The following is a 72,089-nucleotide window of genomic DNA, read 5'->3' as shown; positions in this document are numbered from 1 at the left end:
TCTTCACTATTTTATATAACATACATTTAGATCAATATTTCATCTACTATTTTACAAATCTAAGAGAATGATACTTAATATTGCTCAATATATTCTTCCTTAATGAGTAACTATTTCTGTCAAAAACACTTTCTTTCTATTAAGACAAAATAAATAACAATTTAATTTAAATATTATTTACTTTCATATTTCCTTGTTTACTCTTTTCTCTTTTAGTTTTTCTTCTTTCTTGTTAGTCAATTTTTCCATTCCTTCCTAGATTTCTTAACTATAAAATCTAAGAAGTCCAGAAATCTATAGTTCAGAAATCAGAAATATGCATACATTTTTAATGAACAGTGGGTTAGTGGCATTCCACATATTTTAATAAGTCATATTCTAAATATTATTTTTTTTTATTTCCCTCTTATTTCTTTTAGGTTCAGAAGGGTTATGCAGTTTGTTTTTACAAATGTAACTGGAATAATTCCAGAAGTTCTGTTTTTAAATTTTTATTTTTTTCTAAACAAAATTCAGTTTATGTTGTTTGCTATATCGGAATCCCTTCGCAGCTAATGTATGACAATTTTCCATGATTATTTCAGATACTGTTGAATCAGAAGAGAGTCTTTTCTTATTTGGTGTTAAAGTTTAATATAAATGCCTACAAAAACGTTTATATTGTGTAGTTTGTCATCTGTCTTGAATATGTTGTTGACTAAAAATATTATTTGGAGACATATTAGGTTTTCCTAATGTTGGAATCTTCTCTGTGTTTCTTTCTTCTCATTTCCTATATAAAAACATTCAGTTTTTCAATGCCAGTTTCTACATTATCCCTTAAAAGATACAACTCACTTCTAAGTCACCAGTGTGAATTAAATTTAATCATTGCAAAGTGCTTTCTTTTTGTTTAGAGACTCTTCCTACATGCTATATCTTTGATATGAAAATCACAACCATAATTTTATTTTTTCAGATAGTGTCATCCAGTCCTCTACTTAAACTTTCTATACACATTGTAGTATATTTGACCTTTAAAGAACTGCACTGAATAGAGGAGTGGAATAATAGATAGGGATTGATGCTTCAGTGATCATCCTTCCTGTCAGTAGCATCAATTTAAACCACAAGGCATGCAGAAAAATACCTTCAGAAAAAGCAAGGAAACTATTGGCAGCAGGGAATGACTTTTCTGAGCCATAGCAGAGATGTGCCCCTCAAAGAACTATCAGTGTCATCACACCTGTCTGAGCTGTTCACTTGCCTTGGAAACTTCCTACTCAAAGAGAGTGGAATTTATTGGTTCAGACAATCCTAGGTTCAAATGCAACACACCAGGAGGTAGAAAGAGATAGCAGTGCACTCAAATAGCCTTAAGGTGCCAGCTATCTAGAGGAGGAAAAATTACTGATCAAGTGGTAAGTCTGCAATAGCCTCTCACTTCTTGCATTGTCCATATCTTTTGTGTTTATTTCTAAATATTCTTTCAGACTTTTAATTTCCCAGCTGATTCTCACCCCTTTGGTTTACTGATGCCTTGCAGTACAGAACACAGAGTCAGGAAACCAGGGGACTTCCCAATAATAAAAAAAACAGGCATTGCAGAGGAGAGAGAGGATGGCTTTGCATTACTCACATCCCTAGCTCCCTCAAGGCCTGGCAACACTGGAAGATCTGTTAACTTTTGTCATTGTGATGTAAACACAAGCACTCACCTTCAACACCAATACTAGTCCACTCCAGGAAAACTCAGCATTTTACATACACACAGCTCTGTATTCCAGGCTGGGACATGAGGACCTGCCCTTGTGTCTGATAGTAAGATTAGTCCCAGACTTCAGGCTAGCAGCCAGACCTCCATCTCCAGCCTGCCATCAGCAGGCTTACTTCAGCAGCCATCAATGTCATTCAGCCCAGAGCAGCCAGCAAATTTCGGTGACTCCTGGCTATAAGCATGTTGCATCATTGTGCTCACTGAACATATTTGGGGAGAAGTTCCAAAAATAAATAAATAAATAAAAATAAAACACAGTATAGCGACACTTTACATACCATTTGCCTTGCACTAGGTATTACAAGTAATTGTGATTCATATTACCAGCAGATTAACATAAAGTATATGAGAGGATACACCTAAGTTATATATAAATACTAGACACTTCACCTAAGGAACTTGAGCATCTGTGGAGTTTGGTAGGGAAAGGGAGCCTAGGAACAAAGCCCCCAAGAAGGCAAATGGGATGACCAGACTGGGGAGAACATACATATTTGCTTTAGGCCTCCTTACTCATTACAAATTCTGAATTCAGCACAGGTCTCTTTTTATTCAATACCCTGTGAAACATTACTGTGTCACTGTAGCTAATCAAGATAGCTAAGAATTTCTGAATAGACACATTCTAACATTAAATCCCAAAATAGTTCCATTTCTCAATGTCTTAAGTTTCTCAAGCTCAATATTCTGAAACTGATGTCACTACTTTCCTTGAACCTATATTATTATTATTTTTTTCTGATGAATCATTTCCATACACTTAGTCAACACAAGCCAGATAAGTGGAACAAAACCATAGATTCATCTTGATTCATCGATTCATTTGTCTTACCTTCTCTAAAGACTTATTAGGTTAGGATTTCTCTCCCCTATATACTTCAATAAGTTTCTTTATCTCTAATAATCATCAGGGATTTTTTTTTTTTTTAGTGTGTGTGTGTGTGTGCTATGCATGTGCGCGTAGCAAAGCTTTCAATAATATTTAGAAATGGGTATTTGAACATTTAATAATAATGAAGATGTGGAAGTGTTCTTCATGCATATTTTAAAAAATATCTAGTAAGAGAATCTTCTACTTGTCAATCTCTACTAAATGTGGGGCTTGATGTAAATGCTCAATGATAAAACCAATGGTCAGTGACTTAAACAATTGCCTGGCCAGTCTAGCTTGCCTTCACCTGACAGGCAGTAGAAAGTCAAAGCTTCTATCTAGAATAGTATTTCCAGTTTCTTATTTAAAGAAAAAAAATCATTGTTTAATTTGCATTTCATAAAAAAAATTGTCAAATAGAGTTATTCATATAATTACCCCAAAATGGAGATAGCAGTTTAGTGAATATTAATGTTTGAATATAACAGATTTCTCTAAAGTCATGAATATTAAGACACAACTCAAATATTAATTTAATACCTGTTATATTTTCAAAATCATGCTGATGTTTTGCATATAGAATTTTATATAATCTTTACAAATGCATGAGGCAGGTGCTAGTATATTATTGTTATTTGCAGTCATAAACACAATGAGAAAAGTTCAGAAATTGTGACAATGATAGTACATGACATTTCTGGAAACAAATTCAGAATTATGGTTCCCTCAAATAAACATTTTCTGTAATATCATAATTTTTATTTGAAAAATAGTAAGTATAGAATCTTGGGAATTTAATAAATTACGCTCTAAAAAGATGATTATAAATATACATAAACAATACATGATGTTGTTCAAAGTCTATCTTCTAAATATTATTGTTCCAAATGATAGCAAGGACTCATAGAGAAGTGCTCAATTCTTGAGCTAAGGTGGGTGAGGAAAATACAAGACACCAGAGGGCATTAAGTGGAAAAATAAAATAATTTTTAAAAGAGAGGGTCATGTGAAAAAGCAAAGTACACAGGACACAATTTGATGGTTCTATTAACAAAGCTAGAATAATTTGAGAAAAAAAAATGATGATAGTATTGGATAATAACCCCCCCCCCCCGAAAAAAATCAATATTAGGCCAGGTGCAATGGTTCACTGCTGTAAACCCAGCAGTTGGGGAGGCTGAGAGAGGAGGATCAGGAATTCAAAGCTAACCTCAGCAAAAATAAGCAACTGAGTGAGAACCTGTCTCTAAATAAAATACAAATATGGATGCAGCTTAGTGTTTGAGTGCCCCTGAGTTCAATCCCCAGTACCTTCCCACCACTTAAAAAAATAATTATCAGTGTTTATATTGTTATAAACAAATAACTGAATAAATAAGTATATAGGGAAGAAATATCAACTATTCTTCACAGAATTATTTCAGTTAATGTGTTTTAACAGAATAAGAAAATAGAAACAATCTACCAAAATAACGTAGTGATTGCTATAGGTAACAGACAGACAAAGGGAAAAAGTTGTAATAGAATATTTGTAGAGTCTAAATTATCTCCTCCTAATTTTTTTTTCATTACAAGAAAAAAATCACACCTTAATAATGAAGAAGTGTGGCAGACACTACATTGGCTAAGTAGTGAAGATTAATATCACAAATAATATCAGGTATCAACACCATATCCCCTGTCAAAAGATGAAAAACCCATATGCATAATTTCTTACAAAGTTTAAATGACCACAAATCAATATGAGAAAATATCAGGTAAACTACAGTTGAGAAACATTCTATAAAATACTTTACCAGTGCTTCTAAAAATATATCACAGTTGTGAAAGGAAAAGGAGAAAAAATATATCCCAACCATAGTACATGTGACTTAGGAGAGATAACATTAATTGTAACACAGTAATATGTGTTAGATACTGAAGGAGGAAAAAAAAACACTTTAGTGGAAAAACTGGTGAGATTAAATGGTCTGTAATTATATAATTGTATGATGGTAAATTTCTTAATGCTATTTTTTAATGTTGTTATGTTGTTATTTAGGATATTAATGTCAGTGTAGATAGTAAAGCATATATTACAAACTTTTAAAGTCTAAAACATTTAAATAAAAGGTTAGAAATACTTAAATTATAACATTCAAGTTGGACAAGGTAGCTATGGATTAAATTGAGCCAACAATCATACTATGTTCATTTATTCTCTAATATGGACATTGGTATCCATATACCAGTTTAGTTTAGTGACCAAGTGTCAGATAAGCTAATAATGTAGACAAATTTTGAAAATTGAAAGAAGCAATTAAGTCTAAGGCAAAAATAGGTGCAATCTCATTGTCATCTTTATAGTTCACACTAAGCTAAGTGGTTCTCCTCTAACATCTCTTAAATCAATGTCTATCGAATGGATACATAAGAGAATAAAATGAAATTTGAGATTTCTGGTGTACAGCACAATTTTCAAAGTTTTGTTTTCTCAAGATGTAGGTTTTAGGAGAATATATATTGCATCCTTTCTTTTGTCCTACTATATGATTATGTTGATTATTGGGAAGCAATAAGTCATATCTATAACAGCTTCTATTTATTTTAATATATCTAATATGACAGGGAAGATTGGAGAATATTTTCCCTACAAATGGAAGTCTACGTGGAGAATTTGCATATTCCACTATGTAGTACTGAATTCTTTTAAAAATAAAGAAGATGATATTATAATCACACTAGAAGAAATCAATTAGACAAGTCTAATGAGATCCTTCTAAATTAATGGTTATAGTCCACGCTCTGGGCCATTTTGAAAATTTCACTTTTATTGGCCAGCATCAGAACTAAGAAACCAACTCTTTATAGGTATGTTGTCCAAGAAGCTGCTTTAAAACAAGCAAACGAAAATTGTAAAATAATGTGATTCAGCTTTGAAGAGTAGTGACCTATCATCTGAGCATCAAATTGAGATCACAAGTTTTACTTTTTCTTCAGGTTTCTTACTTGTTTTCTGAGATTGTATTCTATTCTCAGCCAAGGCTTTTTTGTGTCTACCATTGAATGCCATCTATTACAAATTGCTGAATGCCTGTGTTAAATCTGTACACTATTTGTTAGGATGGATACAATCCTAATTTCAGCACACATTAACAACAGTAAGTCAGTGAACAGAAAAACTGGATTCTTGCAGTAAGGGTATCTGGGAAGACCAAGTAGAGACAGAGTTTATTTGAGATTCTGTAGCACAGTGAGTCTCATAGATTATAATAAAGAGGTAATGTTTTTGGAAGTGTTTCATGTATATTTTTACTGATAAGATCAAGGTAAACATTTTCAAAACTTGATACATTTTTCAGTATGTCCAAGGCTATATAAATGAAATAAATGTAAGAGAGGAACTGGCATCTATTAATGTTTTGACTTGAGATTTTTCCAGACATATTAGGTTTGACCTCAGGGTACAATTAAAATACAAACCACAAGAGAGCAAAGATGTTAATTGATGAAATTCCTTATGAGCTAAATTTAAGAGTTTGAGAAGATGGTAATTCTGCTAGAAGTCTAACACACTGGATTGCAAAAGAAAATTCTTTGTTGTGGGACTTCTTTAGAAATACACCAGAAAAAAATAAACAAAAAACCTAGTCCTGATCATGAATGAGATTTGAACTGAAAATAAGTCTTAATTTTTAAGAAGGACATGAAAATAATTATCTTGGTTAATTTGTCTTTTCCTTCTAATCTGTCAATGGAAGGTAACATATAGAATATCCATTACTATCATCAATAATATTTTATCAATATTATAATATTGATAAGAGTTCATGATAGAGGAAATGTAGTTCTTTTCTAAAAAGTAACAGAAGCAGCAGCACCAGTAATAGAAGATACAAGTCCTTGTACGGACAATTCATGGAACTCAGTATTTTGAATGATGGAAAGATAACAAATGTAAAAATAGGTGGAAGATAGCTCAAAGAGAAGGGTTCTTCCTTAGGTGACTGAATCCTAGGTAAGTCCTCTCCTTTCCATAACTCTGAGTGTGTATGTATATGTATTATGTGCAGCTTTCTCATGCTGAGAATTCTCTTTATCTTTTATATAGTTAGATCATCAAGTATGTGTTATGAAAAGTAGTTTTAGTGACTGGCAAATCAATATTTCTACATTGAACAAGGACTTGGTGAACAAATATATAGGACCACTTGTAAACATGGTGCACACTGAATGATTAAATATGCTTAATGCAGCTCAAGTCTCTTTAGTTTACTGTGCTACATGTCTAAAACAAATTTAAGTGTGAATGTTAGTTTCAGTTTTCTTTATTTATCATATATTTAGGTCAATTTAATTAGGAAAACATGATACTACTTTCTGTGAGATCACCTTTCATTTAAATGCTTTGGTTTAAGAATTTGTAGCCTTCTTATCACTGATGTGGAAACAAATATTCCACAATGAATATGTCATTTCCTGAGGTTATGTATGCCTCATCTTGGGAACAAGCCTGCTTTGTATTTACACACATAAAACAATTTGAACTACATTTTCAATTAAAGTCCTCAAGTAAAGATAGCAAAAAGAATATTTGGACTGCTATGTAATAGTAAAGGATTTTTCTAATTTTCCTTTCAAAATAAAATCTAGCCAAGCTTTATTTAGCCAAAGAGATTATTACATTTATCCATCTGAGTTTTAATTAAGATCCTACAATTATCTTGTAAACTAGCTATGAGATCCAATAAAATAAGATTTCAATTAAAATTAGCTTTATTTTTTAAGAAAACAATACAATTAATTCTAGTAAATAAATTACTAAGTATAGAGTTTGGGGCCCAATGGTAGTCTTAGGTAGAAGTGGTATATTTATAGAGAAATCTCTTTACATCATGACAGGCAATTATTTTCCACAGTGCTACCAAGTCTACATAATGAATAATTAGATTTTTTTTAACCACGCCTGCCAGCTCTGTAAATAATAAAACCCATGTGTAAGTCACAACTAACTTGCTGTCACTAAATATTTTTGTTCCACTCACAATGTTCTCAGTGTTGGAGGCTGTCAACTCTGATAGTTGTTGGACCTTTTGACATGATTTCATCTCTCATTTTTCCTTCTGTTCTTTAGCAGGTACAATCAAAGTCCTGAGTTATAATGGCTGGGAACAATTTCACTGAGGTGGCTATTTTTGTACTCTCTGGATTTGCAGATCAACCTGAATTAAATGTCAGTCTTTTCTTAATATTTCTCTTCATTTATCTATTCACTGTCTTGGGTAACCTTGGACTCATCATGCTAATCAGAACTGACCCTCAGCTGCACACACCTATGTACTTCTTCCTTAGCAATCTAGCATTCATTGACATATTTTATTCCTCTACTGTAACACCCAAGGCGCTGGTAAATATCAAATCCAAACAGAAATCCATCTCCTTTCTCGGTTGCTTTGTTCAAATGTATTTTTTTGTTGGTTTGGTGTGCAGTGAATGTTTTCTTCTTGGATCGATGGCTTATGATCGTTATGTAGCTATCTGTAATCCTTTATTGTATGTGGTAGTCATGTCCCAGAAAGTGTGCATCTGGCTAGGAGCAATGCCCTATGCCATTGGTTTCACAAACTCACTGATATCTGTCTGCATGATCAGCAGTTTGGACTTCTGTGAATCCAGCATCAATCACTTTTTCTGTGACACCACAGCTCTTTTGGCTCTGTCTTGTAGAGATGCATTTGGCACGGAATTGGTGATTTTTATTTTAGCAGGATTCACTCTTCTTAGTTCACTCCTCATCATTACAGTGACTTATATCAGCATCATCTCAGCCATCCTGAGGATACAGTCTGCAGCAGGCAGGTGGAAGGCCTTCTCCACCTGTGCCTCCCACCTCACAGGTGTAACTATCTTCTATGGGTCCCTGATTTTCACATATTTGCAGCCTGACAACACATCATCCCTGACCCAGGTGCAGGTGGCATCTGTGTTCTACACTATTGTCATTCCAATGCTGAATCCTTTGATCTATAGTCTGAGGAACAAAGATGTGAAAAATGCCCTCCTGAGAGTCCTGCATGGAAGACTTTTCCCTCAACAGATATTGCATGCTGCAGTTCAAACTGTAAACCAATGATTACTCCAATGCTTAGGAAAGCAGTGGCTTCAAACCATGTGACACAAACTCAATGAGAATGTAGAATGTAGAATCTTAAAATGTGGGATGTGAATTATTCAATTTGTCATGTGGACCACTGAGTCATTGCACTGGGACGTCACTTCAGCAAATACATTTTACAAAGAGGTAAAGATGTACATATGTAAGCCTGCCATCTCACTGAAAGATGTTAAAAAAGGGCTAAATTGACCTTAATATCATTAAGCCTTCTGTTTTCTTGAGTATTTGTAAGAATAGAAAAGTGAAAGATTAAGCCATATGAACCTGAGAGTTATTAGGAATCCAAAATAGGATCTCATCACCCCTTACCCAAGAGTAGATGAAATAGTAAAAAAAATAGAAGATGAAATAAAGTTTGAAATTATTTCCTTGAAGTCACCAATGTAGATAACATAAATTAGCAAGTAAATCAGAGCAAAGTCTCAATCTTGTGGAGTCATTTGGTAATAAGAGATAAAAGTTTTATTATTTATCTGTGAGACAAAATTGTTAATGGCAGTATGTGTGTATACATATGCATGTTTTATTCTTCTTTGGTTATATTTAGTTTAATTATTTATTTTAATTTGTTTTGTTTTCTTATCCGTTTACATTCTGAGGTATGATTCTTGCAAACTAAATTTTGCAATGTAATATATTGCATTATAAACTGTTAGAAGCAACAACTTAGAAATATTCTGCTGCAATATTTTTGGTATGCATAAGTCTACTTCATGAATCACTTCCTCTTTTAATGCTACATAAATCTATTTCCCCTAACTGTAGTTTCTGATTAAGATTAGTTGTTACGGAGATTTTCTATCATGATCATTTGAAAATATTTGATGCATGACATTTTACTTTTTAAAATTTTGCTACCTGGATATTTATTCATGCATTCAAAATAGAATGATTAATTTTTTATGTATATGAAAACTCATAGCTTTGATACCTTATTATATATTCCTGATTTTAATTGTATTTAATTTATTTTCAATCATATCAAAAGTGTAATTATTCCATAAATAGTTGCAAATATCAGTATTTATATATTGAAATTGAATAAGTTATGTATCTAATAACCTTGTTTATGTAAGTTTTCATTAATAAGCTTTGCATCTAATTATTCTGTTTCATGTTATTGATAATTTATTGCCAGTACACACCAGGGAGGCAATAACATTCTAGACTATTTTTTTAACTCATCAAACGAGACAGCAGTCTATTTTATTTTCCCAAAGTTATGCTGAAATATTCATTATACTTTAATTCAATACGATCTTCACCTGAGCCCCTGGCACACATCAACCATTCTCTCCTCCAGTCCCCTTCTCTGCTCCTCCTCTCTCTGTTTGCTCCACAGAGCATCTCTTTCCAGAGGATGTCTCACCTCTTCTTCATTCTCCCAGCCCCAACATGGTCTGCCTGCTGTGGTCTCTCCTCTATCATATGACTAAGATCAACAGTCTTTGGGACTAGTCCAGCCCTCAGCAGTAATATGGGGTCTGAATTTTGTGAGATATCCTCTTTTCTTAATAAGCTGGGGCAGGAGTGAGGAACTTCTCACCTTTAAAATATTTGTGATGTGTCCTTGGTTTCTGCCCCTTCTGTTGGGTGCCAGATACCCTTGTAATGTTTGTGCTAACTACTTGTCTTCTTGAAGTTTGTCTTCTATTTCACCACCTTTAAAATAAATTTACTATCATTTTTGTAAATGTTATCTTACATTGGGAAACATTTCAGGAATTCTGGGAGAAACAAACTAGACAATGAAAATAAAAATCAACAACAAAATCAATTTCAGGAATTTGATTCTGATATATATATATATATATATATATATATATATATATATATATATATATATTTAAAGAGGTCATATATTCTGACGACACAGAAACAGAATTTTAAATTAATCTTTAAAACATACCAAAATAGATTCCAACCAAAATATTTAAAAAATTTGAATCACAATTTTAAATTGTTCTTAGTCAAATTAAAAATTTAAAATTCATCTTTAGAATCTCTATATAACATACTAGAATAAAAATAATCCAGATAAGGTCATACAAGTCAAAATAAAAATGGCACTCAGATCATTGGCAGTTATTAAATTCTATCATTATTAAACAGATTAAAAGTAAGGTAAGTAATTACTATTAGAGGCTAGAGAAAGAATACTGAATTCAACATAGTAAAGTAGGGAAAATAGAGTAATAACATTCAAATAAACATTAATTAGAAATGTGAATAAATGAACATTGTTTCTCAAAAAAGGGGGAAGAGTTAAAGGAAAAGGAGTATCAATGTACTCATAGTATATAAATTATAAAATTATAAAGTGATAGATATTCTAATTACCCTGAGTTGGTCACTAGTCATCTTGTACATGAACTGAAACATCATACTCTATTTCATATATATATATACAAATATTATGCGTCATTCAGAAAACAAAATAAAATGAAGAAAAAAAGGCCATTCTCTTATCTATTGATCCAAAGATGAAAGAAAAAAAATAAAAAAAATAATAAGAATAATTTAGGGGGAACTAGGTGGAGAAGACAAAATGGGGATAGAGAAAAAAAAATATATATATATATATATATATATATATATATATATATATATTGCTTTAAAATGGGATTCGCTAGGAATTAAATGATACCATTGTTTAAAAGGCAAGAGATTTAAAAATCTCTCACAGACTCTGCTACACACAACTGATGCAGGAGTCACCCACCTGTCACAAATAGCTCTAAACCTGATCCAAATGAGTTTTAGTGTTAAGAAAACCGTACACAAGAAAACCATGCTCAGGAAGATTTTGAGATCACTGTGCCTACTGGGGAAACATCGACACAGAAAACCACCCTTTGTCTCTAATCTGTCACATAATTTGATATGGGCTTTTAAATCTACAAATTAGCCTGTCTCAGAATCAGCTAAAAATTTGATGAATATAGCTGCCCTTCCAAAAGTTCTTTAAAGAGGCAATAGATACAAAAATATACTCTTTATCCATATAAATTATCATCTGAATTTCTGGGGTACAAACACCCTTTCCAAAAAGTTACTTTTTGCCACATTTTTTAGTTAGTGCATTGTAAATGTACATGATGGTTGCATTTGTTTTTACATATTCATACATGTACACAATATAACAATATAATTTGGCCAATATTATTCCCCAGCACTTCTCCCTCCCTCCTCTCTTCAAACACCATGTTCCCCTTCTTCTGTTCTACTCATCTCTCTTTGTTTTACGTGTATGTGATTATCCCCTCCCAACTTTCTTTTCCTTTTTTTTTTCTCTCCAGCTTCTACATATATAAACAACAACAAAACAACAACAACAACAACAACAAAACATATGACCCTTGACAATCCGAGTTTGGCTTATTCCATTTAACATATTGTTCTCAATTTCCATCCATTTTCCTGAAATTTCATTTTTCTTTATGGCTGAATAAAATTCCACTCTTTCTATATGCCACATTTTCTTTATGCATTTATCTGCTGATATACACCAAAGCTGGTTCTATAGTTTCACAATTATAAATTGTGCTGCTTTAAACATTGGTATTCATGTATTGCTGTAGTAAGATGTCTTTAATACTTTAGGATAAATATGAAGAAATGGTATAGATGGGTCATATAGTGTTTTCATGCCTAGTATTTTGAGAAACCTCCATTGTGATTTCCAAGTGGTTGTACTAATTTATGTCCCACCAATAGGGTAAACATATTTCTGTTTCTACACATTTTCTCCTTTATTTATTATAATTTGTATTCTTGAGGACTGCCATTATGACAGGTGTGAGATGAAATTTCAGTGTTACTTTAACTTGTATTTCCTTAATTGTTGATGATGTTGGTGATTTTTTTCATATATTTGTTGGCCATTTATATTTCTTATTTTGAGAAGACTCTATTTAGTTAATTTTTCCATTTATTAATTGTTTTTGTTTCTGGTGATTTGAGTTCTTTATTCTAGATATTAATCATCTCTCAGACCAGTGGTTAGAGAAGATTCTTCTCCCATTCTCCAGGTTCTCTCTTAATATTCCCAATTGTTTCCTTTGCTGTGCAGAAGCATTGTAATTTGACTCCATCTCATTTATTAACTCTTGGCATTACTTCCTGAGGTTTGGGAGTCCTATGGAGAAAGTCATTGCCTATACCAAAATACTGGATATTTGACCTGATATTTTCTTCTAGGAGTTGCATAGTTTTTGGTGTAATTTCTAGGTCTTTGATCCAGTTTGAGTTGGGTTTTGTGCAGCACTATTTGTTAAATGGGCTGTCTTTTCTGTACTGATTATTTTTATTACATTTGTCAAGAATCAGATGACTACAAATGTTTGGGTTTACTTCTGTGCCTTATATTCTGTACCATTGATCAATGTGTCTCTTTTATGCCAGTACCATTCATAAAAGAGCCCTTTTAAAAATTTGTTTATTTATTTATTCTAATTAGGTATATATGATAGCAGCATGAATTTGATTCATTGTACACAAATGAAGCACAACTTTTAATTACTCTGGTTTTACATGATGTAGCATTGCACCAAATGTGCAGTTATACATGTACCTAGAGTAGTGATGTCCATCTCATTCCACCACTTAGAGAGCCATTTATATATATATATATGAAAATCAAGTTTTTCTTGACTCAATGCAAGATTTATGAAAACCTTTTACACAGATTTTCACTGTATACGTTTTTTATATTCTCTCTTTGCTTCCTCATCTTGGACAAACATTCCTCCATGAAATATTTCAGCTTTTCTAATATTTTAATTTCATTTTATTCTTCCTTTAAAAAATCATTTGACCTGAATATTTACAGAGTTAATGAGCTTTTGACCAATAAATTAATTACTAAATATTTACTACACTCAGGGCTAATCTTGTGTTTTTGCTTCCATTTTTCCTTTATAAAATATATTTAAAAGTCAACTACAATAAGATAGTAAAACATATTTCACAAGTTTTACATGTGGACGAAGGAGGTGCCACTGTCAAAACATATTAAAGAGCCTGCACCATTTCTGTGGTGTCAGATGCCTACCTATGTTACTGGACTGGGGCCTTCCAGAAAACCGAGGCATCATGAACCCTAATTCTTGCAATCAATTCAGAAACATTTCAGTTCAGATGTGTCAGTCAGAGTAACAGAAAGAAGTTTATTGAAGGGATAGGAAAAAAGAAAAGGGACACTATCAAGGGAGAGAGTGGGTCCTCTCAGAAAGAAGGGGGACAATGTGCTTCTCCTGCATGCCAGTTTTACTGAGGATGCCTTAGAAGTTTTCAGAGAGTCCTGCCCAGCTCCACCCCTTTTGACTGATAGCAAGATGACAGGCTTTCAAGTAGCTATTGCCATTTCAAACCTAGGTCCCCTTGTCCATTGCTGACTACTTCTAATTGGATTCTTAATCATTTTTTACAGGTTTTATGGTTAGGAGAAACTATCCTTATATTCCAGGATCTGGTTTATAAAAAGGGTCATAAAATCTCTCCCTTCAAAGTAAGTTAGGTTCCTTTTATCAATGTTATTTCCTGCCTGCATTTCCTTGCAGATAACACGTAGTTTTTTGAGGAATAGGAAATTTCCTGTCTCTTTAGGCCAGACAGTGCTGCAGGCAAATTGATTTTTTGCATAGAAAATATTTGGTGGTTAGCATGGTGGGCCCATTTTATAGAATTATTCTCTTAACCTCACATTCACACCATTCTCAGTTTTATGAATGATGTGCATGCATACCATATGAATTTGTGGGGTTTGTGAAAGGTGAACACATGAAAGTCATGGTATATTGTAAAATTTAAGTTGTACAATGGAATAATATTTACATAATAATATTATATAATTATGTATTATATATTTATATCACATAATTTATATTATATATTTCATATAATTTATATAACAATAATTTTACAAAGGTAAAATCATTATGTGAGTATATAAGTAAACATACAAATAAGTAGTATGTCACAAAAATGATTTTAAGAATTGCAATAATTTAACAGAATAATAATGGTTTTGAATTGCTTTAATTTTTATTTTAAATTAGATTGTATATTATTGTTTTAGTAATGAACTTGTTAAATCCTATGATTGAATCACTATTTTAGATTTAATAGATTTCTAATCAAAAAGTTATAATTTCATCCTTAATAATGTCAATCATAAGATAACTAAGCATTTGTCTGGAAATATATTATACTCTTCTCTAGGCAAAAATTTCCTGATTTGATGCCTATATAATGTAAATATTATGCATTGTAAGTTTGCACATTATGCAATAATTTTAAAATAAATATTATTTTTTTAAAAAATTAGAGCATCACAAAATAGCACAAAATAATCATGTTTTCTACTTTCTCTCTTGGGGGATTTCTAAAGCAAAATGTGTGCTTACTTAATCCTTGCATCTTGTTGATGGAAACATGCCAGGTGATTTTCATTGGAAAGGGATCCCTGAGGATGACCAAATGTTGCATTATGTTCCATGCCCTTTATATGGGGCACCCTGGAGTAATGAGATTGAGAGGCAAGGTGTCCACTGCTCTGTTTACTTTGATGGTACATCAGTGGTGATTTATCTTATCTCAGAATAATAAAAATAATGAAAGCACAAAAATGTAAAGAGAACTTAAAAGGAAAACAAATAGGAGTTTACCAAAATTTTCAACTCATATGGTTTATAAATTTTGCTTCTGTGAAAAATTCGAAGTTAACAAATTCCTAAACACATAATATTGGAGGAAGTTTTTCTATCTTTGGCTCACGGTAAGTATTCTATTTAAAACTTTATGGTGTTAAATTATGTTAAATAAAATGGAGACATTTTCTACCTTGTCTTAAGAAATGTCATGATTTCTGGAAGCAGAGGTATAGAGTTGATGGAATCAATGACTACAAATAATGTGCATATTTTGAAATTATAATTTTGGAAGAAATTTTCTTTTCAATTTTCAAGTTAGGCAAGTTAGGAACATATCATGTCCTCTGGAAATTAATACTTGTGTGTACTCTAATTCTAATGTCCTTGCTAAGGTCCCCTAGAAGTGAAATGTATTTGTAATTACTGTTAAATGATAAGGGGATATTGAGGACAGCAAGTGATACTTTAAAACAGGGTTATATTATTCTTTATGACATAACCTTGCTCTGGTGTGTTCAAACTAATTACAAAAGGGAATATGGTATTCTGGGCACACTTTCTAGAATTGAAGTGTTTTGGTAGAATCACAGAGTCAGCATTTGATTGCTTTGACTTCAGGTGAATTATACATTTTCTGTGCCTATTTCTCATCAATATGTAGATAGTGGTAGTACATATGGTAACACATTTCAGGTGAACTAAATATATTAATAAAAAAGAGGGTTCAGAAAAATAGTGGGGTGATTCTACAACAGTAGAATGCCACCTTTAATTATTATACCATATCCAAATGTCAATTGATGTCTCTATCTATATTTGCCAATCAAATTTTTTCTAGTCCTAAGTTGTAAACTTTTATCAATTCCTAGAAACACTAAATTAATAATAAAATTATTGGGTCACTCCTATAGACAAAACCATTTTGAAACCTTTTCTGCTAAGTCTTGACTTTGGTTTTTCAACAGTGCAGAGGTACACACTATGAGCAGATGGAATAACACAAATGTGCCTGAATTCATCCTCATGGGACTGACAGATTCTGAAGAGATCCTTGTAGTCCTCTTCATGCTATTTCTCCTGATATACCTGATTACTGTGCTGGGGAATGTAGGCATGATATTGCTCATTTGCCTGGATCACCAGCTTCACACCCCCATGTATTTTTTCCTCACTCAGTTGTCATTCCTTGACCTCAGTTACTCCACTGTCATCACACCTAAAACCTTAGAGAACTTACTGACCTCCACCAAAAATATCTCATTCATGGGCTGCTTTGCTCAGATGTACTTCTTTGTCTTCTTGGGTGCTGCTGAGTGTTTCCTTCTCTCCTCAATGGCCTATGATCGCTATGTAGCTATCTGCCGTCCTCTACACTACCCAGTCATTATGTCCACAAGACTCTGCTGTGCCCTGCTTTTTGGATCCTATTTGATTGGCTTTATGGATTCCTCTGTCAATTTGCTTTGCATGAGCAGATTGAATTTCTGTGACTCCAATGTAATCCATCACTTTTTCTGTGACACATCCCCAGTTTTATCCCTGTCCTGCACGGATATATATGATACTCAAATCATGATCTTTATTTTTGCCGGTTGCACATTAATGGTGTCCCTTATTACAATATCTGTGTCCTATGTGTCCATTCTCTATACTATTTTGAAAATTAATTCCACTTCAGGAAAGCAGAAAGCCTTCTCTACCTGTGCCTCCCATCTCCTGGGAGTCACCATCTTTTATGGTACTATGATTTTTACTTATTTAAAACCAAATAAGTCCTATTCCTTGGGAAAGGATCAAGTGGCTTCTGTTTTTTATACTATTGTGATTCCCATGCTGAATCCACTAATCTATAGTCTTAGAAACAAAGAAGTGAAAAATGCTCTCATTAGAGTCATTCAGAAGAGAGAGGGCTCCAGGCAATTAAAGTGATGCTAAGGATTTTAATTCATCTTTATCTTTTTCATTTTTTTTCTATTGGGTATTTCCTTGATCTCTTGCTAAAAACAATTGAATCTATCATTTGTTATTTCTCTGGAACTGCCCTTTACTTAACCAAACAAGATCTTTGACATTTCTGGAAATATGTTTTGAGAAATCCACATCATAATTGGAAATCATTGAATGTGTGTTAAATCTATTATTTAAATATGTGTGTTTTTAAAGGCACCTGGAGTGAAAAATAAGAAAATATGAATGTCAATCTAAAAACTATATCATAAAATATTCTTTGAACACTCCCATTTCAAATAATTTTATAAGAAAAAGAGCTATGATTTTGGCACAAAGATAAGGCCTTTAGAAGTCACTCTATTCATAACAATAATAAGAAATACAACATGTGGTCAATAGCATTTTTTGGAATCAACAATTTAAGGATTTAGATTTTACATCTTATAGTTTTCTCACTGTACAACCCTTAAAAAGTCAATGACAGTTAAATGCTCAATTCACCCAAATTCACAAGTTAAATAATGATTCCATGAGCATCTGAGGACAGATGTAAACCATTTAAAGCAATAATGGTAAATGTTGACCATTAATACTAGACTTACATTTACATAATATTTTTAATGCATGATGCCATATTTGGATAATTTTTACTTTTTCTTTCATAAATTAGTTTTGGTTGACCAGGCTTAGTGGAATACACCTGTAATTCCAGCGGCTTTGGAGGCTGAGACAGGAGGATCACCAGTTCAATGCCAACCTCAGCAAAATGAGGCACTTAACAACTCAGTAAACCCTATTTCTAAATAAAATACAAAATTGGACTGGGGATGTAGCTCTGTGGTTGAGTGTCTCTGAATTCAATTCAGGGTACAAAAAAAAATTACTTCTGGTTAAATTAATTGAAAAACACTCAAATAGCTAAAAGGAAAAACTATCACTATTCCTAATTTTGAATTTAGAAAAAGGTAACATACTGAAGTACAAATTAAATCATGGGAAATATATATGCTAATGTTGAAGACAATTTAGTAGTAGTAAAAGATGTTAAGAAAAATAGAAACACTGTAGCAATTATTGACATATTTGTGACTTCCTTCTAGATTAGTAACTTAATTTATGTCTATATATTGCATATATAATGAGCATTTTTGTCATTTCCTATGTACTTCTTTACAGCTGTATTCTCTTGAATGCTTAATATTCAAAAGTATTTTTGTCTTTGAAAGCTTTTGGATAAATGGGTACAGGATCAAAATTACTCATCTACTGTTATATTTAAAAATCTGTGAGTAATGATATCTCATGTGTGTGTACCTTCTGAACATTTAAGAAAGTTCTTCTCTGTAACATATCCAGTAGGCTACTTCATTTCTTTTCTCCAGGTTCCTTTAATAATGTTATTTAAAAATAAATTTTTGAAGTAAATTTTGATTAATTTTCATTATATTTTTAATAAAGAAAAGCTATAATGCAAATAATTGTCAATGAATGTATACTTTGTGGTATTCCATAAACTTTAGTCAGTTAGAAAACTAAAATCTCCTTAAAAATTTTTATTGCATATTCTGAAATTGTAATGTTAATTTTCTTTCTGTTCTTTCAATGTTATTTTAGAAGGTATAGTTCCGCATCAAAAGGTTGAGACCAGGAGATTCCCAAGTTCCAGCTCAACCTCAGAAACTTAGCAAAATCCTGTCTCAAAAGAAACAAATAAAAAGGGCTAGAATGTAGCTCAATGACAAAGTACCCTGGATACATTCTCCAGTACGAGAAAAAGTATAATTCCCTTTTCTATTTATGTAATTATTTTTTAAAAATTGTATAATTACTACTGAGATTATTTATGCCAAATATTATTTATAGGTGATTATATGTTATTGTTTTAAATTTTACAGTGTTTTTGGTACAATTATCTTTGATAACTTTTCCCAAGTGCTTTTTGTGTGTTTAAAGTGAAATCTATTTTGAGTTAATTAATTAAACAATCTTCCCCTGATTCAAAGCTGCCAAAAAATGTATTGAAATCAATTAGACTTTATTATGTTTCTGTACATTTTTAATCTATTTCAAATTTTTCCTTATCCTACATCAATGATATAAAAATTATTATGATTTAGGTTTTCTTTGACATTTGTGATGTGCATAATTTGTTTGTAGGTATTTCTAGTTGGTTTTGTTTTCTATTAGAAGTAAGAATTTAATAAACATTTATTGTGTAAAAATGCTGTTTGGTTTCCTTTCTTACCCTCTATATTCCTTATTTCAATCCATTTCTTTATGGGTTCTTTTCACTTTTGTGGTTATTTTCATGAGATCTTGTTTCACATTGCTTTCATTTGTATTTATCTCTATGATTTAGAAATCTTTTGCTACATTTTGTGCTGGTACAGATGGTCAACAGAATCTACACATTAGAAGACAAGAGTAAGTTGAGGAAATTCTTGAAGTTTAATTAAATTAAGGCTGCATTTTCTCTTTATACTATGGATTAAAACGTATTTATATGATTTTTAAAAAATTTTCAATATAATCTATAGGTAATATGAAAGATTCAGCTATTTGCATTTACTCTATAAATTCATTAATATAGCATTGCAGATACAAGAACAATTTATCAGATGATAGGAACATGCTGGGGCCTGAAAATGTATTAGGACACAGGCTTTCTAGTTTAATAAAGGAATTCAGAAACAGAGTGGATCATCAGAGAGAAAAACATCCTTGAGCCAGAAGGGGTAGCACATGCATGTAATCTCAGTGGTTCAAGAGCCAGATGCAGGAAGGTCATGAGTTCAAAGACATTCTCAACAATTTAGCAAAGCCCTAAGTAATTTAGTAAGACCCTGTCTCTAAATATAAAACGTGCTGAGGATGTGACTCAGTAGTTAGGAGGCCCTGGGTTCAATCCCTGGAACCATAATAAAAGAATCATTGTGTATAAACTGCAGTTTGTCTGTATTAATCTTATACATCTTGCGTTGACTTGTTCAATAGGAATAGTTTGTGATGGCTAGTTTTTTTTCTTTCACAAGGTAATTGGGACCCTTACTTTCTCCCATTTTATTGCTCTATTACCCCCAATTCTTCTGTTCTACATGGTTAAAGAGAGTTCATTCAATGCTATCCACATTTCAGTCAGAGAGAAAGATGAGATTTTTACCTGGAAAACTACTGCAAAAATTATTTTTCATATGAATGGTTTTCATTAACTAATCTGTAATGGTGAGATTTTTACACTGAAAAAGTTATTGCAAACTGATCTCTTGAATGGTTTTTATTCAACAAATTAATTGCTCATACATATATATGTGTGTGTGTGTGTATATATATATATATATATATATATATATATACAGAGAGAGAGAGAGAGTTAGTAAGGGGTGGGGAGACCTACTCAGATTACCTATTCTGATATAACTTTAAAAGAACTGTACTTTTTCAAATTATCAAATTTATTAGCATGAGATTGTTTATAATATCTCTTATTCTGCTCTTAATATTTATGGACATCATAGTGGCATCTCATTTCATTCTTGATGTTGATAATGTTTTGTTTTGTTTCTTCTCTATGGTGACCATTGTTTATAAGGGCAAGATTAATATATTCTACCAAAAATGAAATGCATAAATTTAATTTTACTATTTTAATTTATGCTATTTGTAATAAATTTTACTTGTATGAATAGTTTAAAGCTAAATTACAACACTGTAGTATTGATTTAGTCTTTTATTTGTTAAAACAAAATTAAAATGTTGATTATTTGTTATATATATTTTTTTCATATTGTTGGTGTTTCTGTCTTTGCATAGATACAAATGTCCTTCAGCTGTCAAAATGACTGCTTGGAAAATAATTAAAGTATGAATCTCTTATAGTTAGAAATTATTATTAGTTACAAATTATTCAGCCTAAGTGTGTATATATATGTGTGTAAAGAGTGTGTATGTGATTTTCCTCAAAGGATTTTTTTGTATTTATATATTTGATAGTTTTTAAATTATTTCAATGAATGTTAAAATCTGGGTTGATATCTTTTATTACTATAAATATGAATCTTCATGATTCCTGTTATGTATATTTTCTTGTTCAAAATAAAATAAGTTTTGTAAATTTTTTTCTGTGTTTAATATGTATTTTCCTCTGAATGCTTTCACAATTTTTTATTTATCTTAGCTTTTCATTACTGAAATTAATCAGTCTGAGTTTCACTTCTTGTTTCCCTTTGGTTTCATTCACATTTATCCTTTCCAGGCTCCTCAGTCTTTTTGAATCAATGGTTTGATGCATTCCTTGTCTTCAGAAAAGTATAGACTACAATGCCTTATTATATTTATGCTGCTTTGTTCTTTGTGTCTATATTATACTACTTGCACACTTCTTGTACACTTCTATCTATATTAGAGTGCTTATGCACTACTTGCACACTTTTCCCCCCACTTTATTTTTTCTATTTGGTAAATATCTATTGGTTTATTTTCAAGCTTCTAGTGTGCATTTTCTTGCAAAGTCTGTACTGACTCTGTTGATGTCCTTTTGGAAGAACTTGTTTTCTTTGATTATGTGGGTGGGGGGAATGTGCATATTTTATTTACAATGTTTCACTGGACAGTGTATAATGTCCATTTTATCTGGAGAGATTGCTGGTTTGTCCATGCATGCTGTTTCCTCAATCCAGTAGAACTTTTTTTTCTTTTTTTTCCAAGTAATTGTCAATGACTTAATGAATGACTCACCACCAAGAACACATATATTTGAAACTCTAAATATTATTAGTCATTTTAATAACCACTTTTTAAAGTCCTGCAGAATAGACTTTGAGAATAATTATAAACTTGTCCATTTCATGTCTGTCTATTTTCTCCAGCTGCCTTCAGTTGGTTTTAACAGTTCCTTAAGATGTAACTAAGATATTCCTACATGTTTGTAAGGTGGTCATATCTTCCTCTCACCCTTTGCCCTGAGTGAAGTAAATTATGTGTTCCATGTCCTCTTGCTTTTCCTTGGAATTCAGATTATTTGGATCAATGCAAATTCAGCACTGGTATAGATTACAGAAAATTAAGGTGTTTTTTTTTTTTGGGGGGGGGGAGAGGTACTGGGGATTGAACTCAGGGAAACTTGACCACTGAGCTACAACCCCAGACCTATTTTGTATTTTATTTAGAGACAGGGTCACTTAGAATTGCTTGGCTCCTCAAATTGCTGAGGCTTGCTTTGAACTCGTGATCCTCCTATCTCATCCTCCAGAGCTGTTGGGATTACAGGCATGTGCTACCAGACTGTCTGATATATTTGTATTTTAAAATGAGCTTAGGGGAAAGTTGCTATGGAGGTTTCTACATACTGTATAGGAATAGGTTCTATATACATTTAAATGCTGTCCATTGCCATAACTTTAAATATTGCTTATGTGGATAACTCCCCACTCACCAGGGCAATATCAAGTTCTGAAACTTGAAAATGCAAAGGAATTTCTAAATCAGTCCAGACATGACTGATCTCAACCACTCTGCTCTTACCTTGCTTTCTCGATTCTTTCTTTCTTCCTATCTTCTTCCCTTTCTCTGTCTTCCTTTTCTTTTTTTTTATCGTTATCTTTTGAATCAATCAAACTCACAACTGGTAAACTCCATGAACTTTAATGAATGAAATAAATCATCAAATCCAAAGGAAACCACTTCTATAGAATTTTTAAATACACTCCTTTTCTTTCATTTTGTCACTGATTTACTAAATAACTTCAATACTTCCTAAAATATTATCTCAAAAATAAATGATGACCTGGGTGTGGTGGTTCATGTCTGTAATCCCAACAGCTCAGGAGGCTGGGGCAAGAGAATTGTGAGTTGGAAGCCAGCCTCAGCAACTTAGTGAGGCACTAAGCAACTCAGCTAGACCCTGTCTCTAAAAAAAGGTTGGAGATGTGGCTCAGTGGTCAAGTGACCCTGAGTTCAATTCCAGGTATGTTCCCTAAAGAAAAGAATGATAATATTGGTGAAATAAAAACAACTGTAATTCTTTCATTCTGTGTATTGTGAGTTTAAATGCAGAAACTGCATCCTTACAACTTAGATTTGAATTCTGCCATCACTCTTAAGCACTGTGTAGCATTGATCAAATTATTTAAGTGTTTCTTCATCTGTAATAAGATGTACTACTACCACCATTTATTGGATCATTATGAAGATCTCATGATTTAATACATGAGGCCCAGTATCTCATTAGCTACGAAATTATTAATATTATGAGGTAGTAAAAATACTTAAGACTATTAGGGTCTCAGTTTAGGTGTGAAAATATAACTGGCAAAGACAGTTTAATTGGAGAAAGCATGCAAATTCATTTCATAAAAGTTTTACATGACATAGTTAAAATGCCAAAATAAAGACTCACAGATCCTGAAGAAGTTATTTTTTTGATCTTTATATTCATGAAGAATTGACAGTTGGGTGACTGCTTCCCAGAAGCTCTGATGGCTCAGGAAGGAAGATTGTGAGTTCAAAGCCAGCCTCAAAAACTTATTGAAGCCCTAAGCAATTTAGTGTTAACCTGTCTCGAAATAAAATATTTTTAAAATGGCTAGAGATACGGCTTAACATTTATATATCCCTGGGTTCAACCCAGCTATCAAAAAATAAAAAAATTAAAAATTAAAAAAAAAGAATGGACATCACAGGTCACAGTCATGTAGAAATGTTATTGAATAGAAGAATATGATTGAGAAGAGAGTGCAGGAGGATGACTTCTTAAGGCCTTTCTCCTCAGATTCCTGGCCTTTTTGTATAGCTATTTTTTTTTCCAATGGGCATAGATCAGCACCCTTCTAAATTGGGGGTCAGATGATGAATATTCAGAGAAGGTTGGTCAGAAATTCTTTATAGCCATCTGTACACAGAAAGGTCTTGGAAGATCAGAGTGATATTTCTAGTGATATTTCTTGGGGGAATATCTAGGGATATTCTATCTAGTGATATTTAGTGATATTGCTTTGGGGAAGAGGAGCTGTAGTTTATGAACCCTGCCTTGAGGAGGAGGAATTCTGTGGCCTACCTGGGGGAGAAAGCAGAACACAAGAAAGGAGGGTGCTTCTAAGACCCTTGCAGCCTCCTTCATTTAGAGGTACTCAGCTTGCCAAGATGATACACTATGAAGCATCATGTACTGAGCCCCTGTTTTTCCATCTAAAACTGCATGAAAAGGTTTAAAAAAAAATTAAGAGCAGAGCTTGTGTGGAGATGAGAGCTGGATTAGTCCATGAGTGGCAGTTGATCTGCAAAGGGAGAGAAGGTAGATTAGGGAGAATGACAAAGGAGACCAAATCGAAGTCCTTTGAACAATCTAAGCACAAAAAGAACCAATCTCATGTCTTCCATGACTTCACTCAGTAAATAAATGTCATTCAGTTGTTTTGTTTTCCATTAACTGTTTCAGGTATATTTTTATCCTAGAGATATGACAGTGAGACATAGTAGACGTTTACTTATCTTTATGAAAGTTACAGTGACATAATAGAAGATCTTATATTAATGAAATACTCACAAGAAAAAAGTAATAAATAAAAGTCCTTAAATGATAAAAAGGCCAATGAGCACCAGGGAAGTCAAAGCATTATTTTAAAGCTAAAGTTAATTATCTGAAATATATAGAAAAAAAATTTATTGACTTGGGTGTTAAATGTAGTCGTTCCTTTACACTGACCTGGACAATGGCAAATGATGGGGGAATGGTTATTCCCATCATTTGACTTCTGTGGTATGGCTGCAAAAGGAAAGATAGTGTAAGTTTCCTATATTTAAACTTGACATGGATTTTTAACCAGTTATAAATGAGATCATCCTAGATACCTGTGCTCATATTTTATTTGTCCTCATAATGATTATATATTCTAATTTGAAACAGCAATAAAACCAATAAATTAGAATAAAACCTGGAGTAAAACATTTCATAATGTGTTGTAATATGCTAGTGTGGTTGAATCCTGAAGAATGAAACTGGTGAGATCTAATATTTTTTTATTTTATAAGAAATATTTATAATAATTTTATAAGATATATCTAGAAATATTTTAAAATAGGTTATTTTTTCTTACAGAAAATTCTCCTCAGATCAGTATATGAAAAATTCCGGTTTGGGGCTGTAAAAATCATATATATATATTTATAAATATTTATATGTTTATATATAGAGATGTAAGCTTGATTTTTATAGATTTAAAGTTTGTCTACAATGTTGTCAGTATATGTCTCTGAAAATTATATTGCTTTATTTTTAAGGAGAATTTTGAATGTACATTTTACTTTCAAACCTATACTTGTTCAAATAGAATTTGTGGCTCCTCTTCCCATAATAGGTGGAAGAAATTAGAAAATGAAGTACCACAAGCTATTATTTGAAATTTCAAATACACCTTTATGAATTATATCATAAGAGGAATTTTGGATTTTTGTTTTTGTTTTCATTACTGGGGATTAAACCCAAGGGTGCTTGATAACTGAAATACATAGATAGTCATTTTAATTTTTTATTAGAGACAGCATTTTGTTCAATTGCTGAGCCTGGCCTCCAACTTATAATCTTCCTGACAAGCCTGAAGAATTGCTGGATTGTGGGTGAGTGCCATTGAGCATGACTGGAATTTTATTTTGATTGCTATATTCTCATAGAATCACAGGAAAATCACTCCTTTGGGAAAAAAAAACAGGTTTCATTTTAAAAAGTAAATATCTACTTTTTATGTAAATAAATTTTGAAAAAAAAATAAAAAGAACCAATAAAAAATAAAGAGTGTAATAATGCAGAAAGAGATATGAATTACAGTAAAAAAAAGAGTGTTTCCATTTATGGGTCTTTTTATTGGCTACAAATTTGTGGAATTAGAACAAATATAAGATTTTTCCTTATAAATACAGGACAAATACAGGTCTTGGAACTGAGCTCACATCTTGAATATAGCAACAAGGATCACAGCTTCTAAGAAATCTAACTTTCTGATCTTGAAATAGTCACATGTAGTAGCCATTTCTATGCTATTCTCTAAGCCATATTTTCACTGGTTTACAAGTCCTTGAGTATAATTGTAAAAAAAAAATCTTCATTTATGTTTTGGAATATTGGAATGGATCTACTCAATTTCTCCTTTTGAACAAGGAAAATTACTACTAATAGAAGAAGTATCTATGGTTTAGAGTCAAACGGGGCAAAACATGTAACAGATGCCTAGTTTTATCTGAGTATGTAGGATAAATTGGACAATTGTAATAACATTTGGCAAAACAGGGATTGAACAATCAGGTTTAAATTCATCCTGGGTGATAGAAACTCCTTATAAGCAATGCACACATATATGAAGTCATACAATCTTGAGAACATTATTGCTTTCATAGTCACTGAAAATCAACATATTTATCAATTAATTAAAAACAAATATATGTGCATTAATGATTGTTCAATGCAGACTAGTTTGAACATAGGAAGGTATACAAATAATTTAATATATCATCATTTCTAACATACTGCTTTAGAGGGCTAATTAACATTTTATTTGAACATATTCTAGGATATATCTCACTATTAACTGAAATCAACAGCATTTTTCTCTAGTTGCTGAACATGCAGATATCAAATTACAGGTAACATTATTTTTCGATTTAATCAATTTTTAAAATGTACTTTATTTTTGAACAAATTTCTCTCAAGTAATTTTTTCACTGCCTCTTTTACATCTTTGTTTCTCAAGCTGTATATAATGGGATTCAGCATGGGAATCACAATGGTGTAAAATATTGATACTATCATATCATGATCCAAGGCATAGCTGGAACTCGGTCTCACATACATGAAGAGGATGGTCCAATGATAAATGGACACTCCAGTCAGGTGGGAGCCACAGGTAGAGAAAACTTTCCTCCTCCCTTCGGCAGAATGCATCTTCAGAATGGCCAACAGGATGAAGCAATAGGAGACTAGGAAAATCAGGATAGTGACTATCTCAATAGAGCCCACAAAGTAGAAGAGGAGAAGCTGGTTGGTGTGAGTATCAGAACAAGAAATAGCAAGGAGAGGAGGGATATCACAGAAAACATGTCTGATTTCATTGGACCCACAGAATGATAGGCTAAAAGTGGCCACTGTGTGTATAGTAGCGTGTGAAATGCCACCAACATAGGAAACAATGATGAGTGGCACATAGATCCTGGGTGACATGCTCACTGAATACAGAAGTGGGTTGTAGATGGCCACATAGTGATCATAAGCCATTGCAGCCAAGAGAAAGCATTCTGTGGTTCCAAAAGTAACAAAGAGAAACATCTGTGTTTCACATCCAAAAAGTGAAATGGATTTTTTCTTTGCCAGGAAATTGACCAACATATTTGGGGTGACAACAGTGGAATAGCAGGCATCCAAGAATGATAAGACACTCAGAAAGTAGTACATGGGGTTGTGGAGCCTGGAATCCTCAATGACCAATACAACCAGTCCCAAATTTCCTATCAAAGTAAAAAGATAGATGCCAAGAAATAGTAAAAATAGGAAAACTTGCAGGTAGAAATCATCTGTGAAGCCTAATAATATAAACATTGTGACTTCAGTAGCATTGTTGAACTGAATCCTGGATAAATCCATATTTGATGGTATCCCTGACATTGAAGTTAACACTATGTTTTCTAAGAGCTATATTCTGCAAAAGTAGAGACCAGTCAATTAAGTCCTCACTTTTGGGCTTTGGAAAAGCATAGCAAAATCCTTGCCATTAAAGAGTGCACAATGATGAAGCTGATGTATACAGGTGGAAACATTATTCTGTTTAAATGAATTTAAGAAATTAATCAGTTGTTGGATATGTTTGTCACATTAAAAATATCTGCCAAACAAATTTCATTAACTTTGCATATATTTTCTGTCAGATTTTTTTACTTATTTTCACAGTACATCATCTTTAAATTCATGAAATGAATGCATATTCTAGGTTCCATACAAAGTCCATGGGATGATTTCCATTAAAGTTTCTTTTTTTAATTGAATCAATCACACATATAAGATCACGTTTAGTTGAAATAAGAAAAAGAGGGTGAGAAATATTGCTTATGTAGTTCAACATTCATAGAAATTTGTCATGTTAGTCTTACATTTTAGTTCTTCATTCAGGGCAGTTTTTCTGACCAAAGCATATCAAGTCCTTTCTTATGACAATTGCTTAATTCCAAGAGTACTGAAGGGCAAGTTTGAAAACCATAATAGGCATTCTTTTGTAATGAGGGGCACCTTGTATAACAAGTAAAAATAGTTTTAGTGTGTTTTATTTTAAAATTAGTTCTAGTTTTTGTTTTTCATTTTTATTCTTGAAATAAACATCATCATGTTTTCCATTTTTTGTCTTGTTTTTTTTTTAAACACATTATTTCAACTGAATTCAAATGTTTCAATAAATAAGATTATTATACATAGAAATTTTAGGGTATAGTTTTTAGATACATTTGTCTCAAAAACAATTCATGACCACTCCTTTCCATTTATTTGGACTCTAAACCCCTATATTAAAAGCTCAGAATTACCATTTATTGACAATTGTGATCTTGGAAAAATTAGTTCTTCTGAATGAAAGATTAAGATTGACCAAAATTTTTGTCTTGTTCAACTACATGAATGAGATATACCTATTTATGAGAAGATAAAATGCATTTTACATAAAATATTTTAATAAAAATAGGGAATTATAAAAGCTGCATTTCTTCATGGTCTTGAATAATCAATGGGCTCTAAACAAGAAGGTATGCACACACACACACACACACACATACACACACATACACACACTATTCCAATGATATGATATCTAATATCCCAATATTCTATAGTATATTATATTTAAAATGCATCTGTATTACTGTAGTATGCCTCCTGTATGACAGTACAATAATTAATATGTTTAAATATATTCCCCTACTATGTCTGGTAAAATATTTTTCTAGTAAACTTTGATTGCTCTGAGTTTGGCTGTAGAGTAAGGAGATCTATGAGTAAGAGTATATTTTGTTCTAAGCCATGCCTCTTTAGAGTCCATATTTACTCTCTTATCGGGAAATAGAGGCAAGAGAGACCCACAGTGTGATGTCTACATATATTTTCAAAATGCTCACCACACAGATATTTCTGTCAAAGTAATAATTTAGGAAAGTAGAACTGATTGTGTTTATTCTATCTGACTTCACTTTGACAGAGTTTGCAAAGCCAAAATGTAGATTGTGGAATTTTCAACCAAAAATAATGAGTCTGGAAGACCAAGGAAAATCAGCTCCTTAATACTCACAGAAAACACAATCACTGGGCATGTATGGGAATAGTATTACAAACCTGTGCTCATGGAGAAGGTAAGCTAGACAGCAGCTCTCACGGTATGCAGATTTTACTAGGGGTAAAATATTTTGTGTGCATTATCTTATGTAATCTTCATGAGATTGACGTGTAGAATAAGTGATTCCACATCCCCTTACTGAAAACAGATAACTTAAGCAAGTCCCACAGTTGGTAGCAGAGCCAGGATTCAAGCCCAGACTTCTGTGAATCCACACCAAGACTTTATCCTCTTGGCCACACTGCAGACTCAGTGTGACATGCCATAGCTCCAGGATCATCCGAAAACAAGGCAAAATCAGATCCTCACATACATGAATTATTTTATAAAGCAGTCAAACTTCAGTACACCATGGGATTAAAGACAATATTAAATTACTCCCAGATAAATTTCCTAACTAAAAATAAAATTTAAATTCATTTGTATCCCTTCATAAGAAAAAAAAATTCCCCAATTAATGTGTAACCAGTGGCGGATTGAAAGTTAATGTTTTTAATCCATTTTATCAGTTTTCTAAATTATAACTATAACTCCTTTTTACCACCTTATGTTGACAGTTATATTTTCTCAATAAAATCAAAACAAATTCTTAGTTTACAGCTCTATTAACTGAAATATAGAGGGAACCTTCCTTGTTTCCCCTGCTGTAGTCTCTGACAGGTATGTAATTCAAATTGTAATACATTCCACTTATGTAAAATTCTCTTAGAGTAGTACTTACTGTGTGTGTGTGTGTGTGTGTGTATTATATATGTATATACATATATAAATATGTGGCATACATTTACAACAAAAAGAAGAAATATTTATCATCTTGTTTGTAGTGCCTTGATTATTCAAGACCATAAAGAAATACAGCTTTTATAATTCCCTATTTATTTTTTTACACTTTAGTCAAATTTGGAAATTTTTTATTAATTTCAATCATATATATATATATATATATATCTTTATAATTAAAACATTTTCATGTAAATGCAATTTTAGTACTACTAAGGTATATACTTTAGTTCCAAATTCAAGGTTACAGATCGAATTATCTCATCAGGAAAGAATACCTTGCTTCTTACCTTTGGAAATAAACTGCTCAGCTAAGGCAAACTGTGCATATTGTGCATTTTCATTCTTTTGTCAGGTCCTTGAGTTCTTCTTAAAGTCCACAGGGATGTTCCAAGGAGGAAACACAGTAATTCTCTTCAGGGACATGAAAGTGTCATTATTTTTTTTCTCATGATAAACAATTGTATGATTTGTAGCAATGGAGTACATGATAAAAATGATAAAAAAAAGATGACTGAATGTGCATTGGCACTTGGTATAACATGAATGCTTAATGCATGCTTAGGTCTAGAAAAGAAGTCTAATAATCAGCATATATTTCCACTTCTGATACTAATTTTGCATCATTGGATTGATTAAAAAAATTCTCTGAAATCTACTTTCCTCTTCATGGAAATATAACCTGTTTAATTCTATTAATGTATTTTACACGAGTATAAGATGAGCTCATATGAAAGCATAATTTAGTATAGAATGTATAATCATTCAATAAAAATCACTAACTACACTATCTTAATTTTGAAGTGCTATCATTTTAAGTGGTATAAAAATAAATTTAAGCTCATTGAAAGTGTAATGGAGGATATAATATGTAAATGCCCAAAACTAAACTGCTAACCCTGAACAGCAAGTATTGGTAGGAGAATTAGTGCAATGTACAGATAAAGTTCTTTGTCATAGAATATCATAACTTTAGAAATCTGGCTAGTTAAAGTTCAGCCTTTTCAGTTCCTTGGAATCTTTCCTCCCTTTCAGACTGTCACATGCTAATGTACAGACTTGTACCTAACTGTGGTCATAAATCATTCAAAATATTGTAAAGTGTACATGGATGGCCAAAATAATGGATTAACAAGCCACAAAATGAGGGAAAATATTTGCAAAAGAAACATCTGATAAAGCACTATTACCACAAATATACAAAGACCTGATAAAACTCAGCAATAAGAAAACAATATTTGATAAATGGTAAAAATGACCTTAAAACTTAGGTCAATGACCTCAACAGATACCTCATAAAAGTCTATAGAAAGATAATAAGTAAGCAAATGTAAAGATGCTCCATGTCATAATTAATCAGAGAGATGTAAATTTAGGTAACAATGAGATATTGCTACATGCCTGGCGGAACAACCACAATCTAGAACACCAAATGTTAGGTAGGATGTCCAGTAAATGGAGTTCTCTTTCATTGACTGTGGGAAACAAAAAGGGCACAGTTACTTTGGAAAACACTCTGGAGGTTTCTTACAAATTTTTGCTCAAAATGCAATAATCACACACAGACATAGACATGTGTGCACACACACACAAAGTTTAAAAACTTAAGTCCACTCAAAATCCTGCACACAGATGTTTATAGCAGCCATATTTATAATTGCCTCAACTTAAAAGCAACCAAAATGCCTTTCAGAATGTGAATAGATTCAGCAACTATTGTATATTCAGACAATGGAATATTATCAAGCATTAAAAATGAATTTTTTTACGTTCTGAAAAGATATGAAGGAAACATAAATTTATGTATAGGAATGAAGCAAAGGAAAGTCTAACAACTAGTGAATGGATAAAATAATAATGGTACACTTAAATAATGGAAGACTATTCAGTGATTAAAAAGGAAAAAAAAATACTGTAACCAGATAACAGGGATGGCTCTCAAGTGCCTCTTGCTAAGTGAAAGAAACCAAAGGGAGAATGATGCAAATAATGTGATTCCACTCTTGTCACATTCTGAACATGGCAAAATTTTAACAATGGAAAACATCATTGCAATTACCTGAACTAGAGGTGATGGGAGTTGATTTAATATAAACTGGCAAGAAGAAATGTTTTTAGGGTGATAAGTATATTTCATAACTTGAAGTTCTTATACAAGTATATGTGATTCTCATAATTTATATAACTGGTATTTATTTTTCTGTATGTGAATTAAAATTCAAAATGCTGGTTTAAAAAATCTAGTGATTGCCTATAATTGTTACAGCTTTGAAGTTGAATTATTTTTGGAGGGGTGATAATGACTGGTAGATAGGAAAAGGGAACCCACTAGGAGTGCTGGATATAGTATTCTTTATCTTAGTCTTTTTAAGTTTGTGAAATTTCATCAAGTTGTACATTTAGGATGTTTCCTCTATTTATTTTCTTTAATAAAATTAAAAGGGAAACAAAACCTTCTTGTACTGTAGCTGTTTTAATAAGGTCTCCTGGACTGTATTACTTAAATGTCATTATTTGAATTGGCTTTATCATCCTACTGATTTTCTTATTAATGACACAGCTTATAAATAGTTGCTGTGTGTTCATAATTGTATAAGTTTCTAATATTTTGAAAAATTAGTTTATTGTTTTTACTTTCATCAGTTTCAGTTTTTTTCTCTTTTTGATTAATTTTCTTTTGTATCATTATTTTACATCTTGTTTTTCTTTATTTGTGTTTTATATAGTAACTTTATATGATAACTACTTCCTCTTGCATTTTACTACATTATTCATTGTATGATGTTTTGCTTTATATCGTGTGAAGTTATATTATTGGTTTAACACTCTGAGCTCTCTGAATTATCTGTTTACTTTTCTAATTTTCCATTAGTCATATTTCTAATATATTTTGTTTTCTTGAAGCTGCAATGATTACTTTTATCTTGTTTTAGCAAATTTAATACATATTTGATAGGCTATTAAGATGGCATTATTTTATGTTCTGATTATAGTAACTTTTAAAATGCTATTTGGTTGTTGTGTTCCTTCTGCACCATAATATCCTTACATAAGATTCAGTTGTAATCCTCATATTTGTCTTTATATTTCAGTGTGATAAGCATATGAAGGATCAGAAGGAGGTTCATCTAAGATTGGAGGTAAATCCAGCTGTATTTTTCTGTTCCATAATTACAGAGTCACTCTCACATATTTAATAGTGCTTAAAATAGTTATTGAAAAGTTATTTTAACTCTCAGGGCTAAGATTTATGTATATGCTTTTTATTAATTAATATTATATATTTGAATTAATTTTATAAATTAATGAGGTTCAGTGTGATATTTCTGCATATGCATACAGCATGCACTGATAAAATCAGGGTAATTAGAAATTTCTCTTTCTCTCTCTCAATATATATATCAAGTTTGGAGTGTTCAAGCTCTTTTCTTATAGGTCTTCATAAAATATATAGTACATTATTATAAATTACATTTCCCCCACTATTTTGAAGAACACCAAAATGTATTCCTACTATCTGTGTTTTGTTATCTATTATCTAAACTCCCTTTATCCCATTCCCCTGATCCCTTCCAAGCTCTAGTAATCACTATTCTATCTTCAATTTGACTTTTTAAGTTTCCATTTTTTAGAAAAAAGAAAACATGCAGTAGTGGCTTTATGCACTTGACTTTCATTTTGCTTTACTTAATGTCCTCTGGTTGCAACCATTGTGTTGCAAACAATCAAACCAGTTTTATTCTTCATTATGCCACCAGAATAATGTAAATATAAAATTCAATAAAATATCATCTCACTCTAATTAAAAATGGTTGTTATAAAAAAGACAAAAAAATTAAAAATGCTGACACATACATTGAGAAAAAGGAAATTTTTTCCCTCTTGATGAGAATATAAATTTGCATACCCATTATGAAGAATGTTACAAAGGTTCCTCAAAAAACTAAACACAGATCTACCATATGATCCTGCTAATTTTCTGTGTATGTATCAAAATGAAAAGAAATCAGCATACCCATGAGATTCTTGCACCTCTCATATTTATTGTGGCATTATTCACGAGTGCTTAAGATGAAATAAACCTTGATGTCCATCAACAGAGGAATGAATAAAAAATGTGATATGTTTACACTCTGGAGCATTATCTGTGAACATATTCTATTTGGAGTTCCTTCAATCCCATAGCCAGACATGTATTGCCTTTCACAGTGGTCATCTGTATTTCAGACATTTTATATTGCATTAACAGGATGTGTAGGGTCTGCCGTCTTCCAAGAACTTCATCACTTATTTAAACTTTTCCCACTGTCTCTTCCCTACTCATGTGACATGCTTCTCAAATATTTTTCCATTAACATATCTCCTACTGAAGGATAAACATATCTCCTACTGAAGGAAGCACATGCTGCATATTTTTGGGATTCTCTGAATCAGGATACCCTTCTAGTCTTCCAGTTCCTCTGGGACAGGATATCTGCATTGATGGTGTGTGAGGGGTTGGGTGGTCATTCAACTGCACCTTGGAGAATGGAAAGCCTTCCCCTTCCCCCATTTTTTTCCAATTTAGTTTTGCTGAGATTCCTACGTAGGGAATTGATTTTCCCTGTTAACAGTGAATTTTGAAAAGTCATGTGTCCCATATCTTATAAGTCATGTTAATGCTTTATTTTTCCTAAACATTTTGTGCCTGCAGAAGATCTGTTGATTCTATTAAGAATTTGCTGCCATTTGTTACCATATCCCTTAACAAAAATTTCATTTTCTCATTAATCAACTTTCTTTGTACTAAAATTTTGTAAAAAATGTTTTCTTTAACATTCTACTTCTTCATTATTTGTACATCTCCTTGTGTTTTCTCTTTTTATACTTCATTATACAGATAATTTACTACCAATTCAGAAAAATATAAAAGCACATCTAAAAATTAATTTATTAACTGACACTTAAAAACATAAAGTATGCATATTAATGGGATAGGTTGCATTATTTTGATATACATTTTTAATGTCTGAATTAGCTTAAAAATTCTCCCCAAAAATCTGCATATATTCAGGGTGAGAAATTTCAACAACCTGTCTTCTAGTTGTTTGAAATTGACTGTATAATATGGTTCTCTGTGGCCACTTTACTGTATAATAGAGCACCAGAATTTCTTGCTCTTAGCTAAGCATAAATTAATATTCATTAATCAATCTTTATTCATCTATCCTTTGGATAATATCAAGTAGTAGCATTGCAGGATCATGTGATAGTTCTATTTTTTAATTTTTTTTTAGGTAGCTCCCAACTGTTTGACATAATATCTGTGCTAATTTACATTCCCAACGATAGTGTGCAAATGTTCTCTTTACTTAACATCCTTACTTGTGATTCTTTATGTTTTTGATACTCCCCTTATTTACATACAGGAGGTGATATCTCATTGTAGTTCTTTGTTGTAATTACTTGGAGGTCAGTGATATTGAGCTTTTTTTCATATACCTATTGCCATTTATATGAAGTCTTTAGAGAGCTGCATATTTAGGCCCATTGCTCATAGGTAATTGGGATATTTATATATTACTATTGAGATTTTGGAGATCCTGTGTATTCTGGATATCAACTCTTTGTCAAATGTGTAGATTAAAAATATTTTCTCCCCTTCTATAGGTTGTCTCTTCTATAGGTTGCTGTTCTCAACCTTTTTAGCTGGATGTAATCCCATTTTTCTCTTTTGCTTTTGTTTTGTGTGATTGTATGTTCTTGTAAAAAATATTGCCCATATACTACATAAAGCATTTATTTCATATTTTCTTTGAGTAGTTTCATATCTTAAATTTGTCTAAACCCATTTTTAGCTTATTTCTATAAATGAGGAGAGATAGAGATCTAGTTTCATTCTTCTGTATGTGAAGATACAGTTCTCCAAGCACAATTTTTTTGAAAGACTATCCTCTCTCCAACGAATGCTTTTAACACTTTTGTTAAAATTCAGTTGGTTGTAGATTTCATGGATTTATTTTTTGCTGTGCATTTTCTTCCATTGGTCTACGAGTCTGTTTTAATGACAATACCATGGTGCTTTGATTACCACAGATATGTAGTATATACTAAGGTCAATAATACAGTGCTTTCTGCTTTATTCTTTTTGCTCAGGATAAATTTGAAGTTTTGAAGGATTTTAGGATTGTTTTGTCCCTAATTTCATGAAGAATGCCATTGGTATTTTGACAGGGATTTATTGAATTCATAGATCACATTAGGTAGTATGAACATTTTAGGAATATAGATTCACCCTATACATGAACATTCAATGTCTTATCACTTTTTTCTATCCTCTTCAAGTTCTTTCATCAATGTTTTTAAATTTTTCATTGTAGGAATCATGCCTCTCTTTGGTAAAATCTATTCCTAGCTTTTGGGGTTTGGTTTTGTATGTGTTATAAATAAGACTACTTTCTTCATTGCCATTTCTGATAACTTTCTGAAAGCATTGTGTTGATTATTTTACCCTGCAACACTGCTAAATTCATTCACTATATCTAAAAGACTTTTTGGTGTGTTTGTGGGATTTTATGCATTTAAAATTTTGTCATCTGAAAACAATGACAGTTTGACACAGTTTTTCTAATATAAGTGACCTTTATTTGTTTATCTTACTCGAGTCCTCTGGCTAGGACTTCAGTACTATGTTGAACAAAGATGGAGAAAGGGGACATCCTCCTCTTCCTTTAAGTCTTGGAGAAAAACCTTTCAGCTTTTCCCCATCTGGTATGTTGGTTGTTGGCTTATTACACATGGTCTTCATTGTGTTGAACTGCATTCCTTCCACACATAATTTACTCAATGTTTTTTTATCATGAAGGAATGTTGAATTTTGTCAAATGCCTTTTTTGCATATACAGAGATCACATTATTGTTTCTGGCTTCCTTTCTGTCCCTGGGATAAACCTCGTTTGATAAAATTAAACTTTTAATATGCTTTTGAATTTGTTTTGGTAGTATTTTGTTGAGGATTTTTTGTAATTTTCTTTCTTATGAACTGTTTCAAAGGACAGTCTATTTATTTATTTATTTATTTATTTATTTTTGTGTGTGTGTATGTATTTTAAACTTTCTACTTGTTTTGTCTCAGTTTTGATCAATTTTCTATTATCATCAAATTCCTTACACATGTTTCTGGCAGTATTTGTTGTCTGTTTATTTTTAAATATGTTAAAGATACTCAGTTTTTCATTTCATCTATACATTAGCTTTAGTGCTCACGTGACAAATGTTCCTTGAGGGCATTTCTACATTCTCTGAAATATGGCTAACCTGGGTGTAGCACAGCACACCTGTAATCCCAGAGGCTCAGGAAGCTGAGACAGGAGATAATGAATTCAAAGTAAACCTCAACAATTTATAAAGTTCCTAAGTAACTTAGTAAGACCCTATCTCTAAATAACATACAAAATAAGCTGGGGATGTGGCTCATTGTCTAAGATCCCTGGGTTCAAACCCCTGTCCAAAAAAAAAAAAAAAAAAAAAAAAAAGGCTAAACCCATTCATATGATGGCATGACATTGTGTTCTTTTTTTCCATATTTGCTTCTGCTCATGGTGTTTATAGTGACTGATGTTACTTTTCAATGTCCCACAATCCACCCTTGAGTGTGTTTGCAATTATGAATATGATATATGTGATTATGCAAATCATTCACTCTTCTAGTCTTCAAGTAAAAAATGTATAAAATTAGCAACTTTCACTGTTTGTCATTTCCAACCTATCATCAAGAGCACATGAAAAAAATTGTTGAAAATGAAAAAAAATCGAGTCTTCCCTGCTTACCAGTGTTAAATTTCTTCATCCTAATCCTTTTATATGTTGTGTTTCACAGTGTGTGATTTTCCACATTTGTGTGTGTGAATCTACCTACATATGTATACTTAAACTTATTCCCTATGTCTACATATATGTACATAAATATACATATATATGTATACACTCACAGTTTCATCTGAATAAACTTTAATTTTCAACATTGAAAATGTTGTATGATTTATTAAGTCCAAGTTTAACATTTTTAATATCTTCCACATTTATGTAACTTTTGGAGGTTTAATATAACCTTGAATAATAATCCTCTGATGAGCCCAAAATTTATACTTCAAACTCAACAAGCTATAATTTAAAGAGAGTAAAGCTGTAATGCATTTGATGATGGCAAACACATCTTCTAAAATTCTCAAGAAAGATTATTTTACATCATTATTATTCATTATGATTACTGAATTGTTGCAATGTCATGAATGAATTGTTGCTTATGTCATCAATGGGAGGAATCCAGGCTTCAGAGAAGTGAAGTTATAACATGTCAAAGCTATGTGACAATATATTTGCAGAGTTTAAGATTTCTTAGCTAACATAAAAGCATCTTAAAATGTATTTCTAAGCCATCATTTTGAATTAGACACAAAATTATTTCACTCATTTTATCTGGGTCAACATACAGTGTTTTGTTTTGTTTTTTTTTAATCCAGAGTCATTATCTCTTTTTATTATGAATTAAATCGTCATGCTGTTATTTGGAACCAGAAAATAATTGGGTCATATTCCCCTTGGGGCAAATCCTTTGGGATCTACGTACAGTAAAGTTAGTTGATATAAATAGCTTAAATGAACCATATTTAAAACATGATTAAACCTGAATTTAGTATGCCACAGGTAAGAAAAAATTTGATATTATTTGCACAATATGTTGGAGAATTGAAAGTCAGTATTACATTTTGGTACTAAATACTTTAGCTATTAAATACTCAGTATAAACCTCTTTAATTCTATCCTGTTGTATACAGAAGTAGAATACATTTCTCAATATATTATTTATACCAAGTTTTAAGTAAGTATTGAAAACCAATACTTCCAAGCAAAAAAAAAAAAATGAAACAACTTGATGTTATTATTTTATTTACACATAGTAAAACTAAATCTGCTGTAATGTTTTAAATGCAACTGTGATATTATTTCTATGTACTTTTATTATCAACAGCTTACACAACTGATAAAATTCCATTTTTTGTTAAAGAATGAACCCATACATTAAGAGAAGGGACAGACATAAAAACCATAATCTAAATATTAGACCCAGGGGATAAAGCTGAATGATATGTGTACAGATGCCTGACACATGCAAGGACTTGGGTTTAAGCCAAGCACTGTGTAAAAAATATTTACACCCAGAATTTTTAAATTTAATCTCAATTGAATTATTTGAGTGTGTATTAGCAACTACAGAAATCCATTACTTGTGGCTAAATATTTAAATGTCTGACTCAATGTTCTAGTTATACATATTTTTCTATAACTTTGTTTAATTTTTATTATGTGTTCTAATTTTAAATGATTTTAAATAGATACCTCTGAAGATCATTTATATGGTCATCTTAAATGTGTAGCCATAACTATAAAGTAAATTGGTACACATATTTAATTTGTATTCTTACCTTACATTGTGTTGTTTCTTGGCTATTCAAATATATAGCTGCTTTAAATACGGTTAAAACCAGAGAGAGACAGACATTACACACAGGTTTTAGTCAGGAATTTGATTCATCTGGATTCCACATACCAGGTTACTTACCTTGTATCAGATAAGTCATGGAATCTTTGGCAGGAATTGCATAATCCCTGGATTCCTTGTGACTTCTAATCACATAGAGACATGGATAGACTTCATCATGTTCATCAAAATGGTACTTCATCTCTCTTTTTCTGTAACCTCAGCTATATAAACATAGGTTATTCAAAAAATCAAAACTCAGAGTGCAGGACCATCAGTGGATCACAAAACAGAAAAACACACACACAAATTTTCAATACTGGTGTATATTTGTTGATTTGTGTGTGTTTTTCTGTTTTGTGATCAGAATGTGTGCATACACACAAAGGTACACATGTATAAGACACTGATATTTTTATGCAGCTTCAATACTTCCTCAGTGGATTCAAGATGGTTTAGTCTCTTTTTGATTGACTCTTTTTATTCCACTTAACAACTTGGAATGTAACAAGAATCCAGAAAGCCTATGTAGGCTATGTGATGCAAATAAATAGGAGACAAGTAGAATAAAGGAAGGGAATCTGGAAGAAGGTGGAGGGGAGGACAGTGATAGGACAATGATCAAAGTACCTTAAGTGCCTGTATATGTAATCACAGTGACTCCAAATGTTATATATAATTATTATAGACTACTAAAAATTTAAAAAAACAGTCTTCTTCTTTTGACTCACAATTTTGCCCATTATTTTCATAGAACATGAACTATGATCTTCTGAAGATCTTCAAGCTTGTTTTATGATATTAAAACATGAAAAATGTCACTGAAGTTAATGCATTTGTAATACAGGGCTTCACCGGCAATAAAGAAGTGCAGATAATTCTCTTTTTCCTATTTTTAGCTGTTTACATTTTTACTGTCACAGGAAATTTGGGACTGATTGTATTGGTGATCATGGATTCCAGGCTCCACAATCCCATGTACTATTTTCTGAGTGTGCTGTCTTCTGTGGATGCCTCCTGTTCCACAGATGTTATCCCAAATATGTTAGTAAATTTCATATCAAAAAGTAAAATGATTTCATTCTATGGATGTGCAACACAGTCATTTCTTGCTGTCGCTTTTGGAACCACAGAATGCTTTCTCTTGGCTGCAATGGCTTATGATCACTATGTGGCCATCTACAACCCACTTCTGTATTCAGTGAGCATGTCACCCAGGGGCTATGTGCCACTCATCATGGCTTCCTGTGTTGGAGGAATTCTTCATGCTATTTTACATACAGTGGCCACTTTTAGCCTGTCCTTCTGTGGATCCAATGTAATCAGACACATATTCTGTGACATCCCTCCTCTACTTGCCATTTCTTGTTCTGACACTCACATAAATGAGCTTCTGCTCTTCTTCTTTGTGAGCTCCATTGAGATAGTCACCATCCTGATTGTCCTGGTCTCCTATGGCTTCATCCTGTTGGCCATTCTGAAGATGCATTCTGCTGAGGGGAGGAGGAAAGTGTTCTCTACCTGTGGCTCCCACCTGACTGAAGTGTCCATTTATCGTGGGACCATCCTCTTCATGTATATGAGACCAAGTTCCAGCTATGCTCTGGAGCATGACATGATAGTGTCAGTATTTTACAGCACTGTTATCCCTATGCTGAATCCCATCATCTATAGTTTGAGAAACAAAGATGTAATAGAAGCAATGAAAAGACTTTTTAAAAAAGTTGGTGTATGGATAAAATGAGTTTTCATACTAAGCAATAAACTAAAAATACTAAACTTATTTCCAGTGTCATCTTATTATGTTTTAATTAAAATATTTTTATTTGGCCTCTGAAAGTGACAGAGAGGATGTATGATACTAATTTCAACCTCTCCAGAGAGGAGAAATGAAGCACTTAAAGAACTGATGACCAGAGGTTTGGTTAACTGACTAATCAGTCTAAAGCTCAATATTGGACAACTAAAAACTTGAGGAGACTTGCAAATTGACTGGACTGGGCTGGGCAGGGAAGCCATTTTGTAGATTCCATTGCTAGTCACACTGGTTGGAAGACATTGCGTCAATACAGCTTCTCCCAACTTACAGTAGAATCACATAAAACCTTAAAAAAAAAAAATCTCTGCAAAAGAATATCTAAGTTAACTGTCTAGAAGGAACTTGTAGCAGAATTTCTGCAAGCTGAAGAATACCACAATGCCTTCCCTTCACTGAAGGTGGGGTGGGGTGAAGCTGAGTAGGAGAAAAAAATAACTTTCAAGGAATCCAAACTTAGCCTAGGGTTCCTCACTGCCTCAGCAGGAGTGTTCTTCATCACCTCAACCTGGAGGTGGTTAAACCCCTCATCATTGCAGCCAGGGTACAATCTTCTCTACAATATAAGGGCTGAGATTCACAGGCCCCATAGTTGTAGAGAACCATCAAGTTCTATGCTGCCATAAAAAAACTGAGGGGAGTGGTACTCCAAAGCTTTCAGCAACAGCCCTGAAACCTGCATCATACACAACCACACCCAACAGAAATAGTCAGAAGATACAACACACTTCAAGCATGCAGACTTGGGCCTCTGGGTTGACAAAAATCACTAGCTTAGAAAAAAAAATAGTAAACAGCAAAGTAGCTCACGTGCTCCAGCATCTCTAGTGGGTTCACAGTTGTATGTCCCATAGTGTCCAGTTGACTCAATTATCATTCTGATGCATAAATCTTCAGGAGATGAGAATGAGATGGATTGAGATGGAAGTCCAAATACAAAATGCATTTAGAATAATTTTTAGAAATAAAACAGCTCTCTCTCTCTTTCTCTCTCTCTCTCTCTCTCTCTCTCTCTCTCTCTCTCTCTCTCTCTCTCTCCTCTCTTTCACCACTGATAAAAAAAAGATCAAAAGAGATCCTTTTCAAAATATATTGTAATTAAACTGAAGAACACAAAGAACAAAATAAAATTTTCATGGCTGAAACAGAAAAATGGCAGGTCACATTTAGAAGTAAGCCAATTAGGTTTTTCACTGATCTCTCAAACCAGACCCCAGCAATTAGGAGGATTTTGGATAATCTACAACATACCCTGAAAGATATCAGGTACCAACAAAGATTTTTATATCCAGCAAGTACATTCTTCTGATGTGAAGATGAAATAAATATTTTTCATGTTAAGTACAATCTAAATAACTCATAACCATTAAGTCAGCAGTATAAAATATAGTCAATGAAATATTTCTCACAGATTAAATGAAAAATAAATATCATGGCCAATGTATGCATGAATTTCACTAGAAAATAGTTGATTAAAAGAGAATAAAGTGCAAATTAAGCATTAATAATAAATTAAAATTATATGAAATAAAAATCATTTCTGTATAATAACACTGAATGTAAATGGTCTAAGAAATTTTATCTAAAGATACAGATTTGCAGAAGAGATTGAAAAACAAGACAAAAACATATCTTTACAAGAGACTTACCTTACAGGCCAAGATATCCACTGGCTGAGGGGAAGGGATGGAAAATGTTGGATAATGTAGACTTCAAGCTTAAATGAATAAGAACAGTCAAAAAGGTCACTTCATACTGGTTAAGGGAAACACCCAACAATATCTTATGCCCTAAAATGCTGGTGTACATAATACATAAAACAAAATCACTCAATATAAAAATCAAAAGTACCTGTATACAATAATACTAGGTAATTTCAACATATCTCTCTCACCAATGGATATGTCTTAAAGATATAAACTGAGTAAACACCCTTCAGAGCTAAAATATACTAATAAACAAATAAACCTAACAGGCATCTATAAAATATTCCATCCATCAACAACCAGATTCATTTACTTTTTAGGTATACATAAAATCTTCTATAAAATAAATAGTGATTTATGGCACATTGCAAGTATTAGCAAATACAAAGAAAAACAGAGAATATTTCTTATATCAATCATATCTTATGGTAATAAAATTTGCCATCAATAGCAATATGAGGAAAAACATATTTTGACACTAGAGATTAAATTTTACACTTTTGAATGAGGAATGGATTGTTGAAGAAATCATGAAAGAAATAAAAATTTCCTAGAAACAAATAAGAATTAGGTTAAAAATATCAAAATCTCTATGACAGTATCAAGGCAGTTTTAAGAGGAAAGCTTATAATGTTAAGCACATACATTAAAAAAGACTCTAGCACAGTGACACATACCTATAATTTCAGTCGCTCCAGATATTAAAGCAGGAGGATTATAAATTTAAATCAAACAAAATAGTGAGGCACGAAGACACTTAATGAAACCCTGTCTCAAAATAAAAATAATAATGAAAAAAGTCTGGGCATATAGCTCAATGCCAAATTTCCCATAGGTTTAATTAAAGAAAAAAAAATAATATTATATCTCTAGGCCCTACAGAACCATGAATACATTATTTTTAAAATTTGTAGAAAACAGGAAACTAGATCAGGGCTGAAATTTATGAAATTGTGGAAAAAATATATAGATATAATTGAAACAACAAATTTGGTACTTTGAAAATATGCACAACTTTGAGAAACTCTTAGCCAAACCAACCACAACAAAGAAAAGACGCACATCAACAAAATTAGAGATGAAAAAAAGGAGATACCAGTGTATCTCCTTTGGTGGAGCATCTGTTCAAACTTTTGCTTAATTTTTACAATATAATTTGTCATCAAGCTGTGAGAATTCTTTATATAATCTAGATACAATCCCTTTGTTAGTTTTTTTTTTGGTGTTGTTGTTTAAGGCTTTGTTGATATATAATTCACATAAATTTTATCCTTTTAAAATATACATAATTTAGATACTTTCAGTATATTTAACAATCATCGCTATGTTAGTATATTTTTGCAAAGATTTACTTTCCATCTGTGGTTTGCTTTTTCATTTTCTTAACAGAGTCTTTTGAAGAACAAACCTTTATGCTTTTGATAAAGTGTATTTTTTAAGTTTCTTGTATATTTTGTAGTTTTTGTGTTCTACCTGTAGAAATCTTTGCCAAACCCAAAATTATTAAGGTTTTCACCCTTATTTTCTCCCAAAGTTTTAGTGCTTTAGTTCTTTTAGGAATATAATCATTTACAAATTGATTTTTGCATATGGTATGAGGTAAGGGTCAGATTCATCCAGCACCATTTATAGACAAGAGCATCCTTTCACTTTCATCAAATGTCAGTTGACCTAGAAAGCCTAGATCTGTTACTGGACTCTTTAGTGTGCATCAGTTATTTATTGGTCTATTATTATACCAATGACACATTGTTTTGTTTTCTAGATCTGTCCATAAGTCATAAAACCATGTAATGTATGTCTTTGAACTTTGTTTATTTTCAAAATTGTTTTGGCTAGTTAAGCTTTTTCATATTTATATATAAATTTTTGAATTGATTTGTCAATTTCCAAAAAAATAGTATCACTACAAAAAGATTGCTTTGTATAATTGGAATTACACTGAGTCTATAAATCAACTTGAGAGTTGACAACTTTACAACATAGAGTCTTCTGATCAATGAATATGGTAAATTTATTTCTCCTATTACTTAAGTCTTAATTTCTCTAGGAAATATTTTGTAATTTTCAATATTTAGGTCTTGAATATCTTCTGGAAAATCCTATCTTTAAATATTTTATAACTTATATTATTATATGTATTATGTATGAATTTCTAAATATTTCTATTATATATACATATAATTTATTTTTCTTGCACATAAAAATATAATTTATTCTTGTTTATTGATTTGTATTTTTGTTCAAATCCCTCATTATAAATACTTGTTTTTCTGTCCGGATCTGTAAAATTTTCTACATAGATGATCATGTAAACTGGCAATAAAGAATTAAAGAATTTTGCTTCTTCCTTTCTGAAAAAAAAGGAAACATCAACCCAGACTCTTCTTAGATCCAAAAATAATTAGAAGTTATTTTGAAAATTTATTCTCCAATGAACTTAATAATCTAGAAGATACTGACAAATTTCTAAACACATAAGACCTAAGTAAAGTGAAACATTAGGATATATAAAAAATAAACAGACCAATTTGAAGCAGTGAATCTGAAGCAATAATTAAAAGACTTTACACAAAGAAAAGCCCAGGACAAAATAGATTGTCAACTGAACTCTACCATGTTTATAAAGAATAATTACTGCCAGCATTCTTCTAATTATTCCATGAAATAGAATAGAGTAAACAATGTCAAATTCATTCTATGATGGCAGTATCAGCCTGAGAGATTGGGCATTATCATTTATCTAGAATCTAGTTAAAATGAAGACTAACAAAAGGGAAGGATGTTCAGAGTCAGGGTCCACTGATTGGCAGATTTGACTCTTAAGTGTATCTACTTCACTTACAAATTTGTACAGCATGCATTTTTATTTGTATGTATACTCTGATTGAATCTATTTCCTATTTTATGACAATGCATTTTTATTTGTATGTATACTCTGATTGAATCTATTTCCTATTTTATGACAATTATTGTCACTGCAAAAATAGTAAATGGAAAGAACTCCCATGTTTATGGTTCAAAAAACTCAATATTGTTAAATGGACATATTACCAAATGTCATGTGTTGATTCAATACACTCCCAATTAAAATACCAATTATACAATTACAAAGCTACAAAAGGTCTATGAATCTTTAAAGTTCAGCAGGCGATAGTGTTTGGGTTAAGGGAGAATGGTTGAGGCCTGGGCAAATGAAAGGGCCACTTTAATGTGTAATTTTTGTACATTTTGGTTTTTGAGCTAGGTGAACATATTATTATTTTTTTAATTTTTTTATGAAAAAATGCCAAAAATGTATTTCAAATTGATAAAAATAACAAGGATGTTAAAATGTTCAGAAATTCTGAGAGATTGTGAAAATGATAATAAATAAACAAGTGAAAAAAAGACTATTAGAGTAGAGAAAGGAGACTAGGTAGAGCAAGGAGGAGAGGAGCACCAGGAAATTACATGGAGTAATCAAATTCAGTGCATGTATGATTTTCTCAAAATGAATCCAACTATACATTATAGTTTTAACTATAATGCACTAATAAATGAAAAAAAGAAAGATGCGGTAAAGAATACCAATGACATTCTTCAAAGAACTAGAAAAAACTGCCCTGTAAAAGCAAATGATCCAGAATAGCCAACACAATCCTGAGCAAAAAGAACAATACTGGAGGTGTCTCCCTGTCCAACATCAAAATATATTTAGAGCTTTACTAACAAAAACATTATAGTAGTGGCTTCAAAATAGATACTTGGATAATGGAATAGAGTAGAGGAAGATATAAACTAATGCAGTAAAAGCAATATGATTCTTGACCAAGGTGTGAAAAACATACATGGGAAAAATGCCTTTTTAAGAAATGGTGCCGGTATCATCTGAAATATACATGTAGAAGCATAAAACTAGATCCCTATCACTCACTCTGTACAAAAAATCAATTCAGAATGAATCAAAGACCTAAGTATATCATCTGAAACATTGATATTGCTTGAAGAAAACAAGAAAAACACTCCAACACATAGGCATAAGCAATGGCTTCCCGACTAGGACTCCTACAGCTCTACAAATCATAGCAAGAGTTAAGAAGTGAGATAGCATCAAATTTAGAAGCTTCACAGTAAAGGAAATAATTATCAGATTGAAGGAAAACCTTCAGAATGGAGGAAAACCTGCTAGCTATACTTCTTACAAGGATGAATAAACAGTACTCAGAAATCTTCACATACACATGTGCACACAACACTTTCATAAATGGATACATGAATTGAACAAATACTTTGCAGAAGAAGTATAAGAGATTAAAATTATGTGAAAATTGTAAACATTTTATTAGACAAATGTCACTTTTGTAGTTTGCCAGTTAACTTTAATAATAATCTCTGACAAACTCAAAATTCATAATTTATTCACTTCAAAGACAACAGTGTATATTTTTAACAGAGTAATATTTGAAGACTGAAAATCTATTTGCTAGATTTATTGAAAAACATATGATGATTTTACATTATTATAGTATACTATAATTACAGACTTTTTTGCAATTTTGAATGGATATATCATCTGTGTGAGGAAAACTGGGCTTCAGAGAAGTGAAAAAATAACAATGCTAAAGCTATGTGACTGTTATTTCACAGGTCTTAAGAGAGCTAGCATTAAAGCATCTTAAGTACATTTCATAAACCAATATTTTGAATCAAACACAAAATGATTCCATTTATTTTTTTCATTGATATGCAGTCTTTTTTTCCAGAGCCATTGTCTCTTTTATTATGAATTGAATCATCATGCTATTATTTTGAACCAGAAATTAATTGGGTCATATTCCCCTTGGGGCATCTCCTTTGGGCTCCATCAACAGTCAGTAAGTGAATATAAACAGTCTAAAAAAACCATATTTATAACATAAGTAAACCTAAATTTGCCATTCCACAGGTAAGAGAGATTTTGAAATCATTTGCAGAATATTTGGGGGAAATTAAAATTCAGGATGATGTTCTGACAGTAAATATTTTAGCAATTAAACATCCAATAAAAATCCCTTAAATTGTTGCTTATTTCATAGGGGCAAAAAATGTCTTTCTCAATATCTCATTTATACCAATTTCTAAATATTGTACATGAATCCTTCCTATTTACAAATATTGATGTATTTATTACTAAATCTACATGAAGTAAGAGTAAGCCTGCTGAAGGGAGGAAGAAAGTGTTCTCCACCTGTGGCACCCACCTTACTGGAGTGTCCATTTATTATGGGACCATTCTCTTCATGTATATGAGACCAAGTTCTAGCTATGCTCTGGAGCATGACATGATAGTGTCAATATTTTACACCATTGTTATTCCCATGCTGAATCTCATCATTTACAGTTTAAGAAACAAAGATGTAAAGGAGGCAATGAATAAAGTGTTCAGAAAAAAAGAGTGCATGGATAAAGTAAGTATTTCACATTAAACTTTTAAGTGACAAAAATGAAAACTAATTTTTAATGTGCCCCAATCATCAGTTCTGAAAAAGAAAGGTAGTATTTTATTAAGAGGTGTTTTTTGTTGTTGCTGTTGTTTTGTTTTTGATATTTTGAAATAAAGATAATAGTCACAATGGTACCTACACAGATCAAGAGGAGAAATGAGGGGGAAAGGAAGGTCCTGGGGAATGAGATTTAGTGAATTATGTTATGTGAATGCATGAATATGGCATAATGAATCCTATTGTTATGCATAATTATAACATAAATAAAAAAGAAAGCAAAGTCATTGTCTCAATCAATGCTTGCAAACATTTTTTTTAAATTTTTTTTAATACAACCTTCATTTTATAGCATGCAATTTAATTCTATTTTTAAAAACTGGAACTAAATTTAAACAACATCTCAAAAACACAAATACATAACATCTCTTAGCACAAAATATTCCTGCCATGATTTTTTTTTGCATTTCTTTCTCCTGTTTGGAAGACTCTCCTTTACTGTTCACTTAGTTACCACCCTAGGTTTCCCGTATTGATTAAGGTCCCTTCAATACATTAAGATCATTGAAATTTACCATATTGTGTCTTAGTTCTTCATCTTCCTTCTTCCTTAAATGTGTCTTTTACAGTCTTCACTATTTTACATAACATACATTTAGATCAATATTTCATCTACTATTTTACAAATCTAAGAGAATGATACATAATATTGCTCAATAAATTCTTCCTTAATGAGTAAATATTTCTGTTGAAAGAGTTTCTTTGAATTAAGAGAAAATAAATAACAATTTAATTTAAATATTATTTACTTTCATATTTCATTGTTTACTCTTTTCTCTTTTAGTTTTTCTTCTTTCTTGTTAGTCAATTTTTCAGTTCCTTACTAGATTTCTTAACTATAAAATCTAAGAAGTCCAGAAATCTGTAGTTCAGAAATCAGAAATATGCATACATTTTTAATGAACAGAGGGTTAGTGGCATTCCACATATTTTAATAAGTCATATTCTAAATGTTATTTTTTTTATTTCCCTCTTATTTCTTTTAGGTTTAGAAGGGTTATGCAATTTGTTTTTACTTGTGTAACTGGAATGATTCCAAAAGTTCTGTTTTTAAATTTTTATTTTTTTCTAAACAAAATTAAGTTTATGTTGTTTGCTATTCAAAATCCCTTTGCAGCTAATGTATGACAATTTTCCATGATTATTTCAGATACTGTTGAATCAGAAGAGAGTCCTTTCTTATTTAGTGTTAAAGTTTAATATAAATGCCTACAAAAACGTTTATATTATGTAATTTGTCATCTGTCTTGAATATGTTGTTGACTAAAAATATTTTTTGGAGACATATTAGGTTTTCCTAATGTTGGAGTCTTCCCTGTGTTTCTTTCTTCTCATTTCCTATATAAAAACATTCAGTTTTTCAATGCCAATTACTACATTATCCCTTAAAAGATACAACTCACTTCTAAGTCACCAGTGTGAACTAATTTAATCATTGCAAAGTGCTTTCTTTTTGTTTAGAGACTTCCTACATGCTATATCTCTGATATGAAAGTCACAACCAGAATTTTATTTTTGCAGATAGTGTCATCCAGTCCTCTACTTAAACTTTCTATACACATTGTAGTATATTTGACCTTTAAAGAACTGCACTGAGTAGAGGAGTGGAGTAATAGATAGGGAATGATGCTTCATTGATCATCTTTCCTGTCAATAGCATCAATTTAAACCACAATGCATGCAGAAAAATGCCTTCAGAAAAAGCAAGGAAACTATTGGCAGCAGGGAATGACTTTTCTGAGCCATAGCAGAGATGTGCCCCTCAAAGAACTATCAGTGTCATCTCACCTGTCTCAGCTGTTCACTTGCTTGGAAACATCCTGCTCAAAGAGAATGGAATTTATTGGTTCAGACAACCTAGGTTCAAACGCAAGGCCTGGGAGGTGGAAAGAGTTACCAGTGCACTCAAATAGCCTTAAGGTGCCAGCTATCTAGAGGAGGAAATATTACTGATCAATTGATAAGCCTGCAATCAGGCCAGTTTCCCTACAGCCTCTCACTTCCTGCATTGTCCATATCTTTTGTGTTTATTTCTAAATATTCTTTCAGACTATTAATTTCCCAGCTGATTTTCACCCCTTTGGTTTACTGATACCTTGCTGTGCAGAACACAGAGTCAGGAAACCAGGGAACTTCCCAATAATAAGAAAACAGGCATTGCAGAGGAGAGAGAGAACTGCTTTGCATTACCCACATTCCTAGCTCCCTCAAGGCCTGGCAACACTGGAAGATCTGTTAACTTTTGTCATTGTGATGTAAAGACAATTGCTCACCTTCAACACCAATACTGGTCCACTCCAGGAAAACGCAGCATTGTGCATACACACAGCTCTATACTCCAGGCTGGGACATGAGGACCTGCCCTTGTGTCTGATAGTAAGATTAGTCCCAGACTTCAAGCAAGCACCCAGATCTCCATCTCTAGCCTGTCATCAGCAGGCTTACTTTAGCAGCCATCAATGTCATTCAGCCCAGAGCAGCCAGCAAATTTCGGTGACTCCTGGCTACAAGTATGTTACATCATTGTGCTCACTGAACATATTTGGGGAGAAGTTCCAAAAATAAATAAATAAATAAATAAATAAATAAAAATAAAACACAGTATATCGACACTTTATGTACCATTTGCCTTGCACTAGGTTTTACAAGTAATTGTGATTTATATTACCAGCAAATTAATGTAAAGTATATGAGAGGATACACCTAAGTTATATATAAATACTACACACTTCACTTAAGGAACTTGAGTATCTGTGGAGTTTGGTATGGAAAGTGAGCCCCGGAACAAAGCCCCCAAGAAGGCCAAAGGATGACCAGACTAGAGAGAACATACATATTTGCTTTAGGCCTCCTTACTCATTACACATTCTGAATTCAGCACAGGTCTCTTTTTATTCAACACACTGTGAAACATTACTGTGTCGCTGTAGCTAATCAATATAGCTAAGAATCTCTGAATAGACACATTCTAACATTAAATCCCAAAATAGTTCCATTTCTCAATGTCGTTCAAGTTTCCAAATTCAATATCCTGAAACTGATGTCACTACTTTCCTTGAACCTAAAGTATTACTATTTTTTTCTGATGAATCATTTCCATACACTCAGTCAACACAAGCCAGATATCTGAAACATCACCCTAGATTCATCTTGATTCATCGATTTATTTGTCTTACCTTCTCTAAAGACTTATTAGGTTAGGATTACTCTCCCCTATGTCCTTCCATAAGGTTCTTTTTCTCTAATAATCATCAGGGCTTTTTTTTTTTCTTTTTCGTTTTCTTTTTGTGTATGTGTGTGTGTGTAACAAAGATTTCAATAATATTTAGAAATGGGCATTTCAACTTTTAATAATAAAGATGTGGAAGTGTTCTTCATGCATGTTTTAAAAAAATATCTAGTAAGATAATGTTGACTTGTCAATCTCTACTAAATGTGGGGCTTGATGTAAATGCTCAGTGATAAAACCAATGGTGAGTGACCTTAACAATTGCCTGGCCAGTCTAGCTTGCCTCCACCTACCAGGTACTAGAAAGTCATAGTTTGGGTCTAGATTTGTACTTCTGGTTTTCTTCTTTAAAGAAAAAAATCATTATTTATTTTGCATTTCATAAAAATTGTCAAATAGATTTATTCATATAATTACCCCAAAATGGAGAGAGCAGTTCAGTGAATATTAATGTTTGAATATAATAGATTACTCTAAGGTCATGAATATTAAGACACAACTCAAATATTAATTTAATACCTGTTATATTTTCAAAATCATGCTGATGTTTTGAATATAGAATTTTATATAATCTTTAAAATTGCATGAAGCAGGTGCTAGTATATTATTGTTATTTGCAGTCATGGACACAATGAGAAAAGGTCAGAAATTGTGACAATGATAGTATATGAAACTCCTGGAAAAAAATCAGAATTATGGTTCCCCAAAATAAACATTTTTTTGTAATAGCATAATTTTTATTTGATAAAATATAAGTATAAAATCTTGGGAATTTAATAAATTAGATTATAACATGATACACTCTAAAAAGATGATTATAAATAGACATAAAACAATACTATGATGTTTCTCAAAGTCTGTCTTCTAAATATTATTGTTCCAAATGATAGCAAGGACCCATAGAGAAGTGCTCAATTCTTGAGCTAAGGTGGGTGAGGAAAATACAAGATACCCGAGGGCATTAAGAAAAATAAAATAATTTTTAAAAGAGAGGGACATGTGAAAAAGCATTGTACACAGGACACAATTTGATGGTTCTATTAGCAAAGCTAGAATAATTTGAGAAAAAAATAAAATTATTGGATAATAACCCCAAATAAAGTCATTATTAGGCCAGGTGCAATGGTTCACTGCTATAAACCCAGCAGCTGGGGAGGCTGAGACAGGAGGATCATGAGTTCAAAGCTAACTTCAGAAAAAATGAGGGGATAAACAACTCAATGAGACACTGTCTCTAAATAAAATACAAATGGGGATGCAGTGTAGTGATTGAGTGCCCCTGAGGTCAATTCCTGGTACTTCCCCACATTAAGAAAATAATTATCAGTGTTTATATTGTTATAAACAAATAACTAAATAAACAAGTATATAGGGAAGAAATATCACCATTATTCACAGAATTATTTCAGTTAAGGTATGTTAACCGAATAAGAAAATGGGAACAATCTACCAAAATGCCATAGTAATTGATATGGGTAACAGATGGACAAAAGGAAAAATTTGTAATAGAATATTTGTAGAGTCTAAATTATCTCCTCCTAATTATTGTTTCATTAGAAGGAAAAAAATCATACCTTAATAATGAAGTGTGGAAGACACTACATTGGCTAAGTAGTCAAGATTAATATCACAAATAATATCACTTATCAACACCATATACCCTGACAAAAGATGAAAAACCCATATGCATAATTTATTACAAAGTTTGAATGACCACAATCAATTATGAGAAAATATCAGGTAAAATACAGATGAGAAACATTCTATAAAATACTTTACCAGTGCTTATAAAAATATCTCACAGTTCTGCAAGGAAAAGGAGAATATATACATCCCAACCATAGTACATGTGACTTAGGAGAGATAACATTAATTATAATACAGTACTATGTGTTAGTTACTGAAAGAGAAAAAAAAAAACTCTTTAGTTGAAAAACTGGTGAGATTAAATGGTCTGTAGTTATATAATTGCATGATGGCAAATTTCTTAATGCTAATTATTTTACTGTAATGGTATTATGTAGAATATTAATGTCATTGTAGATAGTAAAGCATATATACAAACTTTTTAAAGTCTAAAACATTTAAATAAAAGGTTAGAAATACTTATAACATTCAAGTTGGACAAGGTGGCTATGGATTAAATTGAGCCAAGGATCATACTATGTTCATTTATTCTCTAATATGGACATTGGTATCCATATATCAGTTTTAGTTTAGTGACCACTTATTTGTTCATTAAGTATCAGATTAGTTAATAATGTAGACAAATTTTGAAAATTGAAAGAAGCAATTAAGTGTAAGGCAAAAGTAGGTGAAATCTCATTGTCATCTTTTTAGTTCACATTAAATGAAGTGGTTCTCCTCTAACACCTCTTAAACCAATGTCTATTGAATGGGTACATAAGAGAATGAAATGAAATTTGAGATTTCAGGTGTACAGAACAACACTTTCAAAGTTTTGTTTTCTTAAGATGTAGGTTTTAGGAGAATATATATTGTATCCTTTCTTTTGTCCTACTATATGATTGTGTTGATTATTAGGAAAAAATAAGTCATATCTATAAGAGCTTCCATTTATTTTAATATATCTAATATGACAGGGAAGATTGGAGAATATTTTCCCTACAAATGGAAGTCTACATGGAGAATTTGCATATTCCACTATGTAGCACTGAATTATTTTAAAAATAAAGAAGATGATATTATAATCACACTAGAAGAAATCAATTAGACAAGTCTAATGAGATCCTTCTAAATTAATGGTTATAAATCATAGTCCATGCTCTCAGCCATTTTGAAAATTTCACTTTTAGTGGCCAGTATCAGAACTAAGAAACCAACTCTTTATAGGTATGTTGTCCAAGAAGCTGCTTTAAAACAAGCAAACCCAAATTTGTAAAATAATGTGATTCAGCTTTTAAGAGTATTGACCTATCATCTGAGCATCAAACTGAGACCGCAAGTTTTACTTTTTCTTCAGATTCCTTACTTGTTTTCTGAGATCATATTCTATTCTCAGCCAAGGATTTTGTATCTACCATTGCATGTCATCTATTACAAATCGCTGAATGCCTGAGTTAAATCTGTACACTATTTGTTAGCATGGACACTATCCTAATTTCAGCATACATTAACAACAGTAAGTCAGTGAACAGAAAAACTGGATTCTTGTAGTAAGGGTATCTGGGAAGACCAAGTAGAGACAGAGTTTATTTGAGATTCTTTAGCACAGTGTGTCTCACAGATTATAATAAGGAGGTAATGTTTTTGGAAGTGTTTCATGTACCTTTTTACTGATAAGATCAATGTAAACATTTTCAAAACTTTATACATTTTTCAATATGTCCAAGGCTATATAAATGAAATAAATGTTAAGTGAGGAACTTGGATCTATTAACGTTTTGATTTGAGAAGTTTTCCAGACACATTAGGTTTGACATCAGGGTACAATTAAATTGCAAACCACAAGAGAGCGAAGACATTAATTGAAGAAATTCCTTATGAGATGAGTTTAAGAGTTTGAGAAGGTGGTAATTCTGTAGAAGTCTAACACACTGGATTGCAAATGAAAATTGTTTATTGTGGGACTTCTTTAGAAATACACCAGGAAAAAATAAACAAAAACCTAGTCCTGATCATGAATGAGGTTTGAACTGAAAATAAGTCTTAATTTTTAAGAAGGACATGAAAATAATTATCTTGGTTAATTTGTCTTTTCCTTCTAATCTGTCAATGGAAGGTAACACATAGAATATCCATTATTATCATCAATAATATTTTATCAATATTATAATATTGATAAGGGTTCATGATAGAGGAAATGTAGTTCTTTTCTAAAAAATAACAGAAGTAGCATCACCAGTAATAGGACATACAAGTACCTATATTTACAATTTATGAAACTCAGTATTTTGGATGATGGAAAGATAACAAATGTAAAAATAGGTGGAAGATAGCTCAAAGAGAAGGGTTCTTCCTTAGGTGACTGAATCCTAGGAAAGTCCTCTCCTTTCCATAACTCTGAGTGTGCATGTATATGCATCATGTGCAGCTTTCTCATGCTGAGTATTCTCTTTATCTTTTATATATTTGGATCATCAAGTTGGTGTTAAGAAAAGTGGTTTTAGTGACTGGCAAAACAATATTTCTACATTGAACAAGGACTTGTTGAATGAATACGTAGGACCACTTGTGAACATGGTGCACACTGAATAAGTAGGCTTAACGCAGCTCAAGTATCTTTAGTTTACTGTGCTACATGTCTGAAAAAAACTTGTTTTAAGCGTGCATGCTAGTTTCAGTTTTCTTTATTTATCATATATTTAGGTCAATTTGATTAGGAAAATATGATTCTACTTTCTGTGAGATCACCTTTCATTTAAATGCTTTGGTTTAGAATTTGTAGACTTCTTATCACTAATGTGGAAACCAATATTCCACAATGAATTTGTCATTTCCTGAGGTTATGTATGCCTTATCTTGGGAACAAGCCTGGTTTGTATTTATACACAGAAAACAATTTTAACTACATTATCAATTAAAGTCCTCAAGTGGTCCTAGTTCACCAGCAGTGACAAGGGGTAAAGATAGCAAAAAGAATATTTGGACTGCTATGCAATAGTAAAGAATTTTTCTAATTTTCCTTTACTATTTACTATTTCCTAGCCAGACGTTATTGAGCCAAAGAGATTATTAGGTGTGTCCATCTGAGATTTAATTAAGATCCTAAATTATCTTGTAAACTAGCTATGAGATGCCAAGAAAATAAGACTTCAATTTAAAAAAATCATTAAAGTCACAAATTATAGTTTTCTTTCTTAAACCAGCTTTAATTTTTTTAAGAAAACAATACAATTAATTCTAATAAATAAATTACTAAGTATGGAATTTGGGGCCCAATGGTAGTCTTAGGTAGAAGTGGTACATTTATAGAGAAATCTCTTTACATCATGACAGGCAATTATTTTCCACAGTACTACCAAGTCTACTTAATGATGAATTAGATTTTTTTAACCAGGTCTGCCAGCTCTGTAAATAATAAAACCCATGCATAAGTCACAAGTAACTCGCTGTCACTAAATATTTATGTTCCACTCAAAATGTTCTCAGTGTTGGAGGCTGTCAACTCTGATAGTTTCTGGACCTTTTGACATGAGTTCATCTCTCATTTTTCCTTCTGTTCTTTAGCAGGTACAATCAAAGCCCTGAGTTATAATGGCTGGGAACAATTTCACTGAAGTGGCTCTCTTTGTACTCTCTGGATGCTGAGGGCCATTGCCAAGTTGGAATGATGGGTCAAAATTTTCTTGCCAGCGTACCCCATGTTAAATGGACTTGCCTTGGACATTGCATGTGTCTTTGAGAAAGGTGACCCTGCTCAAGGACCAGGGTGGATCCAGGATTAGGGTGTATCCTGCAGGTGTTAGGAAGTATCCTGGTTTAAGACAATTTGGGTTTAGGTGGTTCCCAGTTTAAGACAAGTTTAGGGCATTCCTGGTTTAAAATAATGCGGGTTTAGGGAAGTTGCAGGTTGTAGGTTATTTCTGCTGGGAGTAGGGCGTGCCTGTTGCCTGAGTTCCCCCTGAGTTCTCCTGGAGAGAAAGATTTGGGATGTGAATTGTGCACCAGAACTGGGATTTCCCCAGAACGTGTTTGTAGAGGCCGGTGTGAGTTGGGGAATAAAGGATTGCTGTTTGAATCTACAAGGTGTGTGGTGGCTCCTGAGTCTCTGCCAAGCTGGGACATTGGCACTGGATTTGCAGATCACCCTGAATTAAACGTCAGTCTTTTCTTAATATTTCTCTTCATTTATCTATTCACTATCTTGGGTAACCTTGGACTCATCATGCTAATCAGAACTGACCCTGAGCTGCACACACCTATGTACTTCTTCCTTAGCAATCTAGCATTCATTGACATATTTTATTCCTCTACTGTAACACCCAAGGCGCTGGTAAATTTCCAATCCAAACAGAAATCCATCTCCTTTCTCGAATGCTTTGTTCAAATGTATTTTTTTGTTGGTTTGGTGTGCAGTGAATGTTTTCTTCTTGGATCGATGGCTTATGATCGTTATGTAGCTATCTGCAATCCTTTATTGTATATGGTAGTCATGTCCCAGAAAGTGTGCATCTGGCTACAAGCAATGCCCTATGTCATTGGTTTCACAAACTCACTGATATCTGTATGCATGATCAGCAGTTTGGACTTCTGTGAATCCAGCATCAATCACTTTTTCTGTGACACCACAGCTCTTTTGGCTCTGTCTTGTAGAGATGCATTTGGCACGGAATTGGTGATTTTTATTTTAGCAGGATTCACTCTTCTTAGTTCACTCCTCATCATTACAGTGACTTATATCAGCATCATCTCAGCCATCCTGAGGATACAGTCTGCAGCAGGCAGGTGGAAGGCCTTCTCCACCTGTGCCTCCCACCTCACAGGTGTAACTATCTTCTATGGGTCCCTGATTTTCACATATTTGCAGCCTGACAACACATCATCCCTGACCCAGGGGCAGGTGGCATCTGTGTTCTACACTATTGTCATTCCAATGCTGAATCCTTTGATCTATAGTGATGTGAAAAATTCCCTCCTGAGAGTCCTGCATGGAAGACTTTTCCCTCAACAGATATTGAGTGCTGCAGTTTAAACTGTAAACCAATGATTACTCCAATGCTTAGCAAAGCAGTGGCTTCAAACCAAGTGACACCCATCTCAATGAGAATGTAGAATGTAGAGTCTTAAAATGTGGGATGTGAATTATTCAATTTGTTCATGTGGACCACTGAGTCATTGCACTGGGACGTCACTTCAGCAAATACATTTTACAAAGAGGTAAAGATGTACATATGTAAGCCTGCCATCTCACTGAAATATGTTTAAAAAAAGGCTAAACTGACCTTAATATGGTTAAACTTTCTGTTTTCTTGAGTATTTGTAAGAGTAGAAAAGTGAATGATTAAGCCATATGAACCTGAGAGTTATCAGTAATCCAAAATAGGATCTCATCACCCATTACCCAAGAGTAGATGAAATAGTACAGAACTTTAAAAAAAATAAAAGATGAAATAAAGTTTGAAATTATTTCCTTGCAGTCACCAATCTAGATAAAATAAATTAGCAAGTAAATCAGAGCAAAGTCTCAATCTTGTGGAGTCCTTTGATAATAGGAGATAAAAGTTTTATCATTTATCTGTGAGACACAATTTTTAATGACAGTATGTGTGTGTATACACATGCATGTTTTATTTTTCTTTTGTTCTATTTAGTTTATTTATTTATTTTAATTTGTTTTGTTTTCTTATCTGTTTACATTCTGAGGTATGATTATTGCAAAGTAAACTCTGCAATATAATATATTGCATTATAAACTGTTAGAAGCAACAACTTAGAAACATTGTGCTGCAATATTTTTGGTATGCATAAGTCTACTTCATGAATCACTTCCTCTTTTAATGCTACATACATCTATTTTCCCTAATTGTAGTTTCTGATTAAGATTGGTTATTATGGAGATTTTGTATCATGATCATTTGGAAATATTCAATGGATGACATTTTTCTTTTAAAATTTTGCTACCTGGATATTTATTCATGCATTCAAAATAGAATGATTACTTTTTTATGTATATGAAAACTCATAGCTTTGATACCTTTTTATATTTTCCTGATTTTAATTGTATTTAATTTATTTTCAATCATATCGAATGTATAATTATTCCATAAATAGTTGCAAATATCAGTATTTATATATTGAAATTGAATAAGTTATGTATCTAATAACCTTGTTTATCTAAGTTTTCATTAATAAGCTTTGCATCTAATTATTCTGTTTCATGTTATTGATAATTTATTGCCACTACATATCAGGGAGGCAATAACATTCTAGACTATTTTTTTAACTCATCAAATGAGACAGAAGTCTATTTTATTTTTCCAAAGTTATGCTGATATATACATTGTACTTTGATTCAATACAATCTTCACCTGAGCCCCTGGCACACACATCAACCATTCTCTCCTCCAGTCCCCTTCTCTGCTCCTCCTCTCTCTGCTTTCTCCACAGAGCATCTCTTTCCAGAGGATGTCTCACCTCTTCTTCATTCTCCCAGCCCCAACATGGTCTGCCTGCTGTGGTCTCTCCTCTATCAAATGACTAAGATCAACAGTCTTTGGGACTAGTCCAGCCCCCAGCAGTAACAATGGGTGTGAAATTTGTGAGATCTTCTTTTCTTAATAAGCTGGGGCAGGGGTGAGGAACTTCTCACCTTGAAAATATTTGTGATGTGTCCTTAATTTCTGCCCCTTCTGTTGGGTGCGAGATGCCCTTATAATGTTTGTGCTAACTAATTGTCTTCTTGGAGTTTGTGTTCTATTTCACCACCTTTTAAATAACTTTATTATCATTTTTGTAAATGTTATCTTACATTGGGAAACATTTCAGGAATTCTGGAAGAAACAAACTAGACAATGAAAATAAAAATCAACAATAAAATCACTTTCAGGAATTCGATTCTGATACATAGATTCAGAAACCTTTTTATACCTGTGTACATATACTAAAGATCTATTAAAAATGAATTAAAGATTAATACTACTTAATTGGGGAAAGTTTGGCGGAATAAATGAAGATTTTGCTCAGGACATTTGTCTCAGAATATGGGGACAAGGAGAATGTGGCCAGATTATCTAAAAATAGCTAAAGAAAGCAAGCTAAAGTAAAAAAAGTGTACTTCAAAATTGAAAATGCTGTAAATCTCTTAGTATTATGAGATGTAAATACCTTTAAACGTATAATGAAATGTAATTACCCTAGTGAAAAAAAATTGTATTTTTGTAACAAATTTCCCTGAAAAGCCTAAAGTGATTAGTGATTCAAAATACAAACCACTGAAATACCCCTGAGAATTATTTTTAGAGAGAAAGCTCAAAGTCTCTGAGTACTGCTTCCTCTTTTTTCTTATTTTTAATAGTATTTACCACTATCAGATAATTCATATAGTTCCTCCTTTAGTCTTTTTCATCACTATCAAAGAATGACCCTCTCGCTACAGAATTTTCCTTGTTGGTTGTCAAATGACACAACTATATTTTGCACAAGCCTTTGCCCTGATTTCCTCCCACCTGTAACACTTTATTCCAATGTGCATGTGTGTACATGATTTCTCTTTTTGTTTTCAAATCTCACTTCCAAACCCCCATCTTCTAGGCTGTTTCACATGTTACTTCTTTATTTATTTATAATACATTCCATTGTCTTATATATTTTATCCCCTATTTGTGTGATTTTGTTTCCTCCTACTAAGGATTTAGAATCTATGAGCAACATCATCAATACCACCACAAGTCCATATCAGCATTTGAATCATTCTTTCCAAGAATCTATGTGTTATTTATAACTGGTGATTACAAGGAATCCATAAATTTCAATAAATTTGCAAAGACTAATTTAAAGAGGTCATATAACCTGACCACAGAGAAACCGAATTTTAAATTAATCTTTAAAAAATACCAAAATAGATCCAACCAAAATATTTAAAAAATTTAAATCACAATTTTAAATTATTCTTAGTCAAATTAAAAATTTTAAATTCATCTTTAGAATCTCTATATAACATATTAGATTAAAAATAATCCAGATCAGGACATACATTTCAAAAAGAAAATGGCACTCAGATTATTGACAGTTATTAAATTCTATCATTATTAAACAGATTAAAAGTAAGATAAATAATTACTATTAGAGGCTAGAGAAAGAATACTGAATTCAACATAGTAAAGTAGGGAAAATAGAGTAATAACATTCAAATAAACATTAATTAGAAATGTGAATAAATGAATATTGTTTCTCAAAAAAGGGGGGAGAGGTAAAGGAAAAGGAGTATCAATGTACTCATAGTATATAAATTATAAAATTATAAAGTGACAGATATTCTAATTACCCTGAGTTGCTCACTAGTCATCTTGTACATGAACTAAAACATCATTCTCTATTTCATAAATATATACAAATATTATGTGTCATTCAGAAAACAAAATAAAATGAAGAAAAAAAGGTCATTCTCTTCTCTATTGATCCAAAGATGAAAGAAAAAAAAATAAAAATAAATAATAAGAATAATTTAGGGGGAACTAGGTGGAGAGGACAAAATGGGGAGAGACAGAAAAAAATATATATATATGCTTTAAAATGGGATGAGCTAGGAATTAAATGATAACATTGTTTAAAAGGCAAGAGATTTAAAAATCTCTCACAGACTCTGCTATACACAACTGATACAGGAGTTACCCACCTGTCACAAAGAGCTCTAAACCTGATCCAAATGAGTTTCAGTGTTAAGAAAACCTTACACAAGAGAACCATGCTCAGGGAGATTTTGAGATCACTGTGCCTACTGGGGAAACATGGACACAGGAAACCACCCTTTGTCAATAATCTGTCACATAATTTGATATGGGCTTTTAAATCTACAAATTAGCCTGTCTCAGAATCAGCTAAAATTTTGATGAATATAGCTGCCCTTCCAAAAGTTCTTTAAAGAGGCAATAGATACAAAAATATACTCTTTATCCACATAAATTATCATCTGAATTTCTGGGGTACAAACACCCTTTCCAAAAAGTTACTTTTTGCCACATTTTTTAGTTAGTGCATTGTAACTGTACATGATGGTTGCATTTGTTTTTACATATTCATACATGCACACAATATAACAATATAATTTGGCCAATATTATTCCCCAGCACTTCTCCCTCCCTCCTCTCTTTCCACACCATGTTCCCCTTCCTCTGTTCTACTGATCTCTCTTTGTTTTTCATGCGTGTGATCACCCCCTCCCAACTTTCTTTTCCTTTTTTTCCTCTCCAGCTTCTACATATATAAACATCAACAAAAACAACAACAAAACATATGACCCTTGACAATCCGAGTTTGGCTTATTCCATTTAACATATTGTTCTCAATTTCCATCCATTTTCCTGAAATTTCATTTTTCTTTATGGCTGAATAAAATTCCACTCTTTCTATATGCCACATTTTCTTTATGCATTTATCTGCTGATATACACCAAAGCTGGTTCTATAGTTTCAAAATTATTTACACCGATTTTCACTGTGTACGTTTTTTATATTCTACCTTTGCTACCTCGTCTTGGACAAACATTCCTCCATGAAATATATCAGCTTTTCTAACATTTTAATTTCATTTTATTCTTCCTTTAAAAAATCATTTGACCTGAATATTTACAGAGTTAATGAGCTTTTGACCAATAAATTAATTAATAAATATTTACTACACTCAGGGCTAATCTTGTGTTTTTGCTTCCATTTTTCCTTTATAAAATATATTGAAACTCAACTACACTAAGATAGCAAAACATATTTCACAAGTTTTACATGTGGATGAAGGAGGTGCCACTGTCAAAACAGATTAAAGAGCCTGCACCATTTCTGTGGTGTTAGATGCCTACCTATGTTACTGGACTGGGGCCTTCCAGAAAACCGAGGCATCATGAACCCTAATTCTTGCAATCAATTCAGAAACATTTCAGTTCAGATGTGTCAGTCAGAGCAACAGAAACAAGTTTATTTAAGAGATAGGAAAAAAGAAAAGGGACACTATCAAGGGAGAGAGTGGGTCCTCTCAGAAAGAAGGGGGACAATGTGCTTCTCCTGCATGCTAGTTTTACTGAGGATCCCTTAGAAGTTTTCAGAGGGTCCTGCCAAGCTCCACCCCTTTTGACTGATAGCAAGATGACAGGCTTTCAAGTAGCTATTGCCATTTCAAACTTAGGTCCCCTTGTCCATTGCTGACTACTTCTAATTGGATTCTTAATCATTTTTTACAGGTTTTGTGGTTAGGAGAAATTATCCTTATATTCCAGGATCTGGTTTATAAAAAGGGTCATAAAATCTCTCCCTTCAAAGTAAGTTAGGTTCCTTTTTTCAATGTTATTTCCTGCCTGCATTTTCTTGCAGATAACAGGTAGTTTTTTGAGGAATATGAAATTTCCTGTCCTTTTAGGCCAGACAGTGTTGCAGGAAATTGATGTTTTGCATAGAAAATATTTGGTGGTCAGCATGGTGGGCTCATTTTATAGAATTATTCTCTTAACCTCACATTCCCACCATTTTGACCTTTATGAATGATAGGCATGCATAACATATGAACTTGTGGGGTTTGTGAAAGGTTGCCGCAACCCGGCTGGGCACAAAAACACAAGCCGCTCAAGCAGGAAACAAAGCTTTATTTAAAGAAACCGCCAGCATCCCGTGTGCGTCCTGCTAGCAAGCCGGTCAACCCGTGTGTGTCACCGGAACCGGGCGCCCGGACCTCCCCAGGAAGTTCCCTCCTACTATCCTTCCCCAACCAATGGGAACTCTCCCATTACATGAGTGACATGAGTAACCTGATTCCTGTAACAGGCTGAGGTGAACAGCAGGAGTCCAATTTTCATATGAATGTAAAGCTTAACATAATCATATCATCTCAATGGCTAGCTGGCAGTCACCTAAACCAAAGGTACCATGTATCATAATACTTTTGCTGTGGCTCCTAGCATCTGCCCCCTTCTGTTTAATTAAACAACAGGCAATGTGGCTAGGGACCGGAAAACTGACCTTATTGCATCAGCCTCCTGGCTTAGGTCGATACCACTGCAATCGAATCATACCCGTCACTGACTACCTGTCCAGTATATAGCCATACCTGTGGAATAGGCCTATGCACCAGTGGGGGGGTGAGGTTCTTTGCCTCACCTCAATTGGCCCCCAAAATTAGACCATTACTAGTAGAAGGGAGGAGGATACCTAAATGCCACAACATCAAGTCAATTGATGGCTCCTTAGGAAAAGTAGTAACACTGGTGACACATCAGCTAAGATATTTTAGCACTACCAATTTGCTGTATCAACAAATAGAGCACAATGCATACAAGTGATATGGCTCCTTAGGAAGAATAATAACACTGGTGACACATCAGCTAAGATATTTCAGCACTACCAATTCGCTGTATCAACAAATAGAGCACAATGCATTCAAGTGATACATAGTCCAGGCTAGTTGTGTAAGCAGTTCAAAGTGGAGGAGTTTATCAATATGTCCATTTCCTCCCAAAGTAAATCAAGTCCTTAACTGAGCATTACTTGTTGAGTTACAGAAGCTGTAGTCTGATTTTATCTTAGTCTTCACCGGCACTGGGATGGAGATGGGAATTCTGGCCATGATGCTAAAGAGACATTATCCTGAACAGAATTATTAAATATAATGAAAAGGAAAGGTGAAAGTAAACAAATAGATCTGTTAACCACCTTTAAAATAAATTTTTAACAGCTGTTTACCTAATTTAAATTAAACCATTTAAATCACGTAAATAAAAAAAAATTTTTTGGACCCATTTATACATGAGCACTCCTCATAAATGAAATATGGACATACACACATACAGACATACAACACAAAACAGTGCATACATAACATACAACACATAAGACAATAGTAAATAAAAGCCTTGTAGCTATACCTAGGTGAAATCTCCATTGCAATGTTTAAAAACTCCACAGTCAAAAAATAAAACACAGTCAAAAACTTAAACTGATCAGAAAAACATTAACTTAGGTTTGTATGAGCTCAAAAAAAAAAAAGAAAAATAAAATAAAATAGAACTTTATGATGTGGGAAAAATGCAAATAATAAAATAGATATCGAAAAAGGCACCGTGGTAAATCACTGTCGCAGATGTAAGAATAGCCAGGCTGGAACTCTGGATATCAGCTGTTATGGATTTGAGTCAAATCATCTTCTTTTTCTGTAGAAATTGTTTTAGTTAATCTCTCTGGAATCCAAATTGGTTGCTGTTCTTCCTGTGGAAAGACACAGACAGAGCCCCGACTCCAGACTATTACTGGATCCGGGCCTTTCCATTGTCCTGTTAGAATATCTTTCCAAAGTACCTTAGGCTTATGTACATTTTTTGGATACATATGTCTTTCCACAGCACTAAGTCCTGATGAATCCAAATTTAGAAAGTTTAGAGTAAAAAGGGTTATTTTAAGTTTATCTTTGGGGGATATATACCCCTTTCCAATTCCCTCCTTTTGTTTTAATAAGTACATTTTAATAGTTTGATGAGCTCTTTCAACTATGCCTTGTCCCTGTGGATAGTATGGGATTCCTGTTATATGAGTAATGCCAAATGATGAGCAAAATTGTTTAAAAGACTTGGAGGTGTAACCAGGACCGTTATCAGTTTTTAACTGTTTAGGAACACCCACAGTGGCAAAATTTTGTAAGCAATGAGCTATAACATCTTTAGTTTTTTCTCCGGGATGAAGGGAGTCCATCAAAAATCCAGAAGAAGTATCAACTGTAACATGTAAATATTTTAATTTTCCAAATTCTGGCAAGTGTGTGATGTCCGTCTGCCAAATATGGTTAGGTATCAGTCCTCTAGGATTGACTCCAAGATTAATTTGTGGTAAAAATGTCACACAATTTTGACATTGTATTATTATATGTCTGGCTTGTTCTTTAGTTATTTTAAAACGTTTTTGTAAAGTATTAGCGTTGACATGGAACCTTTTATGAAAATTTATAGCTTCTTCTATTGTGGAGAAAATATGTATGTCATGTGTAGATTTATCTGCTAGTTCATTACCCAAACTAAGGGCTCCAGGCAATCCTGTATGTGCCCTGATATGTCCTATAAAGAATGGATCCTTTCTGTCCCAGATTAGACTTTGTATAGCAGAAAACAAAGAGAAAACAGTAGAGGAAGGAGAAATCCTACCAGCATCTTCAAGAGATACAATAGCATTAACTACATACTGACTATCAGAAAATAAATTAAATGCAGAATCTTTGAACATCATAAAAGCTTGTAATACTGCATTGAGCTCTACCTTTTGAGCTGATTGTTTGGGTACTAAAAATGTAAAAGTTTGATCAGGAGTAACTACTGCTGCTGTACCATTGTTTGACCCATAAGTGAATATATTTGGAGCATTCATGATAGGGTTTTCTTTTTTTTTGTCATTTTTGGAAAAACTACAGGATGCTTAGACCAAAAAGACAACAAAGGATTAGATGGCAAGTGATTATCAAATGAAACACTAGATTTACACATGATTATTGCCCAAGTACTTAACTCATTAGCTAACTCATCAATTTGATCCATAGTATATGGAGTAATAATTTTATTGGGAGAAATCCCAAACACTCCCTTTGCTGCTTTTATTCCTTTGAGTATTAATTGCCCTACAGCTTCAGGATATCTAGTAAGAATAGTATTAGGAGAATAAGATAAATGTATCCATAATAATGGACCTTCTTGCCAAAATACTCCTGTAGGAATATTTTTTGTTGGTAGTACAATAAATAATAAAGGCAAACTTATATCAATTCTATCTAAATGCATATTTTCCATATATGTCTCAATGATTTTTAATGCCTTTCTTGCTTCAGGCGTTAACATGCGGGGTGAATTTGGATCTGATGGACCTTTTAGAATATCAAATAAAGGTCCTAACTCTCCTGTTGGTATGCCTAGATAAGGCCTTATCCAATTTATGTCTCCCAATAACTTTTGAAAGTCATTAAGTGATTTGAGTTGATCTACTCGTATTTGAATTTTTGGTGGACGGACCATGGTTGAGGATAATAGAACTCCTAAATAATTAATTGGAAGATTTAATTGTACTTTATCTATTGCTATCTCTAGATTATAATTTTTTTAATAAGTTTGTAAGCGTAGCATAACATTCTAGCAATGTGTTTTTATCTTTATGTGCCAATAACACATCATCCATATAGTGAAATATCTGTAGTTCAGGATTTTGATTTCTAAGTGGCTGGATTGCTTTATTAACATAAATTTGGCACATAGTTGGGCTGTTAGCCATCCCTTGAGGGAGTACTTTCCATTCATATCTCTGATCAGGACCTTCATGATTCAGTACAGGGATAGTAAATGCAAAATGTGGACTATCCTCGGGATGAATTGGAATTGAAAAGAAACAATCTTTAATATCTACAGCTAAAACATGCCAGGTTTTTGGTAGAGCAGACAATTGGGGAATCCCTGATTGAGCAGGTCCCATAATAACCATCTCATTATTAATGGCTCTTAAATCTTGTAATAATCTCCATTTACCAGATTTCTTTTTAATGACAAAAATGGGAGTATTATGGGGAGATACGGAAGGTTGTATATGTCCTTCCGCTAATTGCTGTTTGACCAGGTCATGGGCTACTTGTATCTTTTCTTTAGTTAGGGGCCACTGAGGAACCCACACTGGTCTTTCTGATTTCCAAGTAATTTTGATTGTCTCAGTGGCCCTTCTTGAAAACCCAATCCATGTTTATTTATTTCTTGATCTATTTGAATTGGTGCTGTCATACCTTGTTCTTGTTCTCTTAATCTTTTTTCTTTCCTAAAGCCTTGTTTTGCCCTAGTAGTGGGCGCATTAGGATTGACATTATTTATTAATATCAATCCTAATTTATCTAGGACATCTCGTCCCCATAAATTTATGGGGAGATGGTCCAATACATATGGCTGTATAGTCCCTTCATATCCTTCAGGATCCCTCCAATCTAATACCATAGCACTTCTATGGGGATTTGTTGCAACTCCTAGGCCTCTAAGCATTTGAGTGGCTTGTTGCAATGGCCAGTGCCTTGGCCATTCCTGACGAGATATGATGCTGAGGTCAGCACCTGTGTCCAGCAGCCCATTAAAGTCATGTCCTTGAATATTTAATTTTAGCATAGGGCGAGAATCTAAATTTGAAGATAACATAGCCCAATCTACACCTGTGGAGCCTAATCCCTTGGAACCTCTTTCTACATTACAACTGGAAAATTTATCATGTAGGCTGGGTATTATTAATAACTGTGCTATTCTATCTCCTGATGAAATTACTGATATACCTCTTGGAGAACTAGCTATAATTTTTATTTCACCCTCATAATCGGGATCAATTACCCCAGGACTTATCATAAGTCCTTTTAGTGTAGAAGAACTGCGTCCCAATAATAAGCCTACTGTTCCCTGGGGAAGAGGTCCTTTTACTCCTGTGGGAATGATTTGAACTCCCATCTCTGGAGTTAATACTGCTCTGGCAGAGGCACAGATGTCCAACCCTGCGCTACCTCTAGTTTGTCTAATGAGGGATCTAATGGATAATGCGTCCTGGGCACTACCTTGATGGTGCTGTTGGGTTCCTCCATTGCCCCGTATATTTGTGGTTTTGGGCCCCGGGGCATTGGGTCCTCCAATCCGTTTTTTGGCAATGGAGCCTGATACCTTTCTCCATGATATCGTGGGTAAGCACTTGGTCCTTGCCCATTTTTTGATAATGGAATACCCTCTATGGTGGTCTAAGAACGGCATTCATTAGCCCAAAGTCTCCCTCTATGGCATCGTGGGCAAATACCTGGGATTCTATTCCTTTCATACCTAGCTTTGTTAAACCCTCCTCCCATGGGGCAATTCCTTTTAAAATGTCCTGTTTGATTGCAAATATAGCATGTTTTTGGCTTGACATCTAAATCCTGTTTTACTGCTGCTAAGACTTGCCCTTGTTCATTAATGTCTCTACATAATTTAATATATGTGTTTAAATCTTCATGTTTCCATGATCTAATGACCTCTTTGCAGTAACGATTTGCTTGGTCATAAGCCAGTTGTTTTATAAATGGCATTGCTTGTTCTGTATTTTCAAATATCTTAGAGGCTGTCTGAATAAGTCTAGCTACAAAATCAGCGTAGGGTTCATTAGTTCCTTGTATTACCTTAGATAGTTGACCTTGTAAATCTCCTTGTCTTTGCAAAGTTTTCCATGCTCTAATTGCATCTATAGCAATCTGTGCGTATACACCAGGGTCATATCCAGTCTGTTGCCCCTGACCCTCATAAGGTCCTTTTCCTAAAAGCATTTGCATATTTCTTTCAGGGTAACCGGCTACTGCATTTCGCCTAGCTGTCTCCATGCAGAATTCCTCATTGGCAATTTTCCATAATAAATATTGTCCTCCATTTAGCACAGAGCGACACACGTTAGCCCAATCTGCTGGTGTTAAGTCCCAGTTGGTAATAGATTCGACCATGCTGATTGTAAAGGGAGCTTGAGGGCCATAGGTTGCTACAGCTTCCTTTAATTGCTTTATTATTTTGAAATCTAAAGGACAGTAAACTCGTTGCCCTTCCGCTCGCTCAAGTACAGGGCATTCTAACTCTTGGGGTCCTGCCTCAGGATTCTGTCCATCAACTATGGAAACTGAGGGCCGCTCAGCTGCAGGTAGAGTTGTTGGTTGAATTATGCCCTCTGGTGATAGAACAGAGTTAGTAGTAGCCTCCCTACCTGATGGCCGTTTTTCCCCTGAGCTTGCTTTCTTCAAATTTCTCTCTGTCTGACTAGCTTGAGGGACCTTTTCTTTTGCTTGACCTAATATGTTTTCTATCATAGCCTGGACCTCTAACAATTTACTTAACAGTTTTTCGGTTTGTTTTTTATTAGATTCTAATATACTATAAAGGTAACGTAACCCAATAAGGTAGGAGAGAAGAAAGCCAATACAGAATGAGACAAAAACGGAGAGGAGAATGGTTATATCAATTTTCTCTCTCTCAGGGCTGAATAACTTCAAACCTTGAGCCAACCATTTTTCCCAGTTCGCCTGAAAAAAATCTAAGGCTAGGGAGCTTGAAATAAAAGCAAAATAAATCAAAATAAGAATACCCATTCTGTTGCCTTTCCTCCGCGGCAAGCGAATACTCACCTCTAATTTTCGGGCGTTCCCCGTCCGGGCCGCCAAATGCCGCAACCCGGCTGGGCACAAAAACACAAGCCTCTCAAGCAGGAAACAAAGCTTTATTTAAAAAAACCGCCAGCGTCCCGTGTGCGTCCTGCTAGCAAGCCGGTCAACCCACGTGTGTCACCGGAATCGGGCGCCAGGACCTCCCCCGGAAGTTCCCTCCTACTATCCTTGCCAACCAAAGGGAACTCTCCCATTACATGAGTGACATGAGTAACCTGAGTCCCGAAATAGGCTGAGGTGAACAGCAGGAGTCCAATTTTCATATGAATGTAAAGCTTAACATAATCATATCATCTCAATGGCTAGCTGGCAGTCACCTAAACCAAAGGTACCATGTATCATAATACTTTTGCTGTGGCTCCTAGCAAAAGGTTAACACATGAAAGTCATGGTATATTGTAAAATTAAAGTTGTACAATGGAATAATATTTATATAATAATATTATATAATTATGTATTATATATTTATATCACATAATTTATATTATATATTATACAATTTATATAATAAGAATTATACAATGGTAAAACCATTATGTGTGTATATAAGTACACATACAAATAAGTAGTATGTCACAAAAATGATTTTAAGAATTGCAATAATTTAACAGAATAATAATGGCTTTGAATTGCTTTTTTTTTTAAATTAGATTGTATATCATTTTTTCAGTAATGAACTTGTTAACTCCTATGATTGAATCACTATTTTAGATTTAATAGATTTCAAAGCAAAAAATTTTAATTGCATCCTTAATAATGTCAATCAGAATATAACTAATCAATTGTTTAGAAATCTATTATTTCTTCCTCTAGTCAAAAATTTCCTGATTTGATGCCTATATAATGTAAATATTATGCATTGTAAGTTTGTAAATTATGCATTAATTTTAAAATAAATATTATTTTTTTAAAAAATTAGAGCATCAGAAAATAGTACAAAATAATCATGTTCTCTAC

The 72,089-nt window shown here is 32.8% G+C and overlaps 5 protein-coding genes across 5 annotated transcripts; 4 read left to right on the top strand and 1 right to left on the bottom strand.

Moving 5' to 3' along the window:
- The first annotated feature begins 7,767 nt into the window (after positions 1 to 7,767).
- LOC144254207 (olfactory receptor 8I2) lies at positions 7,768 to 8,739 on the top strand. The gene has a single exon (XM_077797224.1). The coding sequence runs from the start codon at positions 7,768 to 7,770 to the stop codon at positions 8,737 to 8,739; it is 972 nt and encodes a 323-aa protein (XP_077653350.1).
- Positions 8,740 to 16,415: 7,676 nt separating this feature from the next.
- On the top strand, positions 16,416 to 17,363 carry LOC113178306 (olfactory receptor 8H1-like). The gene has a single exon (XM_026382696.2). The coding sequence runs from the start codon at positions 16,416 to 16,418 to the stop codon at positions 17,361 to 17,363; it is 948 nt and encodes a 315-aa protein (XP_026238481.2).
- Positions 17,364 to 27,036: 9,673 nt separating this feature from the next.
- Positions 27,037 to 28,029, bottom strand: LOC113178305 (olfactory receptor 5T1-like). The gene has a single exon (XM_026382695.2). It carries the CDS (start codon positions 28,027 to 28,029, stop codon positions 27,037 to 27,039), a length of 993 nt encoding a protein of 330 aa, XP_026238480.2.
- A 12,816-nt stretch (positions 28,030 to 40,845) lies between these two features.
- LOC144254514 (olfactory receptor 5T18-like) lies at positions 40,846 to 41,781 on the top strand. The gene has a single exon (XM_077797771.1). It carries the CDS (start codon positions 40,846 to 40,848, stop codon positions 41,779 to 41,781), a length of 936 nt encoding a protein of 311 aa, XP_077653897.1.
- A 15,746-nt stretch (positions 41,782 to 57,527) lies between these two features.
- Positions 57,528 to 58,965, top strand: LOC144254206 (olfactory receptor 8I2-like). Its single transcript, XM_077797223.1, has 2 exons — positions 57,528 to 57,570; positions 58,064 to 58,965. The coding sequence occupies exons 1-2, from the start codon at positions 57,528 to 57,530 to the stop codon at positions 58,963 to 58,965; spliced, it is 945 nt and encodes a 314-aa protein (XP_077653349.1).
- Positions 58,966 to 72,089: the final 13,124 nt, after the last annotated feature.

Source organism: Urocitellus parryii, chromosome 4 (assembly GCF_045843805.1).
Source record: "Urocitellus parryii isolate mUroPar1 chromosome 4, mUroPar1.hap1, whole genome shotgun sequence".
In the NCBI taxonomy this organism is placed as follows: Eukaryota; Metazoa; Chordata; class Mammalia; order Rodentia; family Sciuridae; genus Urocitellus; species Urocitellus parryii.
Note: the sequence above shows the minus strand (reverse complement) of the source record. Positions and strands in the feature narration are given on the sequence as shown.

Coding starts and splice junctions, on each gene's coding strand:
- LOC144254514 (XM_077797771.1), top strand. CDS start 40,846: ATGAAAAATGTCACTGAAGTTAATGCATTTGTAATACAGGGCTTCACC.
- LOC113178306 (XM_026382696.2), top strand. CDS start 16,416: ATGAGCAGATGGAATAACACAAATGTGCCTGAATTCATCCTCATGGGA.
- LOC113178305 (XM_026382695.2), bottom strand. CDS start 28,029: ATGTCAGGGATACCATCAAATATGGATTTATCCAGGATTCAGTTCAAC.
- LOC144254206 (XM_077797223.1), top strand. CDS start 57,528: ATGGCTGGGAACAATTTCACTGAAGTGGCTCTCTTTGTACTCT. Junction 57,571..58,063: donor AGTGGCTCTCTTTGTACTCT/CTGGATGCTGAG, acceptor GGGACATTGGCA/CTGGATTTGCAGATCACCCT.
- LOC144254207 (XM_077797224.1), top strand. CDS start 7,768: ATGGCTGGGAACAATTTCACTGAGGTGGCTATTTTTGTACTCTCTGGA.